The sequence below is a fragment of the Carassius auratus genome, chromosome 44 (assembly GCF_003368295.1).
Source record: "Carassius auratus strain Wakin chromosome 44, ASM336829v1, whole genome shotgun sequence".
In the NCBI taxonomy this organism is placed as follows: Eukaryota; Metazoa; Chordata; class Actinopteri; order Cypriniformes; family Cyprinidae; genus Carassius; species Carassius auratus.
Window position 1 is genome coordinate 14,423,531 of NC_039286.1, and position 72,089 is coordinate 14,495,619.

General features: G+C 35.1%; 3 protein-coding genes and 1 pseudogene across 5 annotated transcripts; 1 reads left to right on the forward strand and 3 right to left on the reverse strand.

Annotated features, from left to right (window-relative positions):
* Nucleotides 1-8,011: 8,011 nt before the first annotated feature.
* LOC113062619 (TBC1 domain family member 20-like) lies at nucleotides 8,012-34,078 on the reverse strand. Of its 2 annotated transcripts, none has more exons than XM_026232595.1 (8): nucleotides 33,870-34,078; nucleotides 33,118-33,303; nucleotides 32,883-32,963; nucleotides 31,514-31,700; nucleotides 31,118-31,219; nucleotides 24,867-25,008; nucleotides 20,233-20,417; nucleotides 8,012-10,636 (listed from the first exon to the last, which is right to left on the reverse strand). In XM_026232595.1, the coding sequence occupies exons 1-8, from the start codon at nucleotides 33,931-33,933 to the stop codon at nucleotides 10,384-10,386; spliced, it is 1,200 nt and encodes a 399-aa protein (XP_026088380.1). In that variant the 5' UTR covers nucleotides 33,934-34,078; the 3' UTR covers nucleotides 8,012-10,383. The 2 variants fall into 2 exon arrangements, with proteins under 2 accessions (XP_026088380.1, XP_026088381.1); XM_026232596.1 differs by having other exon boundaries at nucleotides 10,384-10,636; nucleotides 33,118-33,298; nucleotides 33,870-34,071.
* A 720-nt stretch (nucleotides 34,079-34,798) lies between these two features.
* Nucleotides 34,799-50,935, forward strand: LOC113062620 (diacylglycerol O-acyltransferase 1-like). Its single transcript, XM_026232597.1, has 17 exons — nucleotides 34,799-35,259; nucleotides 37,730-37,817; nucleotides 42,804-42,844; nucleotides 43,623-43,708; nucleotides 43,868-43,920; nucleotides 44,077-44,182; nucleotides 44,495-44,623; nucleotides 46,179-46,253; nucleotides 46,375-46,478; nucleotides 46,568-46,606; nucleotides 46,693-46,734; nucleotides 47,482-47,526; nucleotides 47,940-48,052; nucleotides 49,192-49,257; nucleotides 49,449-49,536; nucleotides 49,631-49,693; nucleotides 49,767-50,935. Exons 1-17 carry the CDS (start codon nucleotides 35,063-35,065, stop codon nucleotides 49,926-49,928), a joined length of 1,497 nt encoding a protein of 498 aa, XP_026088382.1. The 5' UTR covers nucleotides 34,799-35,062; the 3' UTR covers nucleotides 49,929-50,935.
* A 4,668-nt stretch (nucleotides 50,936-55,603) lies between these two features.
* LOC113062621 (cilia- and flagella-associated protein 20-like) lies at nucleotides 55,604-58,931 on the reverse strand. Of its 2 annotated transcripts, none has more exons than XM_026232599.1 (6): nucleotides 58,600-58,931; nucleotides 57,526-57,605; nucleotides 57,327-57,438; nucleotides 57,058-57,246; nucleotides 55,855-55,965; nucleotides 55,604-55,764 (listed from the first exon to the last, which is right to left on the reverse strand). In XM_026232599.1, the coding sequence occupies exons 1-6, from the start codon at nucleotides 58,681-58,683 to the stop codon at nucleotides 55,762-55,764; spliced, it is 579 nt and encodes a 192-aa protein (XP_026088384.1). In that variant the 5' UTR covers nucleotides 58,684-58,931; the 3' UTR covers nucleotides 55,604-55,761. The 2 variants fall into 2 exon arrangements, with proteins under 2 accessions (XP_026088384.1, XP_026088383.1); XM_026232598.1 differs by having other exon boundaries at nucleotides 55,604-55,767; nucleotides 58,600-58,930.
* A 790-nt stretch (nucleotides 58,932-59,721) lies between these two features.
* LOC113062622 (3-oxoacyl-[acyl-carrier-protein] synthase, mitochondrial-like) lies at nucleotides 59,722-62,683 on the reverse strand (annotated as a pseudogene).
* Nucleotides 62,684-72,089: the final 9,406 nt, after the last annotated feature.

Consider the following 72,089-nt stretch of genomic DNA (forward strand, 5'->3'; position numbering starts at 1 on the left):
AATCCTGCGCATCAACTTTTACACACTGCAATGCTGTTAATATAATTTGCATTAAAATTCCAGATTAAATAAGAAAAATTATAAAACATTTATTTTTTTATTTTTTACTAATGTTCTCAGATTTTCGGACCTCACTATATTAATAACCATAAAAGAAGCATGTGATCCTTTAAAAAGGAGGACCCCCCCCCCCCATTTAATGTGACAAAATAAAAATTATATAAATAATAAATAATAATAATAATAAATGTCATGATTTTAATTATAAAATGAAATAAATATATTACTATTTATTATTTTACTATATATATATATATATATATATATATATATATATATATATATATATATATATATATGTATATATATATATATATATATATATATATATATATATATTATTTATTGTGTAAAAATAAACCTCAATATATTTTATTCTTAATATATTTTTCCTTTATTAGTATATATTAAATATTTATAAATATGGCATTATTTATTATTGCACTAAACTATAAAAAACTATTTTATTATTATTATAATCCTCAACATATATATATATATATTTTAATATAAAAATTAAACATCAATAAATATTATTATTAATCACTGAACTGTAAACTAGTATTTAATAATATTACTAAAATTAAAATGAATAATAATATCCCCCAAAAAAATCATTATTTAAATTATTAAATATTAAACATCAATAAATATATAATTTATTACTATACTGTCAAATCATGTAGTATTATTATTATTATTATTATTATCATATGTATTCTAGAAATGGTTTATGACGCCCACCAATGTTGTGCGTGGAGTTGTAGAAACGGCCACTGTAACTGCAGCTCTGAAGTCTCAGTAAGTCTGAATGGTGCTCAACATCTGCGTCTCTCTCTCTCTCTGTTGGGCTGAGGTCCAGATGTTGGTGAGTGGTCAGGCTGTCTGCGTCTCTCTTCATCTGACTTCTCCTGGCTCCAGCCGGACCTCTGCTCAACCTCTGCTCTCCGCACCAGATGGGAACACATGTTCAGCTTTACCACTTGGCCTTCGGTCCACTTCGTTCCACCTACTCCCGACCCGACCGCTGACTGGTCAGGAACAGCGATACATCTCGCACCGAGAGCAGATCATCGTAGCACCGCAGAGATGCTTGAGCGCTGGGAGAACTAATGATAAAAGCTGATTATAAGTCGATTACGGCCACTCTGCAGGGCTGCAAGCCGAGCCGGGGAAGTTGAATCCCATTATCTAAGATGTCTGGGTAATGGATTTTGCGTGAGGGGCTTTTTCTGGCACGGGGTATTGAGTGTTAGGAATATTATCTTCATGATGCCTGTGGGCTGGGCAATACGGGAGGAAGAAACCCATCGACTCCCTCCTCGTCTTCTGCATCGCTCAGCGTCTCGGCTTTCTGTCACTCTCTCCTGATTCTCGCTCTCCTCACCTGCTGTTATAAAAAGAGCGCTATTGTCAACATTACTTCCGTGTTGCTTAGCCAACAGTTTTAGCTCCTGCAAATGAATGTGATTGCAAGATTGCAAGGCTACAAAACAGATGAGAGCATGACACAGACGTCTTGAATGTTTAATATCAAACACGCTAGCTTCAGACTTGTAGCTCTCAAATAACGGACTTGAAACACTATCTAACACAAGAGGTGCTAAGCTACTGATACTGCAATACTTCAATTCAATTTACTTAATTGTCACTGTACAAGGAAATTCTGACTGGTGTAGATTAACAACCTATTGGCTGGAGGGGTGTAATGGAGGTCAAAGAAGCTGAAAGAAGCTGTTTCTCAGTCTGTTTGTGTGTGTTGTCATCTCTGCTGGAAAGGGGCGGAGCTACATAAGTTCTATATTTTCCCATAAGCCTCATCTTATGCTTCATATTACATTGAAATCCTGTTATAGTGTATATTCCATCTGTGATCAGATTCTCAATGCTGGCCAGTTGTGTATAATCCACAAGTAATGACATTTATCAACAGGTAAATCAACTACGATCAACAAAGCAGGACATTAGAAGTCAGCATAATCAGCTGTGGACCTTTAAAACAACATGAGAGTGTCTGTCACGTCTCCTTGTGTCACTCTTTAACAGCAGCCTGACTGTGTAAGTCATTACCTGTCGTCTTTGGTCTCTGGCCAGTATTGAATCTAAATGACACGTCTGCAGACTGAAGGATTCCCGCGGTGAGCTGCCAGTAGACAAACAAACACACTCGCCTGAAAACACACAGTCCGTCTGGCCTGTATTTGTAGTCTAATTTCGAAGTTAAATTAACTTATTAACATGTAAACTGAAATTTTTACTTGTGAAGCCATCTATTGCATGAGATATTATGATATTCAGAAATTAACTTCACTTCAGTTCATGAATTTTAGTTGAGGAAGAATTAATGTAAGGAAGCAGAATTAAAAAGAACTTAGCTTAAAGAACCTTAAAGTTGGTCTTGTTTGTAAGTATAAAAGTAGTTTATTATGTATTCATGTATAAACAAAACACATTAATAAAATCCAAAAATAAATCAGGAAAATGTATTATATATTTTTAATGATGTATATTTTATTTAGTAAATAAAAAATGTCATATATTTTGATCAGGAACAAGTTTTATATGCAGCTTACAAAAAGGCCATAAATATACTAATATATATTTTGCATAGATGTATCTGAATTTTCTTCTATTTTCCAGTCATATATATATATGTACACACACACACACACACACACACACACACACACATATTAACAATGAATAAAAAAAGTGAAAAATACATACAATTTATGAATATACATAGTATGCTGTGTTGTTTCTCACAATTATTTCATTTAAAGGATCTTTTTCCTGGAGAGAAAACAAGCAAGAAAAATTCACTTGGCTAATTAAACGTGTTACTTGCTGTTTTTTGTAGCCTAATTATTTCTGAAATGTATTAGCAATTTCTGGGTGAAAATTGTTGCTGCACTATTTGTGTGTGTAGCACAAGGCTAGGCTACTATTATATTAAGCTACTATTATATTTATTTATTTATTTTTGCAATGATTAATACATGCTAAACTGATTGACTCTATGTGTGTGTACATATTTTACACTGAAAAGCAAATCTGATGTAGGATTTAAACATAAATGAATAAAGACACTTATACTGCTGAAGGAACTTCAAGCAAACCAAGAGGCCTCGCTCGCGCTCGTGGTTTACTCTGTTTACACATTATGATAAAACACAGTTTGACTTGTAATTGACAACGCTTCAATCAGTGCAGTGTTGAACTCGTGCAGCAGCATGTTTTACTGTGGCATTACTACACGCGTGCTGTTCCGTGTCAATGACTCCGTACAGAGGTTTGTGGCTTGCGCTCATACATAAATGCATGTGCCAAGAAATAGGACAAGTTTAAAACATTTGCCTCTGGTCTGGTATGCCTTACAGGGGACCCGAACGCCCTGACGGGATACAAGCTGCACGAGCATCATTGCTTTCATTACACGCAGTTTGCATCATGCTCCGAGGCCACGTGGCGTCCCGTAATGCCCTGCGTTGGCGTCTCAGTTCACTGGAATGAGTCTTGCTATATTTTAAGGTGTGCTGGCCGGGGTGCGTGCACAAAGCGAGCGTGATATTCAAAACCGGTCTGTAGGGCTTTTATTGAAATCTAAGTAACTCACCCTGATGTGACTCAGGAAAATATAGAGATTGAGGCATTAGATCATGTTGCAAAACCTAGTGGGTGACCTAGCCTATATAGACATATAGACAGCATTTTACAAGTGCATTCTGCAGGTGCTTTCATCCAAAACGACTTAAATTGAATTTAGGGTTTACATTTGAATCAGTCCATGCATTCCCTGGGAAACAAACCCAGTACACTGGACTGGAGTTGCAAGCATCATGCTTTATTATACATGATGCTGCCTTCGAAGCCACACTTTAAGGCAAAATCTCTGGAGTATTTCGCACATTATCCATTGCCACATATGCAGTGCAAAAAAAAAAAAGCATTCACTGAAAAAAAAAAAAAGATATATTTTGTCATTGAAAATATTTTATTAAAAAACAGAAAATGTACTTGTAAAGCAATTTATTGCATTAGAATTTAATTGAGAACACCTTTTTAAACTTCAGCCGAGATAGCAAACTCAAATTTCAGGATGCAAAATTATTTAATGCATGTATTTTGTAATTAGAAATTGAGAAAGGCTTTTAAGTTTCAGGCTAGTCACTGAATTTTAATTGGGGTAGAAAACCTGGATGTAGAATTAAAATAAAAAATGTGAACAAAAAAATCTTGTCAATTTAAACATAGGCAATACAAAATCATTGTTTGAAGGTTTATAAGCTTATATTGTTTTAAAATGGGAAGGTTTTCAAACTTTCAAAAGTAATTTTTGAATTATTGTATCTTTACTACAAGTGTATTTTGTCCAGTAATTATAAAGAAGTGAAAGGTACAGAAAGACATATTCAATTTATTAAATATTTTTTTAATTAAAGTACAAACTTGATAAACAAATAAAAGTTCAACTGAATTGACTTTACCCAGTTTTGGTGTGCACATCAGAAAAAAATCTGTTGATTTGAAAGATTTACTTTGAAACAATTTTCATTTACAAATTGGTAGTAAATTTCACATTTATTTACAAAGAAACAGCAAGCTACACACTGAATTAAATGTGAAATTTTAGAATTAGAAAGAAAATGCACCAGTGAACTTTGAAATTTTTTTTTTTACAGTGTATACGCTTGTTAAGAGTAGTGTTTTTAGCTTAGCAATATAAAAACTGAAGCATTTTGAAAGTTAAATCTCATGCGCTTTAAATGAGGAGTGAGATCTGTGTGCTGGACTGAGTTGTTGTCTGTATCGAGCATTACAAATCAGTTTCTTGTTTTGGGATATTTAGGATGCTGCCTCAGTATTTGGATAGCAAGGCAGTCGACTAGGTTTTGAAACTAAGTGAATAAGAGCCCCAAGTGCATGCTGGGAAGAGAGCTGGCGTGCTCAGAAAGCTCATTATAGATTTGGAGGAGCTCAGGGGCCTAATTAACACCAGGTCCTTTCCAACCTGTGCCCAAAAAACACTGGGCTGTCGTTTTTCATTATTAATTCTCTATCAGCGGCTGACCGTCAGTCAGGCCAGAATCACAGATCTCCAGGCTTCATTAATTAACCGGGTCATGCTCATGAATATTAATCCTCACCTCTGTCATTTTGGGTACCCGGCGTCGACCCCTTTAAAGCTCTCGTCTCAGATGAACTTTAACCCTCGGCTTCATTCCCGTATGCTTTAGTGGATCCCCGAGCGAACCTTGCGAGATGGTATTCAGCTGGGCTGGTTTCACTCAAAAACTCAGTGAGAGACACTTTCACGAAACGCAGAGTGGTTTTGAATCAGTTCATGCACTCCCTGGGAATCGAACCCATGACCTTGGAGTTGCAAGCGTCATGCTTTTTGGATTTTTTGTATCTAAAAAGGTTTAAAGGCCTCAAACTTTCAAAATAAAAACATTTAAAGATTCATCAAGATTTGAGATCAAGATTTGTTGGCTTTACAAAGCGTCTTTTGAAAGTTAAAGCTTAAAAGGCCTTAAAGTTTGAAAGTTTTAATGTTTCAAACTTTCTAAATGATTTTTCAATGATTCTACATTTGATACAGGTATGAGTATTTTCTTGTAGAAGTGTATAACTGCAGGTGTAGTAAAACCAAATTAATTTAAAATGCAATTTATTGAAACACATTAACATTTTTACATTTTAGGTAGAGAACATAAGTGAGTGCAAAAAGCAGAATGAAAAAAGGTAACCATTATTATAATTATAATAACAACAGTTTTTACTAGAACAACAAAATCGGCCAAATTTAAATGTTGTCTTTATAAATACTTGAAAAAAACAACTTAAAAGGCATTAAAGTTTGAAGATTTATAGGCTTCAAATGTTTCAAATGATTTTTCAGATTGTATATCTAATAAAAGTTTATTTTGTATTGTTTGTAAGTGTAAACAAGTGAGAAATCTACAGGTGCAGAAAGACATAAATACATATTGAAAATACAATTTATGAAAATGTATTGTATTTATTGTAGAAAAAAAATAAAACCTTGAATAAGTTCCTCAATTGAAGGAATTACTTTTAATTTTGAATTAAAATGAATTAAAAGGTAAAGAAATTATATAATATTTAACTAGAAAAGCACAAATTGTAAGCCTTACAAATCTTTGTTTGAAAATTAGTTTTTTCATAAACTGTATTTTCAATAAGCAAAGCTCTGACCTTTAACCCCTAAAAGTTTCACCTACAAAACACAGAACACAAACCAAAGTTTTGTTCCCAACTCCAAACAGTAGCAGTAAATTTGTAGATTTCCACTCACATCAGGGGTTTTCTTGGCGAACGATGGGAGAAGCCTCGCTGCTTAAACCTGGCGCTATGCATTAAACATCGAGTTGGCAGAGGGAATGATGGGATACTTCGTTGCATGGGTGCTGTGAGTCTTTCATTACCTGAGCTGTGAGAAATCTAATCGACAGCCCCTCCATCTCGACAGGCGCCCATCCATTCACCGTCCCGCTGCTCCGGCTGAATGCGACCCCCAGTAAGCCGTTCTCTCCTCCTTTCTTAGTTTCATTCGCTCGGTTTCCTTCTCTCCTGGCCTTTGGCGGGTCCATTGAGCTCCCAGCATCTATCGCTGTACTTGCTGTGCTTTCCGTGACCTTGCCGTACAGCGAGATGCTCCTGAAATAAAAAAATAATAAAAAACCCCAACCCTGCACTGCAGCTGCTGCCATAATAACCACAAGCCTCTGATCACGGAGGGAAATAGACACGCTTTGTTTTAAAGGAAGAGTTCAGCACAAGATTTGCTGTAAATGTACTCACCTTCAGGCCATTCAAGATGTAGATCAGTTTGTTTCTTTATCAGATTTGGAGTCACTTGCTCATCAGTGGATGGTCTGCAGTGAATGGGTGCCGTCAGAATGAGAGTCCAAACAGCTGATAAAAACATCACAAGTAATCCACAGCACTCCAGTGAAAAACTGCGTGTATGTAAGAAACGTATCCATCATTGAGGAGTTTTAACTATAAACTGTTGCTTCTGGCCAAAATACGAATCCTCCAGTGAAAAAGTCCTGTTGTCTCTCACTTTGAAATCTTGATATATTTGTTCAAATCTGTTTTGGCTTGTAGATAGTGTTTGATCTGTGCAAATTACATTTTTGGATGAAATCATTTTCATTTTCTTCTGGAACTCCCTTCCATTAGCCTTGAGAGCTTTGGATTCAGTGGAAGCTTTTAAAAAATGCCTTAAGACGCATCTTTTTAGACAAGCATTTAATTAGCAATATGGTTTTGTATGTTTTTGTGTATCTGTGTATATTTGTATGTTATGTGCATGAGTATATCTGTTAAGTGTATATTTTAATTTAATTTTGTGAAGCACTTTGTGACTTTTTTGTCTGTGAAAAGTGCTATAGAAATAAAGCTTACTTACTTACTTACTTTTTGTCTATTGCCCCAAAAAATAAAAATCCTATCCAGCTCACAATAAATGCTCAACTTTGAGAAGTCTCAGAAACTATGAAATCATTTCAGACTTGTTTGCTAACTGATCAACCAGTTACTAGCCAGATTTACTCTTAAAAAGAAAGAAAGGTTCCAATATGTTTTCAGTGATGCAGTGGAAGAACCATTTTTGGTTCCTCAAAGAACCTTTAGTGAAATGTTCTAAAAAGAACCATTTGTCTCAGTGTGAAGAATATTTTAATAATCGAAAGAACCTTTTTCCACTATAAACAACTGTTTGTGGAATAGAAAGATTCTGTGGATGTTAAATGTTTCTCATGGACGCATCAACACCAATAAAGAACCTTATTGTTTAAAATGCAAATGCAATAATAGCTGAGGTCTTGTGGTGAGTGCTAGGCCTAACACAGATGATTAGGGTCTATTTACTCATTTTGGATTCAGTAAAAGACGTCAAGTAATCTGAAGGAAGTACACAATTTTATTCTAGTTGATCTTTCACAAAGCTTTTTTTTTGTGTGTGCGCTTTTGATGACCTAAAAACATTCCAAATAAGGAGCTAAAACATAGTGTTTGATTGTAAAATATACATTTGGAAAGCAACTAACACATTACATAACGTCGTAACACAATACATAACATTTTCAGCAAGGATGCATTCAATTGATCAGAAGTGACAGTAAATACATTTATAATATTACAGAAGGTTTCTATTTTTCATCAAAGAATCCTGACAAACAAAATGTATGAGGGTTTACAAAAGATAGAATTCAGCACAACTGTTTTCATCATTGAGGATAATCAGAAATGTTTCTTGAGCAGCAAATCAGCAATGATATCATATCAGAATGATTTCTGAAGATCATGTGACAGAAGACTGGTGTAATGATGATGAAAATACAGAGGCGCATCACAGGAATAAAATACATTTTAAAATATATTCACATAGAAAACAGTAATTTTAAATTGCAATAATATTTCACAATTTTAATTATATTTTTTGGATCAAATAAATGCAGCTTTAGTGAGCAGCGTCTTTCTAAAACAATCTTACCCAATAATATATATATTTTGAACTTTAGTTGATGAATTGCACTCCATTATTGTTTAATAACTCTTATTTTAATGCATTTGGACTTATTTTATGTCAATTACTCTCAGTAAAATTAAGTTAACTAGACATATTTTATATTTACTGTATTAAACTTATTTAGTTTTCTGTGGCCAGAAACGTCTTATATTCATTTGTCATTTGAACAACACAAACCTGATAAATAGCACTTTGGTTTGAATTAAATTCCTATTAACAAAGCCATTCTGACCCTCACCGGGATGAAGACTTACTTCACACAAACACATTATGTCTTCCTGTTTGGCAGTGGTGATTTTGGGTTGAGGGCACCGTCTGGTAACAGCCGCTCATCAACACTCAAGGCACAAACAGAAGCAGCCAGCTGTGGAAGCTCTGACATCACTTCCTGTTGTCAGTCGGGCTCCGCCTGCCTGGAAACACAAGACTGAGACAGATATGCATTGCTCTTTTTTTAGACGGCTTCACAGCTTCTAAGGGTAGGAGCTGACTTTTTAAGAAAGTACAGAGCTGAAGGGCTGAACCTGTCAATATAACATTAATCAGAAGCTTTAGTCATTTATTTTGATGTAACCCAAACTACGGTGTTTTCTGGAGTTTTTAAATGGACTGCACTCCATTATTAAATTATGTCAAATTAAATATGGCCTTGTTAGAAGTCAGTCTTACAGGACAGAATTTGTGCCCTGGATGTCATACACTGAAAAAACATTTGGTGTCGAAATAATCATCACTCATAAATCGCAAGTAAATTTTATAAAGTACTAAGAAATTGCAAGCAACACATGAAATTGAACATGAAACTTTGAATTAGCTTATTCAAATATTTTTTTGTAACATTCAAATGATCTTGGTTTTATTCGCAACTTCAATGCAAAAGCAAAAAACTAAAGATTGTGTTTTTTTTAAAGCACATTAATTTTGAAATCCAACAATTGTTTTTATGATTTATTATTTGAGACAAGAAAATACGGTTTCAGCTTTTTAAATACATTTTACAAGTATAATTCCATGTGTTAATGTCATTTCTTTGTAATTATTTGTGAAATTTACTAGCAATTTCTGAGTGAACATTTTCAAATGATATCCTACAAAACATTTTACAGTGTGAAATGTACACCAGAAATTGGTAAAAATCTTTTTAAGATATCTTAAAATTCTTAAAACAAGATAAATGTTCAAAAAAATCACTTATACAGCATATGTTAATTTATTTTACCCTATTAATGTGGTGTCTTGCCATAAATGAACATTTTTAACCATTCTGGTCACTGGTTTTTGCAAACCAAATTTTGTTTTAATTATTGGTAATTTTTCACAGAGGACAGTGGTTGATTTCTGAAGCACCTGAAGGCATGAGTGTAGTTTGCTCTGTGGTTGTAAAGTGCTGTGTTCACCGGCGAGTCTCTGAGGTCTTTCACCCGTTTTCTTCGCTTAATGAGCTTCACTCACTACTGACGGCATTCAGCAGAAAAAACAACAACCTTTTAATCATTTGTGCTGTTGAGAACAGCCTAGCAGAGCACTTTCTCTGACTTTCTGCTGATGGAACGACATCCAGAAATGCTTATGATTACAAAAACCTTGTTTGACTCCTCCCACTTCGCCAATACAAGCAAGGCTCAAATCTATAAATAATAACAACAGCATGGTTTGGAAATAAATAAGCTACAGTTCATTCTCTCCGGGTGATTTGCATCACTTAACACATATTTGCAATTGCAGTACACCCTGTTTGGCACATGGGAGCGAGGCGTTTGGTGTCAGAAGAGCTGCGAGAGAAACTCCGGAGCCCAGTCCATGGCGGTCTGAGCCACAGCTAGCGCCGCCGCTCCTAACGTGGCCGACAGACCCCACACTGCCATTTTGACTAGCTGGTTCGTGCTCGCTGGCTGGGGGCTCATGGGAAGAGTTAGCTGGTTTTCATGCCGCTTATGAAGCTGTTGACGAAGGACGGAGTCGGGACGCTGCCTCAACGTCGACGTCTGGAAGTCAGTAAAGGTGCTGATGGCGATTCTGAGAAGAGAAACAGAAAGAGTGTAACTGTAGCATTGTTACTATACTATAGAAATAATTAGTACTTATACATTTTGAATTTTGTGTCTGTATTTTTATACTTTAAATTTTTGTTAAAGTTTTCTTAAATTTGTTGCGTTTGAGTATTCTTTTTATTTATTTATTTTTTTTTAAATACAGCTACTTCGTTTTTAGCTTTTATTATTATTTATTTTCAGTTTAAGTAGTTTTAGTGCATCTAAACTTAATTAGCATTTTATATTTTTAGTAATATGTTTTATTTATTTTCATTAGATTTTGTTTTAAAACTGTTTATTTGTAATAATTTTATTTCCATTTTAGTTTGTTATTTTAGTACTTAAAACTAAATGGGATTTTTTTTAGAAATGTATTTTATTTTATTTAATTTTTATAAAGTTTATTTCAGTTTTAGTCATTTTAGTACTTCAACAAACTAAATGAAAAACATTTTTAATATTTTTATTTTAAGTTTTTGTTGTGTTTTAGTCATTTTTATTATTTGTTTTGTTTTAATATCTATTTAGTTAATTTTTATACTTCAACTTAAACTAAATGGAAATTAGAAATTTTTATTCTTACATTTTAGTAATTTTGTTGTGTTTTAGTCATTTTTAAGTTTTATTCCATTAGTCATTTTATCTTGAACTAAACAAAACATTGTCATCTAGTGTTTTGCTTTTGCACCTACAAGTTTTTTATATTCTATTTTATTTTGTTTAGCATTTAATTTATTTTAATGAACTTTTATTATTATTATTATTAGTTTTAGTTAATGATAACACTGGTCTCTTTACAGTATCCTATCCAGGCATTTTGGTTAGTAATTTTAAGGAAGTTATTTTAGTCTTTAGTGAAAAAGAAATGCATGAAGTCACAAAAATCACATCCAATTAAAACAGATTTAATGTTTGAAATCCAAATGAAAATGTATTTGCAACTTGAACAGATAAGAAAACCTTTTCCCCCTTCAGAATAAGATGCATCAAAATAAAGCAGTACAGCAGCAGGAAAAGACTAACTGGGTGAATCATAGAACAAAAGAAACAGAGAGAAGCAGAAAGATGGACTGAAGCGGTGGATGAGCACGGACTCATGGCCTCTAGTCTCAATCAGAGACCCGGATAAAGCCTCATTTCCAGAGCTCTCCCAACTCCTGTGGAGCCCATGCTGAGGGCTACACCACTTTCTCTCGACAGTTTAGAGGAAAAACATCATTAAAAAATCATAAAATATTCAATTCCATTTCATTACGGTCTCTATGGAAGAATAGTAAACATGGAATGCAAATGCCTTTCACTCAAGATAATAAAACTGGCAGAAATACATTCAACATTTAATGAAAAAGTGGCTCTTGTACAAGAAATACCATGAGCAGGCACTGACGGGCTCAATGTCTTTAAGTCTACAGTGATTTTTGCTCTCATGCCTCAGATTCTCGGCCTTCCCCAGCTCTCATTAGTATCACCAGCTAATGCACCACTGCTGAAAATAGCTGAGAGGTAACAGCAGAGCAATTAACTTTTAAACTTTCTCTTTACCAGTGAAGGCCCGGGAGAGCCAGCGACACAGACCCAACAGAGCTCTGTCAGAGTCAGCCTTAACCTCTCGTGAAAGGATCGTTACGCAGCGCTCTTCCATCCAGCAACGGTTCGCCGAAAAACCACGTCGGTCAGGTTACTAAAAGCTCTAAAGAACTGCACCGTACTGCAGCTCTTCTCATGTCAAATATTAGCTTTGTGCAAAGTGCAAATCAGGGTTATTATCGTTTACTAAAACCATAGAAAAATGTATTACTTGAAATAAAACAAACAATATATAAACTTGGCAACATTTCTCTTTTTTTACACTGAAGTACTAAAATAACTATTGAAAAAAACTAATATTGATAAAAAATTACTAAAATGTTAAAATTAAAATAAAATATCTAATTGAAAATATATATATATAAAAAAAACAACTACAATCAACATTATCATTAATATCATTTATATACTATTACATTAATAATATTTTACTATTTAACAATTATAATTTAATGATATTTAATTATAATTAAAATAACACTGATACGAAGACATAAAGTGAGTGCTATGTACAAACATGACTGAGATCTTGCAAAAACGATGCTTGGTTTCATCGAGTTATTTTATTTCAGCTCGTTCAAAATAGCTAGTTCAATTCAAAATATTAACAAAATCCACAATAGTATATTAAATAACAGTTGAATTAAATAATATTTTTTAAATTAAAAAAAATTAAAAAACGTAAATGCAAAGATGTAAAAAGTCAGCTCTCTGTACAATATTTACTGAAATTTTAAGTTATTATTTCAGTTACTTGTCAAGGCAACATTTCTCCTTTTCATTTAGTTGAAGTTGAATTATATAACAAAATAAAATACAATACACACTTAATAAAAATACATATAAAAATTAGGTAAGAATTACAAAAAAATTACATAATTACTAAAACAATGGCGCAAAGACAAAGTGAGCGCTATAATCACAATTTAAAAAAACTGGTGAAAAATGGTGCCTAGTTGCATTGCACCAGGTTTTGGTGCCAAAAACAATTTATTCTCGTGAACATATGGAATAGAGCACAACTTTCTTTGATTGTTTCCTCACAAAAATCTATCCATGACTTCAGAAGCCTTGCAGATGGTGCTTTTTTTGGTGGGTATTTTTTTTGGAGCTTGGCAGCCGTGACACTATGACCTGTTGTTGTATGGCAAAAACCAGGTAAAGATTTTTCAAAGATTGGGGTACAAAGTATAGACAGGTTTCGAAGGACGCGAGGAGTAAATAATTATAATTTTTTGGGAGAACTGTCCCTTTAACTCTCTACACGATGGGCTCTGCGGGGAATCTCTCTTCCAGCATCTTCAGAGATGTATTTTAGTCTTTGGTTTCCTCTGACTGCTCTCTTCAAGGTGGCACATGTCTAACGGTCTTTGATCGCTTTTTCTCCCTCCCTCTTGTCTCTAAAAGAGTTTCTAATTTTACCGTTTCCTCTCTCTGAAGCAGCAGATTGTGTGACCTCTGTCACATCATTCTTCTGTTTTTCCCCTCGCTCTCTTCCTCTTGCTCAATCTGTTCTCGCTGTGGTGAGGAAGATACAGCAGATGATGGATGCGTTTACACTGGAAGAACTTTTCTACGGCTGCACTCAAACCATCACAGTCTTCACGGAAATCCAATCCTCATCTTCCTCCTCTGTGAGGGTCTCGTTCACTAATGCTCACATAGATGTCATTCAGTAGATTTGCACGTATATTCAGAATAAAACAAACCACACCCAAGTGCTCAGATGTCTGAACTGAGCACTTAATATCCACTGGTCCTAAAATTGCCTCTGTTCTCCTGCAGGTGTAACATGCCTGTAAACCTGATCACCATTAGAGCCTCGGGAGCCCGTTATTGGCTTTTAGAGCATATACTTAAACCCCTCTCTCTCTCACGCTGTCATAATGTTATGGGTTAACACAGTTCAGTGGGATGCTCTAATTCAATGCGTCCTTCCATCTAACACACATGATGGCCCTATTATTAGACACTTGCTGCTGAGATGGTACGCCCAATTACCCACGAGTCTGCACTCGCTCGTGTGAGTGTGTGTGTGTGTGTGTGTGTCCTGCAGGCCTTTGTGAATCAGCTCTGATGTCCTGTTGTCCTGATGACCCGTAAGTGCTGGCTCTTCATCACGTCAACAGGAGCTGCTCATTGAAGTGTGCTGTGATGCACCAAAGACCTATTCTTACTGGACACACATTACAGGAGGAGATCTATGGGGTCTACCATTAAACTCCAGGGGATCCAATAGTCTTTAACGGTGCTCTGAAGTCATGTCAAAAAGATAGTATTTAAGAGGTGAATGCATATAACGCCACCAACAAAGTCGTAATTATGAACAGGGAAACTACTTTCTTTAACGCAATAGTTCACCAAAAATGAAAATTTGCTCACCCACAGTTCATCCAAGATGAAGGAGAGTTTGTTTGTTCATGGAAACAGATTTGGAGAAATGTAGTATTGCATCACTTGCTCACCGATGCATGCTCTGCAGTGAATGGGTGCCGTCAGAATGAGAGTCCAAACAGCTGATAAAAACATCACAATAATCCACACCGCTCCTGTCCATCAGTTAATGTTTTAAAGAGAAAAGCTGCAAGGTTTGTAAGGAACAAATCCATCTTTAAGATGTATTCAAATAGGAGTCCTTTACAAGTAAATTTGTTCTCTCATTCTGACGGCACCCATTCACTGCAGCAGATCCATTGCTGAGCAAGTGATTGAATGCTTCGTTTCTCCAAATCTGATGAAGAAACAAACCCATATACACTTTATATGGTCTGAGGGTGTGTATATTTTCAGCAAATTTTCATTTTTGGGGTGAACTATTCCTTTAAGCCCTGGGTCTACTTATTAATTTTACAAACCTAGGAAGATTCGCCCAGTTCATTGATCATTGTAGTCTGGGAATTTGTAAACATGACTCTGGTTCTTAGCAGAAACAGTCAAAAATAAAAATAATCCTTGTGTAGACAATGCATCAAACAAAGATCAGACTTTTCATGTAAATCTAATGCAGCATGTCTCAGACCCATCACTGCATATTTCAGATCTCCCTTAGTTAACACACCTGATTAGCTCATTAGCTCATTAGCTCATCAAGCGTATCCGTGACCTGAATTAACTGTGTCAAATAATCCAAAACCTGCCGCTTCATGGGGTTCTGCAGGAAAAGGACTGAGAAATACTGAACAAACAGCTATATCTGTAGTCATGGCCTAGTGGTCAGCTACGTAGCTCACACAATTTGAGCTCATCTCTTCCATTGCTCTATATCTATAAATAAAAAATAGGAAAATTCCCCCCAAAATCTTGTGCAATAAAATATGCAACAGACTGACTGATTTGCTTCAGCCTTTCCAAAGTACGCAAAAGATTTATAAAGGTGCTTGAGGCTTCAGGCCAGCTCTAGGTAGATCTAATATGGGTGTCATGTTCCCGAAATCTTTCTATTTAGTTTGGCAGATCTCCTGCACCCTGTGGTGCTTTATCTGAATATGGGTAGCTGACGCATAACATGGCAACTACCCAGACTAACTTTTTTAAATTAAGATGTATTTGAACACAAATGTGAGTTTGTACGAATGAATATGGAAGACTAACTCTGTCAGGAAACTTTTTAGCCCCTGGTTAACATTTCCTATGTGACATCAACTGAAAAGAAAAGTCGCTTCAGAAGCGGAACAAGTTATTACTTAACATTAATCTTACATTAATTTGATGTAAGAATTTTTTTTTTTGAATTACCTGGATGGATGACCCAATAAAAATTAAACCAGGAATATGAATTAAGAAGAGATGAAGAGATGTAAAGTCACCATTGTGATTAATAAAGCCTAAGTTGTAAGATATAAAGTCGCAGTTACAAAAAGTAAATGCAATTGTGAGTCACAATTACGAAAGATAGATTGTGCTCATCACAGCGCTAAATACTTAAATAGTTAGACTTAATAATATGCTATTTATTTTCAAACATTTTTTACATTTTAATCTGGACTACAACATGCCTGTTAAAATAGGGTGTCCATAGATATAACAAGTTAAATTTTAAAGACCTTTTTTTTTAAACCCACCTTATATGAAATTTAAGACCAAGCTTAGATTACATACATACATACATACATACATGCATGCATATTTTAGATCTACTGTAATATATATTTCTGCACCGATCATGACTTTTTTTTATGGCTGATTTTTTTTTTTTTTTTTTTACAAGAAAACTGGCCAATTCTAATAATCAATTTTTTTTTCTTTAAGAAAAAAATTATGTTGTACATAAGACACCTGCGCAAAACAAAAACTGTAGATGGGCTGAAAGAAAATGCAAAGTCATTCTCTGACAGCAGGAGGCGCTTATGGAACAGCAGCAATATGTTTCCTTGATTAACACTGTAAACAAAGCAGCGCTGCGCTTATGAAAATGGAGATAAGAGAAAAAGAAAATGCCATCTAAACTTTTCTCAAGTCAGCTCCCCTCACCACAAATTTGATACATATATTTTTCTTCCTATATTTTAAGCATCCTGAACAGAGATCTTGCTTTAACTGCTGCAGTATTTTCTCCTCTTTGCATCCATCTTCAGTGTCTCTGGCCTCTATTAACAAAAAAAATAATTAAGACACACCAAATTGGAATTTAAGACAATTTAATACTTTTTAAGGCCTTTTATTAAGCTTTTAAGACTTTTTAAGGATCCGCAGCCACCCTGATAAAGTCAGAACTGGCAGATATAAAGTTGCAATTATGAAAAAAAATATGCAACTACGAGATAAAGTCGTGTGGAAGAAAGATGCAACCGGGAGATATAAAGTAGCAACAGAAAAAAATAGAAGCAACTGTGAGATGAAAAAATATATATATATATTCTATTATATAAAGATATACAATTGTGAGATATAAAATTCCAATAATGAAAAGTACAGTAGATGTAATTAGGAGATATCAAGTCACAACTGCCAAAAAAAAAAAAGAAAAAAATTGGGTAATTTAAAGTCAGCATTGTGAGATATATAGTTGCAATAATGAAAAATAGATGCAATTTTGAAATACAAAGTCACAATTACAGGAAACATCTGCATACAAACACCCTCGATCCATAAACTATACAGGTGCTTGCAATTCTCCTCTAGTATTTGATCGAATCAAACCCGCAACAGGCAGCGCTAACGAACACTAAACACTGAGATCAGAGCATCTGTCTCGGTGATAATATAATATTGCTGCGTTTATGAAGTCAGATGCACACGGAGGCAAGGATGTTAGCCTGAGGGGGTGAGTAGGGGTTTTAATGAAGAACGTTTGGGGGTCAAAGTCATTAGGGAGGACGTGCCACTGCTCATTACAGCACTCCACAGGGTCAAACAGAACAATAGAGATCAAGGTCATGGGTCACGGGCTCAAGAGAGGCTGCTCATTTCACTCACACACACGCGTATGTTCTTCGCTTTCAGTGGGGCCACAGATGCGGGTGGGGGAGGGGCTATGCAAAACAGTGTAGAGCTTTAATAATCCAGGGAGGCGGAGCTTCCTTATTGCAGGGCTGATTTGCATAAGAAAGGCAGTCATCATTCATGCACTTTTTTTTGTCTATTTTTGTTGTTCTTTCTCTCTCACTATAGCGTTTATGTCTTTGTACGGGTCTATCTCTCACTCTCTTTTTCTTTTCCTAATTTCTGTCTCTCTCTTGCTCTTAATCTTCATAGGCGACAGCAGACGTGGGGAGATCTTAAACAAGACAGATCCCTCCTCTGATGGCTTTTTCAGCGCTGAGGGACTTGAATTCAGTTCCCGCTGAATGTCGGAGGAATCGTTTCCTTCTGCCGTAAGATATAAATCATTAAAGTGGCTTCACCTGCATCTGCAAATACAATCTACAGACCGACAGCGAGTGTTTAGACATACAGGGGTGAGACGCAGACAGCTCCGGCTGAGTGTCTTTCACGTCACAACAGGGGCGCAACAGTCTCACCGTGTGCAGAGGAAGTGATATCATACTCAAAAGCTCCACCTGATGGACACAGGCAGAAACAAGCACCCCACAAGATGACAGGTGTGTGTATGTGCGGGATTACACTGTATGCTGAAGTATAACAGCACTGGAACTAGTATATTATTTATATACTAGCCTACTAAGGGCTGAATGATTTGGAGGAAAAAATAAATAAAAATACTCCAGGTTTGCTGAACTTGTTTGTAGGAGGTGCAGAATTTGGCATGAATTAAAACATATATGTAAAATACGCTAAAATAATTTTGTGGTTATATACTAATATATTACTATTACTAATAATAATAGTAACAATATTATTATTAAAATATTAAATAAAATAAGACAATGTTGTAATTATACCATTGTACTGTAAAATAAAAAGTATAATATATAGTATAGTATAATATTTACGAAAATACAAACAAATTTATTTCATAAATTCACACACAAAAAAGATTATTATTATTATTATTATATTACTAATATTAAATATCTAACAAAATAAGAAATATATTACTATTGTAATACTATTGTACTGTAAAATAAAGAGTATAATATATAGAATATTATGTAAAAAACTATTTAAAATTAATAACGTATCAAACAATAAAATAAAACATTTTACAATTGTAAAATTGTACTTAAAAATATCAAGTTTTTAATGCTTTATTTTTTTTTTACAGTACAGCTATAAAATAACAATACCAATATTATTGAAATCAATAGCCTTAATTTCTTAATTTTTTTATATTAAACCTTTTGGCAGGAAACAGGAGGAAGCTCATTAAAGTTCCTCTGTTGGTGCAAAGTTTTTAAACCCATCTCATTACAAATCTGGAATAGCTGGTGCATGTTGTGATCCCAAATGCATGTTAAAAGCAGCCCAAAGTCACAATAGTCACAGAGATTGAGATTATGTGAAAAGAATTGCTCTGAAATCCTAAAAACCCCAGATCATGAGCTGCTCATGTGTAAATGAACACACTGCAGTGCTTCACTCTGAAACATGCAGTGCATAATAAATCACAGCCTTTGTTTTTTGTTTCAAATTCTAATAGTAGTATAAGGGCTTAACGATTAAAGGGGGGGTGAAATGCTATTTCATGCATACTGAGTTTTTTACACTGTTAAAGAGTTGGATTCCCATGCAAAACATGGACAAAGTTTCAAAAATTAAGTTTTACGTTTGAAGGAGTATTTCTGTTCCCAAAATACTCCTTCCGGTTTGTCACAAGTTTCAGAAAGTTTTTTTCGAGTATGGCTGTGTGACGTTAGATGGAGCGGAATTTCCTTATATGGGTCCTGAGGCACTTCTGCCGGAAGAGCGCGCGCTCCCGTATAGCAGAGCACTGAGAGCACAACAGACTTCACTGATCAGAGCGAGAGCGTCGCGAAATGTCACAAAAGAAGTGTGTTTTTGGTTGCCAGGGCAAGACAACCCTGCACAGATTACCAAAAGAGAAACAGCATTAAGGGACCAGTGGATGGAGTTTATTTATACATAGCATCAACGGAGTTGTGCAAGTGTTTGTGTTTGTTCCCTGCATTTCGAAGATGCTTGTTTTACAAACAAGGGCCAGTTTGACGACGGATTTGCGTATCGTTTATTTCTTAAGGATGATGCAATCCCAACGAAAAAGGGTCACGATCATGTGTGGTTTGTTTTGGATGATGGTTTTTCCCTCACGGTAATGTCACAGTTTCCACATGCTCTCAACGCAAAAGCCTACTGGCACTCGTGATTCTTTAGCTCCGCCCACACGTAACGCCTCCAGCCGGTCGTGTTTTTCCGGGAAAAATCGGTACAGACTATCTTTCTCTTATGAATATAATAAAACTAAAGACTTTTTGGAGTTATGAAGGATGCAGTACTACTCTATAGGTACTCAAGATTAACAGGATATTGAGTGAAAACAAGCATTTCACCCCCCCTTTAAGTAATAAAGTTACAGGTTGTTATTTACTTGTGAAGAGCTCTGCAGAAGTGCGTGTGTGCAGATGTAAGCCTCACATGTTGTGTGACTGCAGCGCTGCAGACTGGGTCAGCAGAGAGGGCGGGCAGCTGATGAACAGGCTCTGAGCTCGACCAATCAGCTCCTCGTACGGCAGATCCTGAGGCATCTGAGACAGCAGGTGATGAACGCTGGCCATATCACACTCACTGCTCTTCACTTCCTTCTGTCTGTACAACACAATCTGACAAGAGAGACAGAGAGACACGGGTCTGTTAGTTTCAGCTTCAGACGGGCCGCTGATCTAATTAACTGGACTTTTGTAACTATATCAGTCCACTAGGACATGTCATGTTACATTTTTTTTTATTGCACTTCTGAGGAAGAATAAGTAATTGAAGAAGTCGCATTTTGTGAGGTTTATAAATTCAAAATGAAAAATATATATATTTTATAATATGTTTTTATTCACTTGGTAGCATGTATACTAGATATCCATGAGCAGAAAAATGTATTTCGCTGTTATATCTGTGACATAATCAGGTGTGATCAGGTTAAAAAACAAGAAATCAATATGAAAAACAAAAGTGCTAAAGACATTAGCCAAAACTATGTGCTGAACCCCTATTTCTGCCTTAAGGCTGGTTCACACGGCAGGATAATTAGGCCGATTTTATCCCCGATTCACCCCTTCCGACAATCTTAGGATGCTCTGATTATCGTAAAATAATCTGATCAAATATTCCTGCCGTGGTGTGGTGTGTTAAGACCGCTCTCCTCTGCTCGGAAGAATGTTGGGACCGCTCCGATCTCAAATCGGGGATATCCAACATGTTGGATTTATTTTGCCCGATTTCTTCTCGTGTGTGGTGTCCCCCGAGGACAAACAATCACGCAGCCTGTGGACTGTGGCGTGTAGCCAATCAGAAAGCGAGGTGACGAGGCGGTGAGGAAGTACCAGGAAACAAAATCAAAACAGCCGGCGTATATAATATAACAAATACAAATAAAGTCGAGGGGCATAACTACATCCACAACTGCAGTCCACCAGAGTACATGGAAACGAATATATGAATGTTTATTTCAATGGTTATTAATCTGTGTAGTACTTAACAACATTTCTATGAGATAAAACAACTTTCCTCCATATCATGATGTAGCAAGTATAGTCCATGCTTGCGTAGTCTCCACCTCTTTGACCATCGCCTTTTCTTGTTTTTCTTATGTTTTTTTTTTCCGTTAAAAACAAAGCACAAACTATGGCCACTGCATCTTCTTCGTCCGCCGTGATTGTTTACTCTGAAGTCACGTTTGATCTCGAGGGATTTTGCGAGATTTCCCGTCTGACCTGGGAATGCTCGGGAGTCAAATCGGTTCGTGTGTGATGTGTTGATATTGCCGTGTGGCTGCATACCACACACTGAACGACCAAAACTGTTAGACCCGTGATTTTTTAATCGCCGTGTGTGGGGTCTCTCAGGTTTGGAAAATCCCGTGACTAATTAAATGTGAACCAGGCCTTATTTATATGATTTTTATTCTTCAAAATGTTTTTTTCTTGTTTTAAGCATCAAAATGAGTCATTTTATTTGATACACACACACACGCACACATATACATACATACATACATACATACATATATATATATATATATATATTTATTAATATAATTTTTTATTCATATTTAAATAATACTAAATATTTGAAAATACTAACAATAATATATTTATATATTACATATACTAGTTATATATATATATATATATATATATATATATATATATATATTATACATTTAAAACTTTGCTTCACATAACTTATGTTTTAAAGGGGGGGTGAAATGCTATTTCATGCATACTGAGTTTTTTACACTGTTAAAGAGTTGGATTCCCATGCTAAACATGGACAAAGTTTCAAAAATTAAGTTGTACGTTTGAAGGAGTATTTCTGTTCCAAAAATACTCCTTCCGGTTTGTCACAAGTTTCGGAAAGTTTTTTTTCGAGTATGGCTGTGTGACGTTAGATGGAGCGGAATTTCCTTATATGGGTCCTGAGGCACTTCTGCCGGAAGAGCGCGCTCCCGTATAGCAGAGCACTGAGAGCACAACAGACTTCACTGATCAGAGCGAGAGCGTCGCGAAATGTCACAAAAGAAGTGTGTTTTTGGTTGCCAGGGCAAGACAACCCTGCACAGATTACCAAAAGAGAAACAGCATTAAGGGACCAGTGGACGGAGTTTATTTTTACAGAGCATCAACTGAGTTGTGCAAGTGTTTGTGTTTGTTCCCTGCATTTCGAAGATGTTTGTTTTACAAACAAGGGCCAGTTTGACGACGGATTTGCGTATCGTTTATTTCTTAAGGATGATGCAATCCCGACGAAAAAGGGTCACGATCATGTGTGGTTTGTTTTGGATGATGGTTTTTCCCTCACGGTAATGTCACAGTTTCCACATGCTCTCGACGCAAAAGCCTACTGGCACTCGTGATTCTTTAGCTCCGCCCACACGTAACGCCTCCAGCCGGTCGTGTTTTTCCGGGAAAAATCGGTACAGACTATCTTTCTCTTATGAATATAATAAAACTAAAGACTTTTTGGAGTTATGAAGGATGCAGTACTACTCTATAGGTACTCAAGATTAACAGGATATTGAGTGAAAACGAGCATTTCACCCCCCCTTTAAGGATAAGACAAAACAAATACATTTTTTAATTATTATTCTAATAATTTAAAATGTATGATTGTAAATTAATATAACTGAATTATAATACACAAAAAATACTAACTGTAAATGACATTGTGATATATATATTAGGAATTTGTTGTGGGTTTTTTAGGAGCACTTGGTAAAACACACACACACATATGACACTGAGAAATGAAAAAAAAAAAAACATTTAAATAAGACTAAGGTACAAAAAATAAATGAATGATAATAATAATAATAATGTGATAAAGAAGATTTATGTACAGATTTGTGCATTATTTACTGTATCTTGGACCAGAACATATGTGTATGTGCAAAACTAAACTTATAAGCAAACAGCAATGAGGCTGCCTTAAGATCTAACCATAAAATACACCAGAGTTCACAGATCAGATGTCCTCCAGATGTCCCCCCCCCCCCAGCACAGGTCAAATAAGAGCAGTGCGTTTCTGCTGTTCAGAGATCCCCGACCTAACTATAGGATCAACTACATTTCCTGCTGGCTTTCTTCTCCCGACTTCAAACGGCCGCTGGCCTCCTTTGCTTTCGCTGTTGTCTCTAGCAGGGGAGCGGCTCGTGGAGACAGAAGAAAGAGGCGCGTTTAAAGGATTCCAGCACAAACCTCTGGTGAATTCATTAGAGTTGTTTAATTAACTGTTCCCGTTACAACAAAGTGCCCTCGATTCTCGCGTCTGACGAGGAAGGAGTGGAAAAATAAAGAAAATTCTTTTCCTCTCTTTGGAGCAACGTTTGTTGTTGTTGTTGTGCTGATGAATTAGCTTCCGCCCAAATAAGTGTATTAACAAACACGGAGGCAAAACATGGTAAACAACATCCTCCTTTAGATTACAAAAGATAGAGACAGTTTGTAATGTTATACATGTGTCAGACTGACAGCCTTTAATTAATAAAGTAAATCAACTCAAATGTAAAATGTTTACATAAATGTGTCAAATGTGTATACCAGTAAAGACCAATGTTGTAATTATAACTAAAACTAAAAATTTAATATTAAATGAAAAACTTGAACTTAATATCGCCGTTGCAGCAAGTGAAATAAGCTTAAGTTGAAGTATTAACATTTCTAAAACTGAAAAATAATAATAAATAAATCAAAATATAATAATATTAATAATCAATATTTTTATTTTAATATATATCAATATTTAATATAAATATTATTGACAGAATCATTTCATATAAAAAAATTTAAATGTTTTAAATAAATCAAAATGAAAACTGAAATATAAAAAATAAATAAACGATCATAATCATATTATAATATGTATTATGTATTATTAAATATAATAATAATAATAATAAATAAACGATCATAATCATATTATAATATGTATTATGTATTATTAAATATAATAATAATAATAATAATAATAACAACAACAATATATTAGATAAAAAAACTAACTTAAAATTAGAAGTTGAAATAAATTGAAGTGGTAAAATGACGAAATGAATATCTTGCGTTTTTAAAAATGTGATGCTAATCTCGACACTGCAGTTTTAAATGAAAAAACGTGTTTGGTGTGCCTTGTTCTTGTCTCTCTTTTGGCTTGGAAGTCGATGTTGTCAAATTGGACAAATGAAACTAAAGCGCTTGTCCAAGTCCAGGCAGATGAAGAGAACGGCGCAGCATTTAAAGGTCATTTCAGATGACTCATGGAGTTTAACAGTGTTTTGATGCTGATGTGTGACGGTTTCTTAACAGCAAGAAGACGAAAAGCTGATGCTAGTGTGAACAGCAGATATGATGTATTATAAACAGCAGATATACAGTCATTTAAATGTGAAAGTGGCTTTTTCAGTGTTGAGTGTTGAGATTTAAGGACACCCAGTCAAGTTAAAAATAGTTTTAAAGAGACTTCAGCTCTTTTCTCTCACTGAAAAGGTCATAACGCAGCCCTGCCTCGACGCGCTGGAGATGGAGCGACTAAAGTACAGACAGCAGAGAGATGCTCCTCCTTACCACAGCGGCGAAGTAGATGGCCATCAGTGGGTGAGACGCCAGGAAGAAATCATAGAGCCTCAGAACATGTCTGAAATCCGACAGGACGTAACCGTACCATGTGATCAGCCAGCTGAGGGCGAAGATGGTGCCCACCTCAGACCTGCAACACAAAGACAATCGTTATTAGATCTCATGCATTAGCCAACATGAACTAACAATGTGCAATGTGTCCTCCAGCATTTATTAATCTATTAGTCATTTTATTAGCAATGCATTAATCTATTAGTAATTTTATTAATAATGCAATAATCTAGTAGTAATTTTATTAGTAATGCATTAATCTATTAGTCATTTTATTAGCAATGCATTAATCTATTAGTAATTTTATTAATAATGCAATAATCTAGTAGTAATTTTATTAGTAATGCATTAATCTATTAGTAATTTTGTTAATGTATTAATCTATTAGTCATTTTATTAGTAATGCATTAATTTATTAGTCATTTTATTAGTAATGCGTTAATCTATTAGTAATTTTGTTAATGCATTAATTTATTAGTAATTTTATTAGTAATGCATTAATCTATTAGTAATTTTATTAGTAATGCATTAATCTATTAGTAATTTTGTTAATGCATTAATCTATTAGTCATTTTATTAGTAATGCATTAATTTATTAGTCATTTTATTAGTAATGCATTAATCTAGTAGTAATTTTATTAGTATTGCATTAATCTAGTAGTAATGCATTAATCTAGTAGTAATTTTATTAGTAATGCATTAATCTAGTAGTAATTTTGTTAATAATGTATTAATCTATTAGTAATTTTATTGGTGTGCATTAATCTATAAGTAATTTTAGTAATAATGCATTAATCTATTACAAATGTTATTAGTAATGCATTAATCTATTAGTGATTATATTTAATTTAATAACAATTCATTAATTAATCTATTAATACTTTAATTATTAATGGATAAATGTATTAGTAATTTTATTAGAAATGCATAAATCTATTAAAAATGTTATTGTTAAAATAAATGTTAAAAAACATTTATTAGTATTTTTATTTAACTGATTGGTAATTAGTCCATTAATCTATTAGTTATTTTATTAGTAATCATTAATCTATTAATAATTTTATTTAATTTATTAGCGGTTACTTAATCTTAGTAATTTTATGATTTCATTTCTTCTTAAAATGTAAGTAATTTTGGGTTTTTGTCTATATGTACATATGTGTTTTATTAATTTTTATTTCAGTTTTAGTACATAGTTAAACTAAATGAAAATTAGAAAAGTTCAGTAAATTGTTTAAATAAAATAGTTTTTTTTAAGTTAAAGATAAATTTTTTACATTTTATTTTATTTCAGTTATTTTATTATATTTTAAGCAATGAAATGTATTTTTTTAACTGAGGTGTGTGACTGTAACAGAAGTATAAAGACTAACACGAAGCATGTATAACGTGGCCCAGCATTTGCGTGTGTCATGTAGAGTATGAATCTGGCATAAGTAAACACCCTCAAAGGCAACATGGCCTTTGAAAGAGCCTATAATCTGTGAAATTGACATTCAAACAGAGAGTTCTCCTGAAACTCCTCTAAAAACCCACTGTAGCATTTGGCTCGTGCACAACACAGGAACGCATGTCTGACACATTCATTAATCACCGTCACTGATGTCACTGATGTTCTTTGTGAGCAATTTAACGCTGCCGTTGGCCTTTTCTCCAACCTGTAAATGTGCTGCAAGGCCACGAGTACATGTAAGATGAGAGCAAATACTCTTTACATAAGGGCTACATCAGATATTGAAATAAAATTGATAAAGCAAGATGGCCAGGGACTAAAGCTAATGTTCTGCTTGAAAAAAATGTCTGCCATGAAACTGTCCGTGCATTACTTCATTAAAAAAAAAAAAAACGGGCATGGCAAACATCTAATTGTTATTATTATTATTCTTTTATTAACATAATTTAATCAAATTATAAAAATTAAATCAGAGAAATATTACTATACTATTGAACTGCAAAGTATTTCAGATTTTTCTTTTGTGTGTGTATATATATATAACTTTCAAAAATTTAAACCAGCTTTTATTATGGTGGAAAACCACAGAGAAATGTCCCTTTTGAAGTGCTTCTTAAAGGTACAGGTTGTAGGAACTGCCACAAGAGGGCGCACTATCAAAACAATAACAATCGCGTGGTTTGATGACGCTAAGGAGGAGCATGGATAGGATTTGTTGTCTTCTACCCAACCACTGATGGCCATCAATCAGATGGAAAGATAAATCATGGATTTAACGGAGGAGGTAAAATTTTATAAATATTGTGTTTGATGTCATAATTTTCAAACATGAGTTCAACGATTTGCGCTAGTAGATTACATACAAAGTCAATGCAAAGACGCGATCAGACTATGGATTAGATGCATCCTCACGCTATGCCCCGCGTTTGGCGTGTATGCCCCATAATCCTAATCTTGTTGATCGTTATAATAGCATACGTTTACTGTAAAGATACGAATCAAATCAACTCAGCTGTCGAGTATAACACAAGTGAGATCGGCATCTCTTTCTAGTTGAAGTTTGTTGCGAAACTACTTCCACATTTGTCCACGACACTGTTGTAATGTGGTTTCTACGTCAGTAAAGGTGGTAACAAAGGATAACTTACGTCATTGACAGGTGACTGCACTGCCCCGTGTCACTGTTTAGAATGGGGATTTTCTCATGATTTACAAGTAATTAAAACATTAGAGATATTGTTAGTGATCAGCTGGATAAAATATATAACACTAGCCTAGTGGTTTTTGGATATTTTACTGCAAATATCTTACAGATTGTAAGATTTTAATGCTTTAATGGAATATTAGATGGAAATAATATAATTAATTTATACTGTAACATAAAATTAGTTTTATTATGCAATTCTTTATTTTACAACATATTTAATACAACTTAGTTTAATATTCTTCTTTTATAATAATCACAATAAAATAATAAATTGGATTATGATTTTTTTTTTCAAATTGCAGAAAAACTAAATATCCCAATGTGAGTTTTTCCCAGTATCACACATCCCTACCTTGCATGTCCAGTAATGATGGAATTGTAATGATTGGCAGCGGAGGCCCTTTCTGGAAACCAAAAATGATTAAGAGCTCAGTAAATGCTTCTCCGTACAGAGCGACTGATGCACAGACACGAACAGCAAAATAACATTTCTTTTTTAAGCCGTCCCATCTGCCCATGGGCTTTTTAAAAGTTCTGCGGTTTTATGAACTTCTTTGGAAAGATTGATAAAAGCAAGAGCAACAGCACCTGAGTGAGCAACACCATTAAACCTGTGGACCGAGACGCACACATGCAATATTGATGAAGAACCTCTTATTCTCTACATTTTAGATGAGTCGCCATTAAAAATAACCTGCTTTTACAAGCGAAAGCCGGAAAAGCCGCACGCAAAGCTGAACCACAGGTTTATGTGAATACTTGCACACACACATAAGTTGACACACATTTATGATGTCCCAAATCTGTATCAACAATATCAACTATTTTGTGGGCTTGCCACACCAAACAGTTTTCACATAAACAAGATGGTTGCACAGCAAGTAAGCATGCACTTAAAGCATCAGGTTTAAAAGACAAACAGCACAAGCCTGACAACACTTAGGATGCATGTGGGCAATATGCAAGCTCTTTTAACCGTCCGACACAGGATGAATGATAACGGTGATCAGTATGTGAGTTTCAGCCCTGGGCTTACTTTCATACGACCTTATTTCTATACCATCCACCAGCATTTTTATGCAAACTTCAATATTTTGTTTTCTGTGAGGTTTAGCAATTTCTGCTGATGTAAATATGCATGTCATCTAGCTATTTTAGCTGACTGTAGGATTTATCAAAATTGCAAGATTGACTTAATAGTCTTGGAACCATCAGCTAAAACAAAATAATTTCATTAACTTCATTATATGCATTAGCTTAGATCACCATCACAAGACATGACTTATATAACTGTTATTTTTTCCTTAACTGTCTCATCACATTTGTGATTTATCTGCAAACATTTTCATGCAAATTATAAACTATAAAATATAAAAAATTATAGTAATAAAATAATAATTACTATCATTACACATTATTACAATAGAACGTCAAAAAACACTATAACGGTAAAAAAAATAACTAAATAAATAAATATGTAAATTATATAAACAATAATAAATAAATAAATACTATCAAAATCAAAAGATCACACCTTAAATTCCAGAGTACAGGCAAATCTGTTGACTAGACAATATACATACAGGTTTACTAATAAAAGTCTTAAAATGAACAATTTAATTATTTACTACAGTGGAAACAAAATGTTATTAAACTTCCAAAAGCTCATTAATATTGTAAATTAATTTAAATCAGATGTTCTCTACTTACTGAAAGTAATTATTTGTTGAAAATATTTTGGCGTGTTATTTTTTAAGAATTTGAATAGTATTTTATAGTATTTATTAGTATTTTATATATTTTATAATAATATTTTGGGTGTTCGGTTCCCTGGGAACACATGATATGTAAAAATGGATAGCCTGAATGCACTGTAAGCCGCTTTGAATAGAAGCATCTGTTAAATGCATAAATTTAATTTAATTTAATTTTAATAATTATTTTGAAATATATGATATACAGTATAATTTAAGTTAACTTATTCAGTCACACATGCACATTTATTATATACAAATATATTTTTGATTTATTATACATAAAAGAATTCAGACACTTATAATAATGCAGATGAAAAATAAATACTTTAGAGTAAAAATGTTGGTCAGGAATGTAAAAAAATCAGGAAAGAACCAATTTTTATTGTTGAGCCCTGTGGCAGGGCCTTTGGTGAAGGGCACAAATTACTCTCCCGTGAGAGCATTTCATAAAGCGCCTGTGTGTGTGTGTGTGTGTGTGTGTGTGTGTGTGTGTGTGTGTGTTTGTGTGTATGTGTGTGTCCTTGCAAGGAAATCAGGTTTGAACTGACAGCGGTGAAGTGAACCGTACATCCAGTACTGCTACTCCCCCGTCTCGTCTGATTCAGTTTAAAGAGCTACCATCTACTGGCAGAAAACGCACAGACATTCAAGATCCACGTCAGATTTCAGCAGCTTTTATAGTCGCAGACAGTGTCTAACAGAAGAAGATAAACCTGTTAACAGGAGACGCTCTTTCATGACTCTGTCTAGTCGTTTAAAGATGCCTCTGCTGCCCTCTTCAGGCCAGAGACGTGTATTAACCTCAGCTGGATAGAGAAGCGTTTCAATCAATCTTCTGGGATAACAAGCTGATACCCATGAAAAATTATTTTGACTCATTTTTTAACACATTTTCAGTAATGCATTCGGAGCAGAAGCACACTGTTGAAGTGCTTACATCAAATCTTGCATAAAAATGTCTGTTCTAAAGTTTTGTAAATAGTCTTTTTAGAACTAGGACTATAAGAATGATGGCTGATCTCATGGTTATTTGTTATCAATGTCATTTCATAAAGGATAAGTCATAAGGCTGTCATAACTGACAGCATGTCACAGATGCTGCAGTTAGAGATTTACTTGTATTTAACCCAGTACATTTTCTTTAAGTAAACTTAAGGGTTGCTTCAGCTTGATACGTTATATAGCTTTCCACTGTAGCTACTTCAAACCTATCAATTGATCAGTTCATCTGCATAATGATGGTGGCAGTTATGAAGGCCTATTCCCACCACAAAGTTAAATAAATAATAATTGTGACTTTTTGACTTTGTTTCTCCCATGATGTGTTAATATATTTGTATATGGGGCAAAAAAAATTGAGGATATTCATTTTTTGCAGTGCATTCAATATTTAACGCTATGACTTTATGAATTTAAGACTCTCTATTCTGACTTAAGGTCTTGATTTGTGGAAGGGTGAATGAAGACTTTTTAAGACCGGCAGTTACCCTGTTTTTATCCTGTGGTGGAAACGTGATTCCCCTTGGAGCAGCAATTTAATAAAAGACAAAAACGACCTGCTAGGCAATATACTGCCAAGTTATATAGTTAATTAGTTTAACTGGAGGATGTTTATGGCTGACAGATTAAAATATAATTGATGCGCAGTCACAGCTGGTTATTTACAGCAGCTTCAAACATGCAGGACTACCTTAGTGTTTAATCTCTGGAAAACCTGTAGTACACATAATAATGTGGATTAATCATAGATAATCACTAGTCAGCAGTCTACCTGATCATGAAGTCATGTAACTCTCGGTCCATGCGCTCCAGAATGGGCATCAGGTAGTTTAGGATGTGCTTTGTGCTGTCCATGGTGGGGTCCATGAAATCCCTGCAGTTCCCAGAAGAATAAAACACATGAACACTTGGCAACATCAGAGTAAAACAAAAGAAGCCATTTTTGTAGCTCTGCATTTGCAAGGTCATGGATTCGACTCCCAGGGAACGCAACTGATAAAATCTCACTGTGCTAACCAAATGCATAAACGTTCAAGTTGATGGTCATACGCTATCAGTCAAGTTTATGATGTATAATCTTAATATATCCATCTGTGGGAAATGATGTGATACTAAATTCTCTTTTGGTGCAAGAAGCAATGCATAACACTAGGTCAGCTTAATTCACCTGAGATGATGATTGGACAGTTTCTCCATGATTGCGATGGTCATCCTCTCTCCCACCACCAGCAGGAAGGTCACCACGATGTCATGATAACCCTGGTAATAGTGCAGCTGAGGATTTCTCCTCAAAACATCCAGAATGATGTCAATCAGCTGCTCCTGGAGAACCTCTCGCTCATCCACACGCATGCCTGAGAACAATTACATCACCATAAACACAAACATATTACTTTCAAAAAAGCATGGCAGATGAAAATGAATTATTCCATTATTGTAAGAACAAACACACGCTGCACTAGACGTAATGATGTGTAAAAGTCGCCTTGATCATTGCAGCTTCAATCCTCAACAGTCCATATATCACATGGGAAGCTCAAGGTATTTGTGTTGGGATAAATAACACACAATCAATGCATTGTTCTGAATTCACAGTGAAGGAATGTCCCCGAAGGACACTGGAAAGAGTAGTGATAATACAAGCAAACACTGATATCAAAAAGAACAGAGATGTTCTCAATGAGGTCCAGAAAATATGGGATATAAAAAAAAAAAAAGCAAATATTTATATCAAGAGGAATATCTGGAGTTTTAAAGGTCACAAGTCTACATTGAAAGTCTAATTTAACTCTGGAAATACGGAACATTTGAGGGTTAAATAAAACAATGTGAAACAACGAAACACAACTAAATGAATTTTAAAAAGATACTTTAATATCTTATTTCCCTCCCTGTTCTAGACAACGTTTGAAACTTTGTATTTTTGCCTCATCAAGATGAACTGATTTGTTGCATTACTCATTTTTGAGTTGGTTTGGATAAAAGCGCCTGCTAAATGAATAAATGTTAACATATGCTGTAAATATTTCACTATCAAAAATGCATACTGATAATACAATCTGCCAAGGAAATTGGTTGCCTTTTTTTGTTTATGTATTTTCAAATTGATGTAATTTACGATGAAAAACATAATTCTTTGTTAAATCACTTTTTACATATTTTAGATATAAACTTTTACAGTAAACTGGACATTAAAATGTATTAGAAATGTTTAATCACTAATTTGCACTTAAATTGTTATGTTTTACTGATAATATAATCTCCAGTTAAAATATTTGTGTTATCCAGGTTATTAAAATGTTACTATTAATCTATTGACTTAAAATTGTTTGGCTTGTTTTATTTTTTGTATTTTAAACTTATTTTATTTATTTATTTTTAATTCATGCAATTTACAATGAAAAATTAGATTTTTGTTTTGTTTTTCGGTCATATCTAATTTTTCATATTTTGGATGTCTCAAAACAGTCCTGAGTGACTGGATCTGATCATGTGTTGGTGTGTCATGGTCTTTGACTCATTTATCCGATACTGACCTTTCGGGAAACGCCGCATTGACCTCTTGACATCGAGCACCACCTGTCTGTAGTCTTTGTGGTCTTCTCGGACATCTTTGGCTTAAAATGACAAAAATAAGAAACAAAGTAAAAAACAAAACGAAAAACCAACAACAACACTGACGTTACTGTGGTACATTCCACTCGCAAAAACACAGTTGCTTTAACTTTTTTGTTTAAAGCGCTATATAAATAAAAGGTGACACACACTTACAGGGTTTTGCAGGCAGATTGTACACATTGATACTGAGGAGTTTGGGCCAAACTTTTCTTCTGATGTCATCCGTCAGCAAACCTCCTTCGCTCAGAGCCGCCCGCTGCAGGGTCTCGATGTCCACGGGGTCACTGTTCAGGGCCTGATGGATGTCCAAGAGCTTCTGTTTCTTCCAGGGCAACTGTTCTGCAGAAAAAGTATAAAATGTATGAGGCAGGATGCTAAATTAACACTCAACATGCAGTAAAATAAATGCCCAATTGGCTGTGAACTTTCCTGGAAACTGAGCAATTTACAGTATATAACCTATAAATCATGATGCAAGAATAAACATCATAGCCAGAGCTTCATATACAGATATAAACATGCACTTAAACCACCAAAACTAAATATAAGGAACAAAATCATGATGACATAGGATGCTGTGAGAGTACGTCAGCACAATAACCTTCCCATATATAGAGCAACTGCAAATAATCTCTAGATGACCTGAATCACGAATTAATGAACTAGACATCATTATACATTTCTCACTTATTCAATGACATCATAATGGAGCTGTCAATCATTCCGTATCTAACGTACATAATGGATCTCCTCACACATTCAGTGGCATCATAAATCTCTCGTATACACTTTAAATGGCTTTCTTATTGATCTAACGGCGACATCATAACGGACTTCTCACAAAGTCAGTGACATGATAATGAATCTTCTAAATACATTCAGTGGGTTTATAACCGGTAAGTTACCTTCATGTCTCCTGACAGACGCTTGCGATCCGCTCGCCGGCAGTCGCTTTCTCGCTTTATTCATTTCTTATGGCAACCCAAAGTCATGGGGATACCGAATACATGCCTTTACGATGATTATAATATAGTTTTATTGTAAAACTGACAGTTAAAACGTGACGTTTACGTTTCCCCTCATATCGACATCGCGACGTGGACGAGTGGGTGCTCGTCACGCGAGCTTTACTCTCATTGGCTTAACGCCGGTGAGTTACACAACCAGCCTTGACTGCTGTCAACGTCTCATCTGATTGGTTTAAAGACGTTGGAGACGTCGAGAGGCTCGACGCCATTGGCTCATTTCAAACACCTGCTGACAGACATGCGGTGTATTATATTTACAAGCTTTCAATACAAAATAACTTAATACACATACACACATGAGTATTGATTATGTTTAAGTATAGTTTAAAAATAATTACAATTAAAAAAATAAGAAGACTAAAATATATAATGATGCAATATTTGAATGTAATAATAACACTGCCACTTGTAAATTTACTACTAATAATCATAATAATAATAAATAAATCGTAATCTCAGAACAACACGTGCAATAAATCTAAATATCTCAGACGATGTGATGTTTGTCTCACATCAGAGATAAAGCCAAGTACATTTCTTGATATGATTTTCTTTAAAACGAATGAAATACAGCAAACAGGGTAAATATTATGGAAAACATATTAATTATTATAACCCGAACTTGTGTTTACAATGCAGCAATCTGCTTCGACTTTAAATAAGGCCTATACGAAAACTTGGCAGATTTACAGAAACTTTCCAAATGTTTTGGATAGCTAAAAAAATACATGTATTCAATTTGCTATTTGTGAATTAGACGATACTGTATATGTCTATCATTGCATCACCAGCGAGACACGAAGTTCTTTATACAAACACTATTTTATGGCTATTTTTATGACATACTTATGTTTTAACTCTAGTGTGATCAGTGGCTTTATGGTTGAGGAAATTGTGCCATGGTGCATCTGGGTGTCACCACGCTCATTGCGCAACATTTTTTACGCAGCGCGGAAGGCTTGCTGCGCCGCGTCCTGCTCGGTGCAACGCGCGGATGATACCAAAGATCGGCGAAACGGGAAGAACATGACAGAAACGATGCCTCTGTTTGCTTCATTATAATCGCGAACATGGGCGACAGAAGCGAGAGGAGCTCGGCGAGGCGCAAGCGGAGAACCACGATCTCCGGAGACGCGGCGGGAGCCCACGCGAAGCGCGGCGGCGCGGGAGAGACGCTCAGCGGGCAGCTGAAGGAGAAAGAGCAGAGGCACGAAACACCAGCGAATAAACACAAGAATCACAACGATGCTGGCCATGACTCCTTCAGGTAAATTATGTTATGAAAATATGTTTTTGACTTGATTTGTGCAGCATGTCTCGCTCTCTCTATCGAAGAAGATGCTGATACTGTAACAGAAATACATATACATGTACAGGGCCTATGGCTTTTTATTTTAGTATTATTTATATAATATTATGTACATTTTCCAGTTTTCATCATTTTAATTAATTAATTTTGTTATGTGGAATGTTATATTTTATTATAAATATTTATATTTATCCAATTTTTAAGTGTTTCATCTAATATTCATATTTTCTTTTATTTTTGCATTATTTCAGTTACCGAAAACATAGTTTTTTTAATAGTTTGGGTTAACAATAACAACACTGTTTATTAACTTCATAATGCACGATTATTAACACTGTAACAGTTACAGTATACTGTAACATATACTGTACATATGCACAGGCATAAAGGCAGTGCTTATTTAATATTGTATTTTTCTCAAATTCTCAATTAGCTTAGAATTTCATTTTAATTTAATATAAATATGAATATATTAGAAAATGAATTTATTTTATAAATATTTCTATTTAGCGTTTTATGTTTCAGCTTTAGATACAGTAACTTTAGTAATCAGTTTGAATTGATTTAGTTTTTTTTTTTTTTTTTTGTAGGTTTGAGTTTTTATCTAATGTTCATATTTTAATTAATTTAAGCTTTTTTTTATTATTATTATTACCAGAAATTATTTGTAATCATTCTAGTTTTAGTTAACAATTACAGCACTGTTTATTGGACATGCACCCTGGTAATCTCATAATGTATCATAATAGTAACACTTTAACAATATCAAAGCAAGTTAGTTTAAAGATAAGACAGCACAAGAGCACTTTTAAAGCAAAACAAGTTTGCTTTGTTGCAAATGATCATATAGTGGTATAAAGTTCTTATACATGCATGCATATTTGTTTATTTTCTATTAACCAATGACAAACGTATGGATGTGAGTTTAGTTAAACATTGTCTGTATGCACATATTCAGTTAATTACTATACGTTCAGAATTTGATAGTCACTATACTAGATTAATTAAGGCTTTGTGCCTTCATATGCACAGTGAAGAATGGGAGGAAAGTTTAGGGAGGTCAGGACTGAGAAATGGGGCAAGGGAGCACATGGATTAATCACAGTATCATAACTCTAGCAGCAGTCAGTTGTGTACAGTGTTTCACTTCAGTACATGGGTCACTCTATTGTATAATAGTCCTAAACTGAGAATGGAAGTGAAAGATCTTGTGTAGCGCCGGTTCTCATTTCCATTTGACAGATTCATTTAGTTTTTAATGATGTTCACAAAAATATATATAAATAGCATGCTTCCTGTGCTATATGCTTCCTGCGCTATTAATATAATGATGTAGTGATAATATAGGTATTGGCATTTCCTGGTAATAATCTTCACATTTGCATAGTATACATACTGTGTGTCCTGCAAATGTAGAATGAGTTGACCCAGACACAAAAGCTTTGTATAGTTTATTATTAGTATTTTGTAATTTTTTAAATGTTTATATCGAGTTTTAGTCATTTTAGTACTTCATCGACTTCGATCTTATTTTATTTTATTTAATTTATACATTTATTTTAATTAATTTTTAAGTTTAATAATTATTAGTATTTCAACTTAAGCTCAGTTGATTTCATTTAGTTGCCAAGTCAACATTTCTAATTGATTTAACTTTACGTTTTTCACTTAATGTTAATATTTCATTAATTTATACATTTATTTTAATTTAATTTAATGTTTAATAATTTTAGTACTTTATCTCGAGCTTATTTGATTTAATTTAGTTGCCAGGTCAACATTGAAAATTTTCAATTTCAATTTGAATATTACATTTAGAATATTTAATCATATTTAATTTTCAAATGGCTTTTAAAATCATTTTAGTTAGCAGTAACAACAGTGGTGTAGATTGTCCACAAAAGAAAAAAGCATTTTAGGTGAAGGTGTGAAGATCTGAAATCATTGATAATAACGATAAGATCATCATGACCACAATCTTTAATAACCTTTATCAACCACGCCTCATACACACACACACACACACCGAGAGCTTCCTTCCTGTATACTGAGTCATATTGCTCAAACTCTATAGCATTTCCTCTCCGATTAGCTTGTGTATCTTATAAACTTGGTGTCTTATAAAGAGTGTCTGGGATGCTACAACGCCTGAATGTCATTGCATCAGACAGCAACATATCAAGTGTAAATGCACTCTAATGGTGCAGGACCTTTTTTTTCAGAACTGCTTTATTTGAAATAGATGACACTTTGTTGATATGTTGTTCCCTGCAATGACATGCCATACTGTAAGTGTCCAATACTTTTTCAGTCTGTAGTCTGAGGCCTTCAATAGCTGTTAAAGTAGACCAGAAATGCATATGCAGTTATTATTGGGTAGAAAACATGTGATCAACTGCTGTCTGACTCATTTTGTCTGTCTCTTCAGCTGCCACAAGCTGCAGGAGTCGCTGCTCAGCTCCAACAGCGGCTACAGCAACTACAGAGGAATCCTCAACTGGTGTGTGGTCATGCTGGTAAGATTTAAAATTATGCATTTAGCAGACGCTTTTATCCAAAGCGACTTACATTGCATTCAGGCTAACCTTTTACCTACATGTGTTCCTGGGTAATCGAACCCCCAACCTTGCGCTTGATAACGCAATGCTCTACCACTTGAGCTACATGAACACTAAGATTTCAGGCCGAATGGCAATTAATGTCTAATATTGCATGCCCATAAAATATCCATGTTTTCTTTAGATGAGTTTTGTTTCTTCATTTGGAGAAACGTAATATTACATCACAAACCAAAGGATCCTCTGCAGTGAATGGGTGCCGTCAGAATGAGAGACCAAAGAGCTGATAAAAACATCACAATAATCCACAAGTAATCCACACCACTCCAGTCCATCAGTTAATGTCTTGAGAAGTGAAATTCTGTGTGTTTGTAAGAAACAAAGCCATTATTAAGGCGTTAACTTTAAACTGTTGCTTCTAGATGAAATCCTTAATCCATAATAACACTTCCCCCTGTGAAAAAGTCCTTCTCCTGTTGTCTCTCACATCAAAATCCACCCAAATATTTGTTCAAAACAGTTTTGGACTGTTTTTGCCTGTAAACAGAGCTTTATCTGTGCATCTCTGTTTATCTGTGCTCTCTCCCTATTCAGACGAGACGACATTTTCACTGGAGAAAGTAAGATTATGGAGGACTCGCAAAAAACTTCTTAGTAATGTATTTGTTTCTTACAAACACGCAGCTTTTGTCTTCTCCAGATGTTAACTGATGGACTGGAGTGGTGTGGGTTACTTGTGGATTATTGTGATGTTTTTATCAGCTGTTTAGACTCTCATTCTGACGGCACCCATTCACTGCAGAGCATCCATTACTGAGCAAGTGATGCAATGCTACATTTCTAAAAATCTGATGAAGAAACAAACTCATCCTTATCTTTATGGCCTGAAGGTGAGTAAATTTATTGCAAATTTTTATTTTGGTTGAATTATTCTTGTAACTGTATAAACCCTACTCTGGAGGCATATGGAAATGTAAGTCATTGGCCCTTATAAAACATCGTAGGGGTTTGGAGAAAGAAGTAAGGTTCTGTCTTTACGCCGTGTGTAGGTAATGTAAGATCACTGTCGGCTTGAACATTTGAATGGCTTGGGTCTGATGGCACTGGTTATTTTTGTTCTCTCTGCTGCTGGAATCTTTCCCTGTGTTTGTCCTCAGATGATCTGGAACAACAGAAATCAAATCTGTCTAGAAGGAAATGTCTATGACCATGCATTTGCTTGAATGATGATCAAAAAAGACTATGTTTGCCCTTCATCGCGGTTATACGCGTCAAGTTCATTCTGGGTTGTTGTGAACTCAATAAGATTGAATTGAGTAAAAATTTGACCTTTATCCGCGGCTCCGTTCTCGTATAATCATATGACATGCAGCACAATGCCAGACGTGTTAGTTTGCACAAGCTGTTACAGAATACAGTTTCTGCAGTGAAAACAGAGAGAAGTGACTGAAGTTTAACTAAAGTTGTTGTGATAGCCTCGATTCACATGAGTTCCCACATTAAAGCGTATAATTCAACCCAGAGGGTGTTTATTCCTCCGCTCTCTCTCTCTCTCTCTCTCTCTCTCTCTCTGTCTGTCTGTTTTTCCACTCAAAAGAAGCAGCATGGTGTAATTTACTAGTTGCTGTTTGAGGTTTAATGCATTCATCTCATGTGTCAGACTTAAAACTCATTTATAGAGCAAGACTAATAAAAAAAAAAAAAAAATTATCTGAAGTGTAATTTTAGTATTCTGTTTTATAGTTTTATGTTTTTCATTTTGTTAGCAATATTTATTTTATTTTGTAGTTTAATTAAATTTTTATTTTACAAATATTCCTGTTTAGCTTTAATTTATTTTTATTTCACTTTAAAATTTTATTTTATCACTTCAATGTATGCTTATTAATTTCAGATTTCAGTTGGCTGACAAGGCAACAGTGTCAGCTTTATTTTAGTATTATTTCTATAATATTATTGTATTTTTATGTTTTGAATTATATTCTATTTTTATGTTTAATTCTAGTTTAAGTTTTAGTAATTTTATTTGTAATTTATTTTTAATTTATTTTATTTTGTTTTTAGTAATTTTAGGACCTCAACTTAAACTTAAAGGTCAATTTTGTTTTATTTATTTATTAGTTTTTCATCTTATATTCATATTTAATTTGATTTCAGCTTTACTGAAAATTGTATTTAATAGTTTTCATTGGAATAAATTTAGTACATCAGCCTAATCTTATTTCATTTATTTTGCCATGGTTTATATTATTCTTTTTTTATATATAAATAGTTTTCTTAATTTTTTGAGCACTTTAACTTCAATTAATTTATTGAATATAGTTGCTAACTTTTCAAATGCCACAAACATGTTTAATAGTTTTACATTTAGAAATTTTGGTACTTCAGCCTTAGCTTCTTTATTCCAGGTAGTTGTTAAGGTAACTTTACATATGAATGCTGTTTTTTTTATATTACTGTATTTAAGACTGTATTTTTTGATTACCAAAAACACTCTTTTAAATGTTTTAGTTAACAACACTGTTTATTGTAAATGCACCCTGGTTTTTCTATAATATACCAAATCTCACTGGAGATTGGGATGTTTTGCTGAATTCTTATCAGAGACCTTTGCCTGTCCTAGAATGAACTTTGACCCACTAACAGATCCTGCCAGCTATCGGCAGGCTATAAATACAGTGTCAATGAGTCTGACATGTAATATGCTGAGGATGTATGTGCTAACGCTACTTATGATGATGTGTCAATCAAAAGACAAACAGTCCTTCAAATGAATCTCAGTCTGTCAAAGAGTCTCTCTTCTCTGCAGTAATGAAAAATCAAACACTTCTGGAGATTATTTAAATGAATGCTCAGAAATGTCACCCGTCCTCTAAAAATAAACATCTATTTCACTCTGAACCGCTGAGAAACTGGAGCAACATCTTCAAAGACATGGAAAGCAAATCACCATTCTGAAACCAATGTTAATCCTCGCTGTGAAACACCATCGCATTGCTGTTACTTCATTTAAAAAAAACATATTCCAATGAATATCCTAAAATGTTTTAAATCCATTAATAGATCATTATGAAGGTACAGTAGAAAGGCGGCTGCATTTGAGAGATTTCGGCTGGAAAAAAAATAGATGGAGGGCAACTGTAGGGTCCTGAAAGTCAAAGTTTAATTCGGTTTCTCTTCTGAGTTTAAACAATAATCAATAATGCTTTAAAACTAGAGCTTGGAGATTTTTAAGTGACAACATTTTGTATAGAAAGTCAGTGTTATTTGAGTTGTTTTTAAAAAAAAATTTGCTAAAAACATCCACCGGTCAGGTGGCTGTTAACATAGAAATGTGGGTCTCTCTACACTATTACACTATTAAAGAAATTTAGGATAGAAAAAAATTTGACTCAGTGATTGATAGTAAATTTCACAAACAATTACACAGAAATGGCAAGTAATACATTGAACTGAACATGAAATTTTAGATATCAAAGTAGAGAAACTAAAATAGTATTTTCTTGTTAAAATAATATGTACTCCAATAATCTGCATTATACAAAGTTTTAACATAAACTAATAAAGTTAATGTCATGCATGTTTGCCATTCATACATAAATGACTGACAAATTAGGTTTATTAGTTTACATTAAACTCCCAATGGGAATGGAATGGAAATTTTATAAGCAATTTATATATATATATATATATAAATCCTACATTTAGGCCTAAATATTTATTGAAGGTTGAAATCAATGACAAGTCTCTTGGAAAAGAGCGTGTGTGTGTGTGTGTGTGTGTGTGTGTGTCATGAAATGAACCACAGCCTTTAAGCATTTGCCTTAGCATGGATCTATGTGCTAAATCAATTAGCGATACGTTTTTAATGAGGTCAGGGTTAAATCTGGCAGCTTTCCTTGAGCAAATCTAATCAAATGGCCTTTGGAATGAGAAAGTCTTTAGCAAATCCTCCTCTGTCATAAATCATCGGCGAATCTGCAGTTACAAGTGGCTCAAAGTCTTCAGGCCTTGTGTTTTGATTCAAAATTTCACCAAATCACAGTGAATTTAGTTTAAAAAAAAGCTGATGTGACATTCAGAACAAGTCAGTTTTCAGTAGCTGAGTCTGAAATATGAGCGCAGAAACCTAAAGCATGGAAACTTCTCTAAAGGGTCAGAGGTCAGATGTGTTTATCACACTGGAGAGCTTTATCTGAGGTTGTCTATGATGTTGTGCTGTAGACTTTGTTCTCTGCTAGTGACAGCTGTACAACACACATTCACTGGGGAGAAGCATATATCTTTCTATTTTAGAGTGAACAAATGTATGCTGAACATCTTAAAGGAATAGTTCACTCAAAAGTTAAAAACCATTACTTCATTTGCTCACCAATGGATGCTCTGCAGTGAATGGGTGCCGTCAGAATGAGAGTCCAAACAGCTGATAAAAACATCACAATAATCCACAAGTAATCCACAGTTAACTTCTGGAGGATTTTTTTGTTTTATTTTTGGGAAAACTACTCTGTCAAAGGATCAGATTCAAATACAAAATAATTGTTTGGTTTTAATATCCAACCATAAATGTTTTAGCTCTATATTACATATGAGCAAAAACTTAATATTGCATTTTCTAGATTAAATTAAATTAAATTAAATTAAAATAAAATTAAATTTATGCATTTAGCAGACGCTTTTATCCAAAGCGACTTACAGTGCATTCAGGCTATCAATTTTTACATATCTATTATCTATTAGATATTTTTACATATCTTTTTCATATCATTCTAGATAAAAATAAACATATGAAATAGACTTGAGCCTGACATAACCATCTAAATCATCATATTTCTAATGTTAGACATAGGTTTTCCTCCAGTGCATCTCTTTAGTGTTACCTGTAGGCTTGAATACAAGTGAACCACAAATGCATTAAATTGGTTTCTTTGTTTGTGTTTAAAGGTTCTGTCCAATGCACGGTTGGTCCTGGAGAACCTTATAAAGTAAGTATATCATTAACATCATTTGTTGCTTAATTCATAAATAAACCGGCAATGGTAATGTGATTTCTCAAGCTCAGTGACTCACTAATTTCTGGCTAATGGTCCAGCTGAAGCGTCTGAATGAGACAGATAATGACCGTGCCCGCCAGCAACTAAATACTTGTCATTAAGCAAAGACTTTCATCCAGAGCAGCGTATAGTGCAGTAATCGCTGCTCGTCCTCTGGAGAAAGACCTGTTAAATGGCAGCAGTAATAATGAAGAAACTCTCCGGTTTGTTGGTTGCTTCTATCAGGTGTTGAACACAGGAGCTTTGGCTTCTGGGATTTTTCAGATCGTTCTCACTATTAAAAAACATTTATTCAGCATTAGCAAAAATGAGGCTTTCCCTAACAAACACCAATAGGGATACAGCCAAACGTATTCATTTATTTATTTCTTTGTTTGTTTGTATGAATAAAAAAAAGCTTCTTTTTTTAGAAGCTGTTAAATTAAGATTTTTGTTTAATTTTTGCATTGCATTTGTTTTTACATTGTGGCATTCTTCCAATTTTTATTGCTATGGGAAAAATCCCAAATATTTACATCTTTGTCATTTGTTATATATATTAAAAATCAACATAAATGAAATATGCAGTATACAGTATAAACAAAATGCATTATGCACATTAGCATTAAACAATGTTACACAGTATGATGAAAAATTCAAGGTAACATTTAACACATTAAAACATAAGGTTTCTCATTAGAAATGCATCTAATTCTCCTCTTGTCTTCAGATATGGCATTCTGGTGGACCCCATCCAGATCATCTCTCTCTTCCTGAAGGACCCGTACAGCTGGCCGGCTCCGTGCCTGATCATTGGTATGATAAGTGTGTGTGGTTTGTGACCTGTACTGCAGATTCATGCTGAAGACATCATTTCACACCACATTTACCCTTTCTGTCATGCATAAATATCCACGTCTATATTCCATGCATACTCAGTTCAATGTGCCGTGTCTAATCTGTTTGCTTTTGCAGTTTCCAACGTCTTTATAATGGCAGCTTTGTACATAGAGAGAAAGCTATCTGTGGTGAGTTGCATGCTGGGAATTGCATACATAGTTTTACAGATATAACCAACTACACTAAAGAGTGAGTTTGTTTATTGCAGGATAAATGTACATCTGTTAGCACAAGTGTTTTCATTGCTGGTTGGTTTTAATAAAGTCGTGTTATTTCTTTTCCAGGGCACCGTCTCAGAGTGCACCGGAACATTCCTTCACTGCATCAATCTTGCAGCTCTTTTATTTGTCCCAGCCGGTACAGTCCTCAGTGTGTCCTCGATGACCCCAGGTATCATCCTCCATCAGTGTGCATATCTTCATACTAACACCTTCAGCCTCAGGTCTTTAAGAAAGTGTCACTATAGCATTGTTTTCTCATGCACTAACTAAAAAGATAATAATAATAAATAAAACAAATCTATTAGTGGTTGTTTTTACTTTTGGCCATGTGATTTGGTTGTTTTTAATGAGAAAATGATGCTTTTGATGTAATCTTTTATCATAAACATTGACTAGTCACTATGTATCACTACATTTAGAAACTGTTTATGTCATATGTCTTGTATGTAAGTTCTGGGGTTCTTGTGTTGTTATGTTTCAGTGGGTGGTGTTGTGGCGTTGGGTGTCTTCACTGTTCTCTTCCTCAAGCTCTATTCATACAGAGATGTCAACAAATGGTGCAGAGAGATCAGACGCGCCAAAGCCCGAACCCTGTCTCGCTCTCACTCCTGTAAGTAACACTCCAACCTCACCAAAAACCACACACATTTTTATCATGACATCAGGCATATTTTCATTTTCACACGCATTTCTTTGCATGACTGCAAACACTTCTAGATACACAATCACTGTGTTCTGAAATGCATAATTGCACAAATCTTATTGCAATGCACATATAGCAATTATAGCATGCATTAGAGCTAACATTACAATAGATTGCTCTTGTATGAATGCACTGTTTTGATTTGCATTTAATTTTTTATTTTGCACCAATAACACTTGCCACTTGTTCTTCTATCTCTCCTGTAACACCTGTGGTTTATGAATCTTGTGTTTTGTCATCTGTTATGTGCTCTTAGTGTTTGTTTGAGATGTGATTTCTGCTTGCTCAGTGTCTGTGCATGAGCATAGTGCCACATACTGGACAAAGAAAAACAGCACATTTGCTGTGAACTTATTAGCATCATTTATATAAACATGCTGAGTGTTGAGGGCAAATTAAAAGTATCTAATTAATAAAGAAATAAAAAAAACAAAAATACCCAGGCAACTGTCTACTAAACACTGAAAGTCTGAAAAAAATGATGCAGAAACTATTTTCCACTGAGAAATTTTCTAGTAAGTTTTATAATTACTTACAGAGAAACAACAACTAATACATTGAATTAAATCTGAAATTTTGAAAGAGTAAGACTGAAATAGTTTTTGTTACTTGAAATAAAATAAATGTTAGCTGAAAAAAATATATAAAAATGTTTTAATTCATCTAGTTACCAAGTCATAAGGGTAAATTTTTCTAAATTGAGATTTATATATATCACCTGAAAGCTCAATCAATAATCTTTCCATTGATGTATGGTTTGTGAGGAGGACAATATTTGACCGAGATACAACTATTAGAAAATCTGGAATCTGAAGGTGCAAAAAAAAAAAAAAACTAAATATTGAGAAAATCGCCTTTGAAGTTGTCCAAATTTAGTTCTTAGCAATGCATATCACTAATCAAAATGAAGTTTTTACATATTAACAGTAGGAAATGTACAAAATATCTGCATTGAACATGATCTTTACTTAATATCCTAATGATTTTTGGCATTAAAGAAAAATCTAGAATTTTGACCTGTACAATGCATTTTTGACTTTTGCTACAAATATACCCCAGTGACTTAAGACTGCTTATTTATATATATATATATATATATATATATATATATATATATATATATATATATATATATATATATATAACAAAAACTAATAAACATGGCAAAAACTAAATTTGTTAGTAATTTGTTAATAACTAAACATAAAATGAAACTGGGAAATATAAAAATAGTATCTCTGTGATACTAAAATACAGGTATCTGTAGTATTACTGGGTTATGTAAACTTCAAACTAAACTCCAAATGTTGTTAAGCCAACTTGCAAAAGTCTTGACCTGATGAGGTTTCATATTCTAGCATGATCAAGGAGTGTTATCATACTCCGCTCTGTGTTTTTGGTCTCTTAGCAGAGAGTATCTGAATGAATGCAGTGTGTGTTAATGTTTCATTTTCTCCTGTAGGCCCATCTGTGCACAAAGCCAACGGCACGACTGGATACACACACGTGAGCTATCCAGGAAACCTCACACACAGAGGTCAGTCACTACAGGACAAACACAGTTATGAAGGAGGTTCAGTAATAGATGGAACATATGAATTCAAATGTATATAAATTTAATAAATAACTCATTTCTTTTTTTTTCTTTTTTTTTACAGACATTTATTATTTTATTTTTGTTCCAACTCTGTGTTACGAGCTGAACTTCCCGCGGTCTCCCCGGATCCGGAAGCGTTTCTTACTGCGTCGACTGCTTGAGATGGTGAGTGTATGACAGCAGACGCTCTCCTGAGACACACGCTTACAGTTTGCTCTTTCTGATCATTTTATATCAATTCTTCTTTCTTGCAGCTGTTTTTAATGCAGTTAATGATTGGACTAATACAGCAGGTATGCAAATTAAATCAAAGTTCATGTATATATGTTGCATGATGTTTTTAATGACTTTTATTTATTATTCATTTATTTTTTGATAGTGGATGGTTCCGACGATTCAGAACTCAATGAAACCTTTTCAGGTAGAATCCCACTTTAATGTTTTAAACATGTAAAGCCTGATATATAAAATTATATTTAGAAAAACCTAATGTTTTGAAATGGTTGTTTGAACCTTTAGACAAAAATAATGTTTGCATGTGTTTGTTTTGTAAAGTAGCATATTTGATACATCAAGCTTTGTTAGCTTTCTCATATAGTATGATATTATATATATACTGCTCAGTTTAATTCAGAGACCTAAACTGAGCAACAATATGCAATATGGTGAAGATGCTGATATTAATATGGACAAAAAGCAATGATATTCTGATAGCTTGTAAATCAGTGTGATCTATATAACAGTATACCAGACTACATACATAAAATGAAATAAATATCAGATGTCACTCTACAGTATATCTCCCAATAATATCTTGATATTTAAATGTTTAGTTTTATGATCAAAACATATAATGCAACGTGATACAGTGATGATTAAGAGATTTTTGAAAGCCTTTGAGACATAAAATGATGTAGGCATTATCAAGTAAAGCAATGTCCAGTACACGAGAAGCACAAGCTGAAGCTATACTTTTGTGCAATGATAGTAAAAGGTCTCTTACTTGCTAAAACGTATGAATCAGTCAACAGAAAAATGCATTGAAATTGAAGGTTGCCAGGGGTTGAACTAGTTCGGCATACAAAAAACACTTCTTTAGCATGCTGTTTTTATCCATTTATCCTATTTATCTACTTATTGATCATAGAGTCTCTGGCTCTTTTGACAGGACATGGATTTGTCCAGAATAGTTGAACGTCTGCTGAAACTTGCGGTAAGAGAAACAAATGCAAACAGATGCTGTTGCTTTATGGTTTCTACTGCTTTCACTGTGGAACCTGCTGTGGCTATGGTGCGAAATTTAGGCCCTCATCAAATTCAGTTCAAGTTTTCCCTTTTGCAGCTGATCAGCTCAATATAGTCATAAATAAACAATCTAATTAGCAGTCAGCTAATAATTCATTTAGAAAACACTTTTAATTTTTGTATTATGTTAAAACTATGTAGCAAACTGAATGGTACAGTTTAGCATTATACGAAATATTTAAATGCTGAATGCCACGATTGACCAATCAGAATCAAGGATTCAAGCAGCTTGAATTTCACAGCTGATGTCATATTTGTGGCCCCTCCTCCTCAGAGTGTCTAATGGCACAAGCCCCGCCCCTTCTCCCTGTCCCACTACAGGTGCCCAATCATTTTATCTGGCTCATCTTTTTCTATTGGTATTTCCACTCCTCTATGAACTTCGTAGCGGAGCTCCTGCAGTTTGGAGACCGCGAGTTTTACCGCGACTGGTGGTGAGTGGCTTCCTCCGTCCAGAGCTGATTCAGGCTTATCAAAACCTGTAGTAGTAAAGGTCCATTTACACCAAGGATGGTAACTATAAAAATAACTATAACTGTAAAGTTTTAATAATCCTTATAATTCTTTGAGAAGTATCACTGGAATCACTATTTATTTCCAGATAATGAATGATAAAAACATTGACAATCAGAATCCACTTGAATTTAAGGAGCTTAAACATAAAAAAAAAAAAAATGCAGTGCGTTATAATAATAAACAACAGTATTTTACATTTGTTTTTACGCTATACAGTTTTTTATAGTTATCATTCGTATTGTAAGCGGTCCTTAACTCATAAGAGAATTGCTAAATCTACAACACAGCTATTAAAATAACACAGAGGAATAATATCATTGGATATGGAAGCCTGTTTATGTCACAAAAATAAAATAAAAACGATAATTGCAATCTCACAATTCTGACATTTTTCATGCAATTTTGAGTTTCTATCATAATTCTGACCTTTTATCTCATAACTCGGAATTGTTTTCTCACTATTCTCAGAAAAGTCATAATTAACTTAGTTAACTTGAAATTGTGAGAAAAAATATCATTCTGAATTATCGCGAAATAGATTTTTGATTTTATTTTTACCTCAGAATTCTGAGAAACAAAGTTATATTGTTTTTTAATTATGTGGGAGAAACAGACTTCATTAGTTGCATTCACTTTTTTAGAGTGATTTGTTCAGAATCCAATGCTATATCAGAATCCATCCAAATTTAAAGAGCATTTAAAGGGGCAGACAACAAAACTGCACAATTGTTATAAACAGAACATTATTGTCTGTTGGGGTGGATGCTAATATAGTTATTGTTATGGTTATGGTTATAATGAATGGACCTTGCATTACTTTTGGAGTCACTGTTGTATCCTTATTTCCAGACCAATATCAAAAATAATGTCCAAAATTCATAAAATAGTTTAAAAAAAAGTTTTTTAAAAACACATTTGCATATTATTTATTTTTATTTATTAATTTAGCATTTAATGCATCACAATGCAGAAGTAAAATAGCATGCAAATGCCATTTCATGAGAAAGTCTTCACACAGTGAAGTTTGGTGTTTGACTGATGATCTTTATATGTGCAGGAACTCTGAAACAATTCCGTATTTTTGGTCAAACTGGAACATTCCTGTTCACAAGTGGTGCCTAAGGTGAGCCGAGTTTATCAGCTTATGTGATTGGATTTGTCTGTTATTTGTGCACCAGAGGTGATTTTTATTGCAGCAGTGTTGAGCTTTGTGTTCATATTACGACAGAAATCAGTTTTGGGATAAGTTTTTGGGGTCTGTTCATGTCTTACAGCAGTTTGTTCATTGATTTCTCATTTTCTGTTTCCCTTCAGACACTTTTATAAGCCCATGTTGGTGAAAGGAGTAAATAAGTTAGCAGCTCAGTTAGCCGTGTTCTTCATGTCTGCGTTTTTCCATGAGGTCTCTTTGCTCACTTACATTGCTACGATTTACAGTCAGGTTATGTTCCTGTGTCTTTAATAGTCCTGACAATGTTTTGTTTATTTTTTGCCAGTATTTAGTGAGTGTTCCTCTAAAGATGTTTCGCCTCTGGGCGTTTCTGGGAATGATGGCACAGGTCAGTCTTAAATATTCAATATTGCTTGAACATCAAACTAAACGACTCATTTCACATTCTGCTTCTGTTTCAGATCCCGCTCGCCTATTTTGTGGGCCGATTCTTGAGGGGAAACTATGGCAATGCTGCTGTCTGGATGTCGCTGATCATCGGCCAGCCGATCGCTGTGCTCATGTACTTTCATGACTATTACGTGCTGCATTATGGCAATACGGCAGAGGGCGTCACGGCATGACGCAAGCACTTCTGCATTAAAGAAGTTGAATGTAAAACAATGCATATATTTTTAGAAGGGAAATTTTTCGATTTTTAACAGACTTCATCCCAAATCGAATGTGATCATTATTCCGAATGACTTGAGCAGGTGTGTTTTATAATGTGCAATCTAATGTTAACACTGCCGAGCCAAAGCAGCACATCATTGCAATGCCTTCTCAGTAATATTTCATACTTGACATTTTCATACTAAGATGATCAATCAAAGAGGCGCAAAATCAAAAGTGCATTTGTATTTTTCCAAATGCATTTCAGAACTCATGTCTCCAATATTAATGTCATGTTTTTTTATTCTCTGTGCTGTTGCTTTGGTAGTGCGATTGACTGAATCTGTGAGTTTTTGCACTTTATTCAGAAATGCATGATGTTTGTCAACCTTTTAAAGGTTCATTTAAAGAATGTAAATGCTCTTATGTTGATTTCAAAACTTGTTGATTTTATGAGACGTGTTAAGTCAGTGCATTATATCAGCATTGTACATGAATCTGTGAAATTTTTCAAGCCAAAATTATATTATGTGCCATTTAATTTGCCTGTAGTGTTATTTAAATGGGTTTTAATGGGATTCAAGTACCAAGGTGGCCTAAAAAGATGCTAGATGTTCTAGAGCATGTAAATTTTCTCAACTCAAATTTGAAAACTATTTTGAGGAGTTTTTGTCTACTGATTTTTTTATTTCGGAAAGACATTTCTCAAGACTTTGTATGTATCGCTCTCGGCCGCATTTTTGTTCCTGTCAAATCCATCCTGGGCTGGTTGTGTAAACTACTTAGACTGGTACAAAAAAGTTAGATTGGCCTAATCTTAGTCAGAAAAGTAAGACTGATTTAAGACTGTCTAAGTTGGTCAAAGTATTTCTTAAGACAGTCTTATCATAGTGGCTATGTTTGTGTAACTGGCCCTTGCTTTAAATATCTTGAGCATTTAAAGCAGCGGACAATAAAACTGCAGCGTGCTTATAATAAACAATGTTATCATCTGTTGGTTTGGACACTTTGCAATCTTTATAGTTCGTATTATGAACGGTCTTTAACTCAAAATACTACCACATCACAACTATAACAACATAAGACCTTTTTTATTCAATAAAACCATCGACAGCCAATCAGAATCCCTCTTGACTTTAAAGAGCACGAGCATTGCGTAGCTATGATGTATTGGGAACGCCCCTTGGCTGTGCCGATTGTCTTAAGCCCGTATGGAATCATGCCAATCCGTCGGCTGATGGCGCGGGTGCCACCACGATGCCACAAGGTCGCCACTCTTATACCAGCGACCGCATCATCTGCTCCTCAGATTTCCTTTCTTCAGAAGTGGTCATTCTTTTTCAGAAGCGATTTATGTGGCCCGTATTTTGGCATCTTTCTCTTTTGCACTTTAGCGATTGCCTTCAGTGGAACCTTGTTTCTCCTTGTGGTGAAGTGTTATGAAGTTTCATCGCTTCCAGTCGTCATGCTCGACCTGCATAGAAAGTGTGTTAGATATATGGTTTTGTCACACAGGGGCGAGACTTTTTACAGTGCTTTGAACTGTGATTTTGTCTCAAAACTTTTGGCATGAGGCTTGCGGTTTTTGAGAAGGAGTTGTCCGTTTTCCGTTGGACGAATTGCGTGAGTCCCAGTCCTCTAAGCTCGACGAGTGTTTCTTGAGCATCCCTAATTCTCATCCCTCATAAAGAAAGCTGCCATTTTTCATGCGCGCACTGTCAGTGTTCCTTCCTGGGACTTATCGTCTTGGAGGGCTTATTGGAGTCTCCTGAACGAATTCTTACCCTTAAGGTGATGCTCCTGTTGGCGTTGGCTTCTATCAAACGCTTAGGGGATTTGCAGGCTCTCTCTGTTAGCGAGCCATGCATGGGGTTTGCTCCTGGCCGTGTTAAGGTATTTCTATGACCCAGGCCTGGTTATGTTCCCAAGGTCTATTTCTCATCATTTCGCTCCCAGGTGTTTGTGCTTCACTCCTTCTGTCCTCCTCCTTTTGCTTTGTTTGAGGACGAGAGGCTTCACGAGCTTTGAAGCTCTATGTGGACCACTCTGGTCAATGGAGCAATTCCTCCCAATTGTTGGTGTGTTTTGTTGCTGGCTGCAGAGAACTCATCGCATCAAAATAGGATTTCTCATTGGGTAAGGGATGCTATTTCACTTGCGTATGAGGTCTCTCTTCAATGCTATGTATTCAAGCTCATTCTACCAAGAGTGTTGCTTCCTGTCAAGCTCTTTTCAGAGGAGTTCCCCTGGAGGAGATCTGTGTGGCGGCAGGTTTTATAGCTTGGATTTAGATGCGGCTCATGGTTCCCAGATTCTTTCAGCTTGAACCAGCTATAACCGCAAATAATGGACACCACATAAGAAATCAGGCTGTATTTTGCTAAATACTTTTCTTAAAACTTGGTACTAGACTTTTGAGTGCATCCTGTTGGTCAAATGTTGTAAATATTTTTTTATATTTTCTCAAATATTGTGAACAGAAATCATTGTTTTATTGTCCTCTGATTATATGGTTAAAACATTTCGGCTGCTGCCGAGCTTGGACCCATCATTATTATTATTTGGATCTAGATAACAGTTTTAGGTTGACTCATAATTTACCACGGTTATGATAATACTGAGATGTACATTGTTGCTGCTGCAATCAGGTTTGATAACAGATGCATAGAATTTTTGAATTGTGTTTGAAGTACAATTCATTTGAGAGACATTTAATAAGCAGCCGATTTTTCCAGTGAAAGTCAAAATTTGTAACCGAAGACACTTTACGTTTTCCTTGCAGGTTTTAGCAGCTAATGTTCCAGTTTAATAAATCTTTTAAAACATCAGCATATCTCGTTGTGTATGAAACAGGGTATCTTCACATTTTTTAACAGCAAATTTAATGACTTTTAAGACCTTTTTAAGTCCTCTAAAAGGAAAATTTAAGACTTTATCTAAACAAAAAAAAAAGGGAAATGTTCAGTCCAACAACACAGATTGATGTGGCGAAGCATTAGTGTGGCACAACTCATCACAACCACGCTCAAGACAGGTCAAAGGGGTGCGAAAACTTTTATACCAAGTGCTGATTGACCTTACAACCCTGACATGGTTGACTATGTATAAACTATCAGCCTTTAAGGTACTTCAGGTAATTTCTAAATTCTGGCCCCTCATAGCAGTTTGAAAAAGACATGGAAGACAGCCCCAGGACATTACAAAAGCCCATTTCATCATACTTGATCTAAATTATGGTTAAATGTTGCTGCCTAATAGCCTTGAGCTGGGTTTGGGGGTTCTCCCCCAAGAAAATGTTGTTCAGGGTCTGATTAGTGTTTTCTATGTCATTTCAGACACAGATAAATGCAAGCACATTCAATAATCTATGCATAGACCTAATGAATGACAGACAATTGTAGGAAAGATCAGGATCAGAAATTTATTGCATGTTTCAGTTGTAGGAGATCCATGACTTTCCAATTTACTGTGGATACATCCATTGACACAGAAAGCATGTTCCTTAAATTAAGTTCCTTGGTGCCCTCCTGAAATTATAAAAAAATAAAATCGAAACAAAGTCCACCTCAAGAATGATAACATTTTCATTCATGTTCACTCAAATTAAATTTATGCATTTAGCAGACGCTTTTATCCAAAGCAATTTACAGTGCATTCAGGCTATAAATTTTTACATATCATGTGTTCCCGGGGAATTGAACCCCCAAACTTGCTTGCTTGCTAGATCAGTGCTCTACCAGTTGAGCTACAGGAACACTAGATTAGATGGTTTGTCTAAAGTAGTGATTCTCAAACTGTGGTCTGGGGACCACTGGAGGCATGCCAGATTACCAAGGAGGGTCTGTGAGCAAAAGTCATCAACCAAAATGACTGACATGGACTGTGACACCTTTGAACATTTCCAATTCACTTCTCATGACTTGTTTTCTAATCATGCACATTATTAGCAGGTGAAGTTAGCCATGGTTTCAGAAGACTAAAATGGCCTACATTTTTACATGCATTAGGGATGATCATTAAGCCAAATATGTCAAGTTTTTTTTTTTTTTTTATTGGCTAAGTGGTCCTTGATTTGAAAGAAAAAATGTTTGAGAAACAAGTTAAGCCATAATAGAGAATGCTCACAAATTGGGCCTATGTGATAGGGTTCAGTGTCAACGTTGTTAACCTAAAATTGAGAAGCACAAAACAGATATTTGGAGTCTAACTATGAACTGGGCTACATTATTTGATTCAATTCAATTTTACTTTTCACATAAAAAAAATGCAAGAAGCATAATGCATATTGAATGCTTTATATAATAATGTTATTTACAGCACTGCCTTCCATCCATAATGCAGTAGTCCTATGCCTAGATGTCACCCACACACAACATTTTTTTAACTGATTGGCTGGGACAATATATCGATGCATTTTGAATCGAGAAATTATTCTGGATCGATTCCAATTTTTCTGAATGCATCGCGATTCTCTCTCGAATCAATTCTTAGTTTAGTTTTTAACAGCAGATGCCACTGCATGATTTATATGCGTAACACACACCACTTGAACCTACTATAAAATAATTAATAAAGTTCGAAAAGGTTGAAGCGAAGTACAAGGGTGTTTGCAGTGGGGCATTTACATTAATCTCGCGTCATAAAAGCAATATATCAATTACATAATCAGACTCAGCAGAACGCACGAGCGTTCTTCGTCGTGAGCATTTGAGTGTTCGGTTAAAAACTAGCCTAGAGCGCCATCTGCAAAAACTAAGCTCAGAATCAATTCACAATGCATTCGGAAAAATTTAAATCAATCCAAGAATTGTGACGCATCGATATATTGTCCCAAATATTCATTAGGAAATAACAAAAACACATGAAGCATTTTAACATATTCAAATAATTTTAAATGATACTTTTAGAGTCTTACCTTAAAGTGCTACAGCAAGTCTTCTCCCGTTGAGGGGCTCAAAAACTGAGAACCAAGATAGCGAGACCTGACAATCGTGGTCTTGTCCACAGCTTTATCGTCTTTGCCCATGCTTGCGATTTCGCAAACTGCCGTGGTGGCGAACCATCAACGCAACGCGTTCATCAATCACTTACTCGTATGTCACCTATGGAATGATGCAGGTTGCACCCACGAAGTGCTGCCCCCAAATGTTACGCTGGTCAAATTGCGGTTGAAAAAATAAATAAAAATGACGAGTCGGACATGAAATTTAAGATCCCACATGAAATTTAAGACATTCATATGGAAAATTCCAGGATTCAAGACATTTTCAGACCTTAAAAATCGAAAATTGTATTTAAGACATTTCAAGACTTTTTAAGGACCCGCGGGGACCCTGTGAAATATGGTTTGACAATATCTGGAGAAAATGGCTTTGTTCCCTTTTTTGTATTTGATAAAAAGTGTCTACAAAATGCATAAAAGTGTAGCAGGGCTATTCAAATGTTGCCCTGGAGAGCCAGTGCACTGCAGAGTTTAGCTCCAACCCCAATCAAACACACCTGAGCCTGTCAATCAATGTCTCTGGGATCATTAGAAAATCACAGGTAGGTGGGTTTGATCCGGGTTGGAGCTAAACTCTGCAGTTTAGCTAAGATTTGAATAGCCCTGATGTACAGTAAAGGTAAAATACTCCGACAGACATCAGGGTTCACTTTGTGCATATAAAATATTTATTCAGCAGATGAAAACCAATCACAGATCGAAAACAACACTTGAAAAACAACAAAGATAGTGCCACTAGAAATCCATCCAGTGTGAACATGTGCAGATTAAACGGAGAAGAAATGAAGGAATCCAGTCTGCCGTCACTGCTGTGGAGAAAATACACAAGATTACTACAAAACAGTATAAACCATACAAAAAAAATAAATAAATAAGTCTGTTCTTGAGCATCTCACCTTTGATTTGTTTTGTACTGGTAAATAGAGTTTAAATTCAGCGGGGAGCTCATCCTCAGAGTACAGCCGGTCGGAGAAATACACCCTCCTGATGCGACAGTTTGCATGAATCTGAAAGTCACAAGGACAGCCATCACAGATCCCATAAACCCCTAAATCACAGTCTGACCGCTGTAGTTTCAGGCTGTTTCTAATAGCAGCATTTACAATATATTTACTATTAAACTCAGCTCAAATATCATACTTCGTACTGTGAATACATTACTAAACTATGATCTGCTTTCACTGAAGTCTCTTCTTCTGTAATAACCTTGGGCTGATTTCCGGGATGCTCATATATCAGCAACCATTATCATAATTTATATCAACACTTGTTTTGACTGACATTGGATGAAAGATATTATCAAGCATTGTTGATATTATTAACTATTTTAGTACTGGCAGATTTTTACAAGCAGTTTATTCTTTATAATCTTAAAATTATATAAATGCATAATACAAATTATTTTATTGATATATAAATAAGAATAAATCTTACATTTATAAACATGATAAATTAATTTATTTTCAATACAATTAAGTCAACTGTAATGCAAAAGATATGTAATGCAAAGAAATGATGACATAGTTTATGTATCATGGATATATATTTTCTACTGCTAGATTTATGCCAATTTTTTCATGTTATAATACTCTATTACTAGACATTTTTTTTTTTTTTACTATCAGCAGTGTTATTTTAGTATCATTGAGATACTATTATAGTATTATTAATATTTAGAATTATTTTATTTTCATTTTTGTTAAAACTTTAGAAATTTTGCTTTATGTTTTTGTCATTTTTATTATTATTATTTTTTTTCTTGTCAGTTTTACCTGCTAGTTTAAGTGAGTCAAGATAAACTAAATGAAAATGAAAAAAAAAAAAATCCTTGGCAAACTAGCTGAAATAAAACAAGTTTTTATATTTTTAAGTTTAGTTTTTCTATCAAATTATGTAAATGCTTTTTTTATTTACTTTTTATTATTGTTTTAGATTAATTAGCTATAATACTCGACCATTAAAACTAGCAATGGAGCACATCTAGGCTTAAATGAATTATATCACAGTTCAAAAATCATATTTGTCCCAAAATAGACCTCTTTATGCAGAACACATGTTCCTCTTGATTTTGGGGTGTGAGCTGGATCAGTGTCTCTCACCTGCACTCTCAGCGTCTCGATGTAGTTGGTACCGTACGCCCGCCGTGTGAAATCTGACAGGTTGAACTGGATCTGATTCCAGCCGTCGTCCAGCCGCATGGGCATCGTGCAGATGAAGGGCTTCACACGGGTCGTGCTCTGATAGTTACTCGCCCTGAACCTCCGCCGCACGTTTTTATCATCCAGCACCTGAGACACATCACACATTTCTGATATCCCAAACCAACTTTGTATTACTTTTCCATCCCATGAAGAAACCAATTCCCTACCTGAACTTCAAATGTGAAATACTTCTTGAGGTTCTTGATGATCATGACGAGGAAGGGCAGTTTGATGCCGAGGGTTTTCTTGGGGTCAGCGGGACACGTGATGTAGGTGGTGCTGTGGAGATCACACACACACACACAGATCAGGTCTGATCACAATGTGTGTGTTCAGCATCAGACAGATGGATGGGGAAACACTCACCTCACATTCGTCCCCTCCACCTCAAGAACCAAAGACTGGATGTCATTGTCTGTGATGCGCTTTATGTGTCCGTTTCTGACCTGCAACAACATGTTTGTTTCCTGAGTTAGAGAGCACATATATAATACATAACTCACATCAACACACACACACACACACACACACACATATACATATATATATATACACATATATATATATATATATATATATATATATATATATATATATATATATGTGTGTGTGTGTGTGTGTGTGTGTGTGTGTGTGTGTGTGTTAACTGAAATAAAATAAAATATTACAAAAACTTATTTAAGCTATTTCTAATTCAAAAACTCAAATTTTCATCTAGGGTTATTAGTCAACTAAAATGTTAACTGAAATAAAATATTGCAAAAATATTTTATTTTGGCTAGTTTCAAAGTAGACATTTCTCATTTTTATTTAGGTTTAACAAAGTATTAAAATAACAAAACAAATAAACAAAACAACAATAATAATAAATCAAATCTAAACAGACGTATTTCAGGTTTATTATGGTTAACTAAACTATTAAAAACAATAATTATAATAATAATGATAATATGTGTGTGTGTTTGTGTGTGTATTTATTGTAAATATAAACTTTAACTTATTTTATTCCAACTAGTTGTAAGGGATATGTAGTTTAAGTTGATGTACTAAAATAACTAAATAAAGATAAAATATAGACGTAACGTTACTAAAAAAAGACAAGACAAAAAAACAACAGAACTACTAAAACGCTAACTAAAATATAATAAGTAATAAAGTTTATAATAATAACTTATTCCAACAATAATCACTTAAGCTTATTCATAATATACTATGATAACGTTACTGTTTTAATATAATATTGTCATTATGGTAATACCGCAGTACTTTTTGGAAGAATGTGTATAATGTTAGAGAACATACCTTTCATACCTAATCGAGATTAAATTAAAAATACATATTTAATAATCACCTAAACATGTCATGTATGTAAATTAGCAGAGCTTAAGCAGCATCTGAGCTCCGTCAGACACTCGAGCATCGTTTTCACTCTCTGCTCACCTTCTTGTCCCAGATCTGCAGGGGTTTGCTGCCGATGCTGTAGAGGATGGACAGAAAGCCGCTCTGAAACGTGTTTTTAAACATAATCCCGCAGTTTTAACTCAAATGAAACCACACCATACACAGTTTATTGTGCTTTGAATGCGTCCGACTGGATCTCTGGACTCCCGATCTCGGGTTCCGGCTTACAAAGAACAAACAAACTCCGAATATAAAACTGAAGTGCTTGATAACGAGTTTAATGTCGCTTCTGATCTGATTAATCCTTAACTTCGACACCGACCAGGTTTTCCAGAGTTTATTTGGGAGTTGCTAGGAGACGTGACGTGATCCGGTTATCACGTCGGACCCTTTAATGTTGACACAGCTGTTGCTACAGTAACGGAGACTCCCAGTGGCGTGACGAGAGCCCTGTATTAAAACATTGATCTGAATAATACATCTGTTCTTATCAGTTTAATAGCTAATTGATATTAATTAAATATTTAATATGTTGAAGAGTTTTTCCAGGAATGTGTGTACTTTTGTTTTTATTATTAATATATATATATATATATATATATATATATATATATATATATATATATATATATATATATATATATATATATATACATATATGTGTGTGTTTGTGTGTGTGTGTGTGTATTTATTTTTAATGAGATCATATTAAAATCATGAGATTTTTAATATGATATTTAACCGTACATATGTACGTGTATGTGTGTGTGTGTATATATATATATATATATATATATATATATATATATATATATATATATATATATATATAACATTAAATATGTATTTGGAACAAATCTTTTTAATAGCAATTTTATTTTGGACATTGTGCATACAAGCAAAGAATAACCTTGCAAGTTTCTGTAAAAAATGTCTGAAGATATATTTACTATCAAATCTGTGCACGGATTGTTATCCATTAACTTGACTTAATTAAATTAAGGCATTTTTTCTTAATTATGCTTCTTACTGTTCTTAATTCAATTTAATTTGAAATTAAAATGAATTCAATAAATTGAATTAAGCAACTCAATGAGTTCATGTGACAACTGAACACATTTACTGATAAAAACAGTGTACAGAATACAGTAAACTGTGAAGAGCTGTTAACACCTGCATTTTATGGATAAATGTTTTAAATCTCTGTTACTGATTCATATAACAACAGGTCAATATTACATACTGACATATCAGTGGATTTGATCAACGCTGGCGAGAACCAGAGAAGCGTTTGTTCCCCCGAAGCCGAATGAGTTGGTGAGAGCGACTCTGCGTCCGCTGGAGCTCCAGGTCTGTGCTGTGCAGGGCACATAGTTCAGGTCAAACTCTGGCTCGGTGCGGTCCAGGTTGAGTGTGGGCGGGAGGATGCTGTGGTGACACGCAAGGGCAGTGAAGGCGGTCTCCAGCGCTCCAGCCGCTCCCAGCAGATGACCGCTCGCACCTTTAGTGGAGGACACGGCCAGTGAGTACACATGCTGCTCAAACAGCCTCTTAATGGCGGCGTTCTCTGCGGCGTCTCCGAGCGGCGTGGAGGTGGCGTGAGCATTGACATACGTCACGGCTGAAGGAGACACTCCAGCATCACGGAGAGCAGCAGACATGCATCTGAAACACAGCAGGAGAATACCAGCTTAGACTGAGCTGAACTGCATAATTCAGGATGACCTCGTATATATCCCTGCAACAATACCTACGCATACAAACGTCATCACTGCCTACATAATTAGAGCCCAAAACATGTATATTACAATAAAATTAAATGTATTTTTTTTTTTTAAATATATACTTAATTTAAGTAAATATGAAAGAAAATTAAATGTGCTAGAAATTTTTTTTTTGTGATAGAAAAGTTTTAATATTTTTATTAATGATAAATCATCTTGCACAGTACGATTTTTCAAAAACATACAAAGTACTGCTGTGAAAGTGTTTTTTTTTTTCATGTTCCTTGTTGTCTGTCATTGGTGTAAATTTCGTATCATTGATACCCAATTATAATTTTTCTTAAAATATTGATTTAGATTTAATGTTTACTTTTACTGTTTTTAATGTTTTTTTTTAATTATTATTATTATTATTGTTTTGCCATTTTATTAGTTTTTTTGTCTATACAGTATTTTTAAATTTTTATTTAGTAATTTTAGTTTATTTATTCTTAGTTATTTTAGTACTTTAACTGAAGCTTTAAAATAAAATAAGTTAAATATATATATATATATATATATATATATATATATATATATATATATATATATAATATCTTACCATTTGTCTAGTTTCAAGTAAAGAAAATCTATTTTTATGGTTCTAGTTTTAGTTTTTAGTTTTTTTTTTAAGTCTGTCTGTCCTCAGATAAAGTTGTATATAAATCCTGTTGTGTAGTGTAGTGTTTATTAAATCAGTATTACCGAAAGGCTCCGTCTCCATCTGCGGTTGGAGCCGTGATGTGGCTGGCGTCTCCAGAGAGTCCATATCCCAGCACCTCAGCATACACCCGTGCACCTCTCTGCTTGGCATGTCCATATTCCTCTAAAACCAGCACAGCTGCCCCTTCTCCCATCACAAACCCCTCTCTGTCTGGATGAAACGGGCGTGAGGCGAGTCTGGGCTCCTGGTTCCAGTTGGTGCTGAGGGCCCGAGCACGAGCGAACCCTGCGATGGACAGCGGACTGACGCAGGCCTCCGTCCCACCGGCGAGCATCACCTCGGCATCACCATGAGCGATGAAACGAGCCGCGTCACCAACAGCGTGAGCTCCTGTGGTGCATGCTGTGGACACGGCGTGATTGGGACCCTTGAGTTTGTGTTTGATGCTTATGTGTCCGCGGCCATGTTGACCAGGATACGGGGGACAAAAAATGGGCTGACTTTGCTGTAGCCGCGTGTCTGAAAGGCCGAGGCCGTCCGAGCGATTTCCTCCAGAGACACCATACCCATCCCGACCGCCACACCGGTGCTCAGCTGCTCCTCAGGGCTTCTGGGAAACCATCCGCAATCCTCAAGAGCCAGCTGGGCGGCACCGATGGCCATAACTGTAGCTGGAGACATGCTGTTGAGCTCTCCTTTGGACACAAACACCTCTTGATTGAAATCTCCATGTTTATCTCCTCTCGGCACGCGGGCTGCTACCTTACACGGCACTGTCTTATACTCCTCTGGGTCCAAAGCAACCAAACCACTTTCTCCACCAATCAGACGCTGCCATGGCAGAGCACTTCCTGTCCCGAGGGGAGAGACGAGACCGATGCCGGTGATCACCACCCTCCTGTGACTCTGAGCTGCTCTAGTGTAGCGTCTCAAACACATGCAGCTCTTCACAGTGGACAGAGAGCCACCATAGAGTCTCACTAACATCTTCTGACAGCATCTCAATGACATTGTGACCAACCTGTGCTGGGAGGACTGAGGTCACATCAGATCTTCACTGTAAAAAAGAATGAACAATTTCATGACCCATATCACAATAAAATCATGACTGTTTCTACTAAGTTTTGTATACATTTGTTTCAGAACCAACACACACACACACACACACACACACACACACACATATGTGTGTGTGTGTGTGTGTGAACAAAAGCCGATCTGACATCATGCTATCATATTATAATATATATCTATCATCAATTAGATATGGGAAATATAAACATAAAATGTTTGATTCAAGTCCTCTGTAACAACCAAATCATATCTAGTAGACAAAAACTGAATCCAAAACAAATCTCTAAATTATTTGTTGCAACAAAAAAATGAAATGTTTATGTATTAACATTATAGATGTATATATTTAAGCGCATCAAATTGTTGTTGAAATTATGCTAAGACAACCGAATAAACATTAAATAAATTAAATGATCAAATCTAACCATATTTTAATGTTAATCATGAAATAAATAATTTCATGAACGAATTTCCATGTATCCACTTTATTAACTTAAAAACATTTCACATATAATCATAATTTAAAAGTAATTAAACACAAAGACGTACTTGTATTCACGTGGATAAGTAAACAGACACAGACAGTGGCTGATTTCCGGTTCATGCTGCTTTCCATAATATAAGTCTCCAGACTTGGTGCTAAAAGTCCTCATTTGATAAATCAGTAATTTACACATTCATCTCCAAATTACTAATTTCTACTACTGATATTATTAATATTAATAACAGTAATAATGTATTCCATAAAGTATATATGCTATTAAATTATAAAAATGAGCCCGTTATTAATAGCACGTTGACTAGCTGTAAAGGCCAAAGGAAACTCAATAACACTGATGACGTCTAGTGGATAAAGCTGTGTAAATGCATTGAGAACACAAAACGTACAATTAAATGTAATATTAGTAAGTAACGTTTTTATTCATTTTTAGTACTAATTTTCTGTACCAACACATTGTAACAATAATTTTACATATTGATATGAAGTGACTGGATGATTTTCTACTGATTTCTTATTAAACTGTCACCAACTGAATTTCAGTGGTCAAACTAGTTAGTTAAATTAAAAACTCGATCATCATCTTGGATAGAGATGCAGCTCGTAAAAGTCATAGTTGGTGTTTCACTCACCTAAATATGTTCGTATTTTATTTGTAAACATCATACCTTTTTCGCTTATTTCAGTTATTCTCATGAGCGAGCTAAGCCAGTAGTAATATTGACTGTGTCATGTAAACATTGCTGAAAAAACGAAAAGAGGAAGAACAGATACTTGAGTGAGTCATTTACCAATTCATAAACCAGTTCAACAGCCTTTCACATTGATTTTTAAAGAGCACATACAAAGTGATGGATGAATCTGAGCTTTACAAAGCTGCAAATCATTAATGATCCACTGTTTCGATGCGCTTCAAAGCGCGAATCGCGAATCACTTTTCAGTTTGGGACTTCGAGCGTGAATCCCGAATCACTTGATTCAGATCGGGACATCAAAGCGCGAATCGCTAATCACTTTTCAGTTTAGGACTTCGAGCGTGAATCACAAATCATTTGATTCAGATCGGTACTTAAAACCGCGTATCGCGTCATTGATTCAGGGACAAGCGCGAATCGCAAATCACTTGATTTAGATCGGATAGCGCGTATCGCGAATCACTTGATTCAGATCGGGACTTCAAAGCGCGTATCGCGAATCGATTCAGATCGGGACTTCAAAGCACGAATCGCGAATCGATTCAGATCGGGACTTCAAGCGCATATCGCGAATCACTTGATTCAGATCGGGACTTCAATGCGTGTATCGCGAATCATTTGATCCAGATCGGGACTTCAAAGCGCGAATCGCGAATCACTTGATTCAGATCGGGACTTCAAAGCGCGAATCGCGAATCACTTGATTCAGGTCGGGACTTCAAAGCACGTATCGCGAATCGATTCAGATCGGGACTTCAAGCGCATATCGCGAATCACTTGATTCAGATCGGGACTTCAATGCGTATATCGCGATTCATTTGATCCAGATCGGGACTTCAAAGCGTATATCGCGATTCATTTGATTCAGATCGGGACTTTAAAGCGCGTATCGCGAATCACTTGATTCAGATCGGGACTTCAATGCGTGTATCGCGAATTATTTGATCCAGATCGGGACTTCAAAGCGTATATCGCGATTCATTTGATTCAGATCGGGACTTTAAAGCGCGTATCGCGAATCACTTAATGCCGAGGTCACACCTCTACTCTTTTTCAAAAGACATCCCGGGATTTTTAATGAACACAGAGAGTCAGGACCTCTGTTTAACGTCTCATCCGATGGACGGTGCTTGTTGACAGGTCACTAATGTGTCGTCATCATGATGTATTCCCAGTGGTGAACGCAAAGCATTTTGGGAATCCGCGGCACAAACATTAGGCGCCAGACTTCTGTGCATGGAGGGAAGAACGCAGTGATGCCGTCTTACCTGTTGTGTTATAAACTGCAATAGTCGTTCTCACGATAGAAGTGGCATAAAGCTTAAGAACGGAATATCCTTTTATCGTTTTCCAGCGTGGGAAAATAATAGTACAAGCCATGTTTCAGAGGTGACAAAAAGGCGCCGAATGGCATGGATGGCAGCGGTAAGGAGGCCAAGATTACCTTCGATAACACTCCACCACACATGATGGTCTGTTCAAAGCATTTTGACAAAGGTAAGTTACAATTACTCTCTGTAAACGTTAACCGTTAACTAGCATGAAATGGCTATAAAATGAGCTTAAGTTACCAATGCACTAAAGCGTAAAGTTAATCAGTTTTAAATGTTGTACATCTAGGCTACAATTTATTTGGTGACTGTTTGCAGACAAACCTGCCTATGAAATGTTGGAGTGTGATCCTGCTTTGATTACAGGAATAAATTAGTTTAAAATATATTAAAATAGAAAAGTCATTTTAAATTGTCATAATACTTCACAATATTACTGTTTTTATTATTATTATTTTTTTTTTTTTAATAAATGCAGCCTTGGTGAGCAGAAGATGCTTCTTTTAAAAACATTCTTACTGACCCCAAATTTTTGAACTGTAGTGTATGTTGCCCCCTGTGTATAGATAATCTGGATTCCTCAGGAATAGAGGTTGTGAAATTGACACAATTTCTTTATATTGTTACTGTCAGACACTACACCTGCACCTGAGACGTAAGGTCCTCTGAATCCACCTCCATCACCGGACACTGTCCACACCACTCATGAGACTGAGCTGAAGACTTTGCAGGATAAAATTGTGGTTGTGTGCTGTGCTTTGACCAATATGTGTCCAAGTATTGTTGTAAAGGCGTCATGTTAGAATTATACACCATGCTCACATCTAATATGTAAATGTTTTTTTGTTTTCCAAAAGGTTCTTCTCACATGTAATGTTTTTTTTAGCCATGTCTGTAAATAAAATACACAAAGATTGAATGAAATTCTGATTATCGCAAGCTAACATGTCATCAAGCTCTTCAGGCTGTCTGTAAAAGCACCACAACACAGCCTTTTCACATGCCCTTCTTTTGGGCTGGAGGGTGTTATCTTGACCAGTCGCTCTGCTCGTAAGGATCGAGTCCTTTTATTTTCTTGTCATATCTCATCGTTGCATTGGGATTTAGTTTTAGGTGGTATGGTGCGACAATGTTTTCTTTAACCCGCTGCAATTTGTAGGATTATATTCTGTTTTTCACGCTAATTTTTCATGCCAGATCACTAGCCTGCTATGCCAGACCATGTTAACTGGCCAAACATACCCAGAATTCTTTGTGTTCTGATGACGTTGCCGCCCAGTTGGTCACATGTGTTGGTCTCTATAGTGTCACTAGGGCACAAGGAAGGACCCACACAGACCACAGGGTGAGCACCCCCTGCTGGCCTCACTAGCACCTCTTCCAGCAGCAACCTAGTTTCCCAGGAGGTATCCATCCAGGTACTGACCAGGCTCAGCCCTATAGCTTCAGTGGGCAACCGGTCTTGAGCTCCAAGGTGATATGGCTGCCGGCTATAACTCTTACTTTTTAACTCTTATTAAAATTAATAAGAAGTAATTAGTTTGTTTCTCCTCAGCAACAGTTGTAAATTTTAGAGCTACAAACAGATGTTAACCAGAGTTAATACGATAGAATAAAAGTCCATGACAAATTGTATGTTGATTGAAATATTTTTAATAAAGCCAGTACAAAAGTCTTTATTATTACTATTACCATTAATTAATTTATTAGTTTATTTAACTGGGGATGTGATTTGTAATGTATTTAGAAATTTATGAGAACAGGACTTTTGTAAACTTTTTTTTTTTTAACAAGGGAGAGTTGAAAAACATGATTCTAAACATATTCATGCTTCATTAAGGCAGGAACATGGATGTCAGGTGCGGAAACCGCTTCTGCCAGACGATTCCTGACAACATCACCATACACTCACTACTACTTTTGGCTCCTAAACTCTGGAAATGCCTTCCTGATAATGTTCAGGATTCAGAGACATTCTCTCTGTTTAAATCTAGATTAAAAACACATCTCTGTCGCCAAGCATTCCAATAACGCATCTCATAATTTTTGACTGCAGCCATATCTGATCAAATTATTTCGATTATTATTATTTAGCTCGGGTTAAACTAATTAATTTTACTTGTTGGAACAGCAGCTATTCTAATGATGTCTCTGTTTATTTCTCTGCTTTGCCAAAAGGTTCAGAGAAGAGAAGAGCTGATGTAACCCCCTCAGAGGACCTCAGATGATGCCAACCCTGAAACAACATACAGAACTACCAAACTTTACTATAAGTTTGATTGCAGTAATGACTGATGTTGATAGTGTTCATCATCTGTTTGACTACGTCTTTAATTTATTTTTCCATACATTTCTGCCATATGCACATAAACTGACAGTCAACATGGATAAGCTACTGCTAAATATTGTAGAAACTTAATTTTCTGTAAAGTTGCTTTGCAATGATTTGTATCATAAAAAGGGCTATACAAATAAATTTCAATTCAATTCAGTTGAGGGCCCTTTCATCATGGGCGGATCCAGGAAAGCCAACAACTGTGATCGCACACAGCCTGGAGCAGCACTGAATGGAATAATTTCCTGTTAAAATAACAGGATGCATTGACTGCTGGGGGCTTTATGCACATGAGGCATCCATCAATAACTCTGCCGTGTGAAAAAAGCAGGAGAGCCTGCCAGCAAATTCTGCACCAATTTCCTCCACCTCTTTACCCGGAAGGAGTTGCATGATATATTTTAGCAGGTCAAGAACAGCCCGACCTTGTGCACAACCCTGTGCACTGTTGACTTAGGGATAGCTGAGGTAACAACATCACAACCTCGATATCATTTGACCTTCCATTGTCAGCTTCATAAGGCAGTGCAGCTATGATGTTGACTTTGGATTGTCTTGTCAGACAGAGGGACGGATGTCAGATTCTCTGTCAAAAAACAGCTTCAGGATGCGAACTGTTGCATTCAAGTGTCAAGTGTCCTGTCTTTATGCATTATACTTATATTTCTGTATTAATGTCCTAGATTTATGCATAACCCCCACCCCACACACACACACACGCATATGTATAAACAAGATTCAACATGAAAATGTAAAGAAAAATAAAAACTGGACACTAATCAATTCTAAAAGCTCTACGAAAAGGGTAAAATTTCATTCCAGATTTAAAAGCATCCACAGATGGGGAAGATTTAATGTGCATTGGGAGAGAGTTACATAATCCAGGAGCAGAGTCTGCGAAAGCCCTATCACCCTTTGATTTCAATCTTGTTTTGGAAACCTGAAGAATCATCTGATTTGAAGATCTCAAGTTTCTTCAACTTTGATAAGGAATCAATTCAGTTCAAGTGTATTTGTATAGGCTTTTTACAATACAAATCCTTACAAAGCAACTTTACAGAAAATAACGTTTCTACAATATTTAGTAGTTGCTTATAAGTGGTGACTGTCAGTTTGTGCACGTATGAAAACAAGACGCAGTCAGCCAGACGATGAACATTATTAACTGCAGTTATTATATGATGCAGTCACACTTGTAGCAATAATTGTTAGTTCTGTTTGTTGATTCAGGGTCAGCATCATCTGAGGTCCTCTGATGGTCAGCATCATCTCTTCTCAGGTGTTCTGGATCCAGACTGGAGCTTGTGTAAATCCTAGTTACCACGGGATGTGAATCGTGTGGCAAAACATAGGAACAAATAGAGACATCATTAGCATAGCTGCTGATCCAAGAAAGTAAAATTCATTAATTTAACCCAAGCTAAATTATAAGAATGTGCATTTGATCAGATGCAACTGCAGTCACAAATTTTGAGATACATTATTCGAATGCTTGGCGAAAGAGATGCTTTTAAAATCTAGATTTAAACAGAGAGAGTGTGTCTGAACCCCGAACATTATCAGGAAGGCTATTCCAGAGTTTGGGAGCCAAATGTGAGAAAGCTCTGCCTCCTTTAGTGGACTTTGCTATCCTAGGAACTAAAAGTCCAGCGATTCGTGACATTAGGAAGCGCGATGGACTTTAACATGGTATAAGGCTAGTTAGCTATGCAGGAGCGAAACCATTTAGTGCCTTATAGGTAAGTAATGATCATTTGTAACTGAAAAAGAACTTAATTGGTTGCCAGTGCAGAGACTGTAGAATTGGGGTAATATAATACAATTTTCTTGACCTGGTAAGGACTTTAGCTGCTGCATTTCGGACTAGCTTGTTTATTGAAGATGCAGGACAACCACCTAGAAGTGCATTACAATAGTCCAGTCTAGAGGTCATGAATGCATGAACTAGCTTTTCTGCATCAGAAAAAGGTAACGTTTCGTAGCTTGGCAATGTTTCTAAGATGGAAGATGGAATCAATAGGTCAACAATATATTTTGGAGCAATGCATGCAATGATTGAAAAACCATCAGCAAAACCTTGAATTCAATTCAAAATTTTACAGCCAACCAGTGTAAAGAAAATAGAGTAAACATATCTCTCTTCTTTGTGCAAGTCAAAAGTCTGGCAGCAGCATTTTGTACTAATTGAAGACGAGATAATTGACCCTGTTAAATACCTATATGAACAGAATTACAGTAACCGATGTGTGATGACACAAAGGCATGAATAGGCACGAAAAGGCCTAGTCTCCAGATCCTTAAAAGAGAATTTTTTTTCAGTTTAGACATAATTCTGAGTTGATTAAAGGCAGCCCTCACAACATTAGTAACCTGCTTATCTAAAACTAAGGCTGAATAATCATAATACCCACATTCTTAACATGATCCAAAACACGTATCTTCATAGCTGCCAAACTATAAGATTTCCCTGGAAGCAGAAAAAGGTCCAAAAACAACAGACTCTTATTAGTCTTATTAGTGTTCAGATGAAAAAAGTTCCTTGCCAGCAAGGCTCTTATCTCACCTAAACACTGAGCAAGTCCATCAAAAGATTGAGATACATTTGGGCTATTGGGATATAATAGTGTCATCTGCATATAAATTATAAATAATATTATATTTATGAAAAAATGAGCCCAAAGGGCCCATATAAGATGCAAATGTCCTTTCTCTTTATTTAACCTAATTTTATAAGTTTATCTTTCATTGTTACACAAATGATTGCACATGAACATCAGCACCATTCTCCTCAGGAAAGACCTGCGTCGGGTAGATCTACAGCAGCAACATCCTGCTTCTCTCTTCAAGTTGGTAGGATATATATTAAAGCAGTGTAAATGGAATTTTATGTATTAAATTTATAATGCTCTAATATAATATATGCAAAGAGTAAATTATATTGGATCAGTATCAATAAAGTGTCAAATGCTTTGTTCACACTAATTGTTTAACAAGGCAACAACGTTCTCTTCCGTAAAAGAGATGTGCATACTCTTTTGCTACACACATACAAGTATGTACATTTCCATAAAATAGGCTACTTTTAGCACATATAATTAGGCAAACTGGGATGTTGCGTGGGACCAGTGTTCCCAAATTAGCAATTTTGTTTCTAGATTTAGCAACTTTTCAGACTACACTAGCAACTCTTTTTCCAAAAAGCCCCTAGCAACAAATTTAGCAATTTTTGTACATTTATTTGCATCGTTTAATAAGTGACTTGAGTGAAAAAAAGGCTCACATTTTCATCTAATATACAGAAAAAGAGGAAACCAAAGATGAGTACACATCATGTAAATCAAGTTACTTGCTCTTTGCAATTGTTTGATTTATTAATAATGATATAAATTTAATAATGGTGCATAAATGATACACCGTGTTAGCTTGTAACTGTGATTGCTCACCACTTATCACATTGCAAGAACAATATCTCGAAAAATGGAAAAGGTACTAGTATTTTTACAAGACAATATACATTAACCATTGTAAACTGAAAACACTAAATACAACGTGTAATTAAAAATTCAGGTAAAACACCTGTGAAAAATCTATACGAAAAATTCCTTCATATTAACATAATAGATTTATAACAACATAACAACAGATTTTGCCCTATTTTTGGAGTGTAGCATACTAACTAATACAATACTTAAAACTATTGTTCAGAATGTGCAGTAGTTTTACTAGTTTGCAAGCTAAAAAAAATTAATCTGAAATTGTTCAAAAGAGTTCAAAAGAAGTGTTCAACAATTCAAAAATTACAGTTATTTATATTTTAATATTATATTATGCATTATTATTATTTAAATTAAAATCTAAATTAACATATCAAGTATTTTTGCTTAGATTTGATGCAGTGACACAATTTTGCGTAGTGATTACATAGCGCCCTCATCACGCAATGACATCAAAGTGTCATTTAGCAACTTTTAGCAAATCAACCTTCCTTTAGCAACTTTCTCTGAAAATTAGTTGGCAACACTGGGTGGGACTTTGGAGCGCGAATGGTGAATCATTTGATTCAGATCGGAACTGCAGATTCATGATTCTTTTGATTCAGATTGGAACTTCAGACTCATGATTCTTTTGATTCAATCGGAACTAGATTAATGATTCTTTTGATTCAGATCGGAACTTTGGTGCGGGTTCGTGAGTCTTTTGTTTATGTGTGTGACATTGTGCTTGCAGGAAACACAAATAGATTAAGTTATATTTTCCTACACCCTAAAAAAGAGTTGTTTACTGTACCAAATATCTGGGCATTGGATCGATTTTTGGGCAGTTATTAACGTTTATTGGGTTATTTCAATATTTTGGGTAAAAAATAATAATTTCAATGGACAGAATAACTTAATACAATACATAAAGCCTAATATACATATACTAGGCTTATATACATATATGGTGGTGGACGGGGAGATATCCCATCACAATGTAAGCGCTTTGAGTGAAAACGCAGAAAAGCGCATATAAATGTAATTTATTATTATTATTAGCCTATATATGTCAGAATATACGCGATATGTCAAAACGATGACTGTTTTATGTCAAAATATGTCACCACTCTACACCAAACAAACGCTGCTCAAACGGAAGCACATTTCCATGGACCTGATTTTGCCCTAAAATAGAGATTAACGAATAATATTTATTGTAGCATAAAAAAAGTTGACGTTGATCCTGAGGTAATTTTTACGTCAGAACCAGGCCCGGCTGCAGGATGAAATGACTGAGGGGGCATGTGAAATTGTTAAGGGGGCTTAACTTTATTACACCATCAAAATGCTTTGATGGCTGTCATGTTCATCAGCTGTACTCTCAATCACAGTTTCAGTGTCCTTTTTGTGGTCTGAAATACGCTGCATATACTTTATGTCCATTTTTAATGATATTAATGATAATTCACATTTTAGCTGAAACTGAATTGCTGATAATATCACATGTTCAGATATTTGCTCTACAGACACCGAATGGCGCGGGGTTGGATAAAACCACGCCCCTTGCTTTAAATTTAAACAACTGTATTTTCCATGTGACTTAAAGCTGCAGTCGGTAACTTTTGCCGCTCTAGCGGTTAATAAACAGAACTGCTTGCGTCTTGCGGAAGAACATCGTAGCCGGATCTACTT

Coding starts and splice junctions, on each gene's coding strand:
- LOC113062619 (XM_026232595.1), bottom strand. CDS start 33,933: ATGAATAAAGCGAGAAAGCGACTGCCGGCGAGCGGATCGCAAGCGTCT. Junction 32,964..33,117: donor CAATCTGCCTGCAAAACCCT/GTAAGTGTGTGT, acceptor TGTCATTTTAAG/CCAAAGATGTCCGAGAAGAC. Junction 10,637..20,232: donor GCGCTGCAGTCACACAACAT/GTGAGGCTTACA, acceptor TTCTCTTCTCAG/AATCGCCATCAGCACCTTTA.
- LOC113062620 (XM_026232597.1), top strand. CDS start 35,063: ATGGGCGACAGAAGCGAGAGGAGCTCGGCGAGGCGCAAGCGGAGAACC. Junction 35,260..37,729: donor GCTGGCCATGACTCCTTCAG/GTAAATTATGTT, acceptor CTGTCTCTTCAG/CTGCCACAAGCTGCAGGAGT. Junction 46,607..46,692: donor TGATTGGACTAATACAGCAG/GTATGCAAATTA, acceptor ATTTTTTGATAG/TGGATGGTTCCGACGATTCA.
- LOC113062621 (XM_026232598.1), bottom strand. CDS start 58,683: ATGTTTAAAAACACGTTTCAGAGCGGCTTTCTGTCCATCCTCTACAGC. Junction 57,606..58,599: donor TGCAGATCTGGGACAAGAAG/GTGAGCAGAGAG, acceptor ATGTTGTTGCAG/GTCAGAAACGGACACATAAA. Junction 57,247..57,326: donor ATTTCACATTTGAAGTTCAG/GTAGGGAATTGG, acceptor GATGTGTCTCAG/GTGCTGGATGATAAAAACGT.